General features: G+C 41.1%; 1 protein-coding gene across 4 annotated transcripts; it reads right to left on the reverse strand.

Moving 5' to 3' along the window:
• Positions 1-8368: 8368 nt before the first annotated feature.
• SCD1 (stomatal cytokinesis defective / SCD1 protein (SCD1)) lies at positions 8369-59750 on the reverse strand. Of its 4 annotated transcripts, XM_088710347.2 has the most exons (33): positions 59250-59625; positions 57751-57844; positions 57320-57521; positions 56850-56902; positions 53751-53892; positions 53528-53628; positions 41938-42001; positions 41548-41661; positions 39472-39692; positions 38859-38913; positions 38689-38778; positions 37384-37579; positions 37049-37172; positions 36890-36953; positions 36746-36790; positions 36464-36539; positions 36270-36343; positions 36124-36174; positions 30481-30638; positions 22966-23013; positions 20581-20638; positions 20414-20497; positions 20094-20325; positions 19736-19947; positions 19416-19480; positions 16306-16429; positions 12745-12926; positions 12568-12639; positions 12324-12484; positions 12132-12173; positions 10672-10880; positions 8793-8937; positions 8369-8681 (listed from the first exon to the last, which is right to left on the reverse strand). In XM_088710347.2, exons 5-32 carry the CDS (start codon positions 53862-53864, stop codon positions 8842-8844), a joined length of 3132 nt encoding a protein of 1043 aa, XP_088566473.1. In that variant the 5' UTR covers positions 53865-53892; positions 56850-56902; positions 57320-57521; positions 57751-57844; positions 59250-59625; the 3' UTR covers positions 8369-8681; positions 8793-8841. The 4 variants fall into 4 exon arrangements, 3 of the variants coding, with proteins under 3 accessions (XP_088566473.1, XP_088566468.1, XP_088566469.1); XR_015972958.2 differs by lacking the exon at positions 56850-56902 and having other exon boundaries at positions 12568-12602; positions 59250-59750; XM_088710342.2 differs by lacking the exon at positions 56850-56902 and having other exon boundaries at positions 59250-59750.
• Positions 59751-72089: the final 12339 nt, after the last annotated feature.

A 72089-nucleotide genomic window follows, 5' to 3' on the forward strand; every position in this document is an offset into this window, starting at 1 on the left:
CCCTCCTTCGATAGTCCCACTTGAAAGAGATCTATCCAAGATGAATTTAGCATGTTTTATTTTATTTTTGCATGTACATCTTGTCTCCCACCAGATGACTTATGATTTTTTTTTCTTTACCTAACATTCTCATGATTCAATACTAATTTATCATATGATGAGACTATATATATATATATATGTTAATCATGTACTGTATTGCATGTTTCTTGATTGAATTTTGATTGAGGATCAGATCTTTTAGTACACTAATCATCATCGATTTCATCAGTATTTGGTACCTTTAGCAATCTTGTTTGCAGAATAATGTCAGCGATGTTTTGTTATAACAACTTTTGCTCGAAAGCATTGAAAGCATCTGATATGTGGTTTTAATGCATCCTACCATTAAATTGAATAGGTTTGACGGCTTTGCGGTGAACAAATTTGACCACACTCCCCAGTCGAAGCGCTTCGTTGATGAGGCACTGAGTAAATTCCATTTTCTTGTAGTCATCCCATTCCATAGGCTCATTCTCAAGTTTGCCTCTTCTCACCATGAGATGTTCTTCCTACAAGCCAACACCATCTTCAGTCAAATCCATTCCACATAAGAATTAGTGTAGTGTTCAATCGGATCAATTGCATGTAGGAAACTTACCTTGAGATCACTCAGCATCTTTGGGTTGACACTGAGAAACTTCACAATAACTGCAATCAGCATGGAAGTAGTCTCATATCCTCCAAGTAGAAGATCGAGCACCAAACTAAGCACCTCTTCCTCTGAAACCCTATCAGCAGCTATCAATGCATCAAGGAAATCCCTCCTCCCTTTGCCCAGCTGTTCTTCCCTCTCTCGCCGCTGCCAAATGTTTCTCACTATTTCCTGTATCTGCCGTCTGGCCTGGTGATAAAATCTCTTAGTCACGAAGCTTCTACAAAATCCTGAAAACTTCTAATCTACAGAACTTCGTATTGACGTCTCTTACTTGTATGGCCTTGGCGTATGGTGTCCCCGGGATATTGATTGGGGCTGAAACCAACCCTCTCATGAATGTCTTAAAATTACTGAGGATTTCTGAAGTCTCGGGATCTTCCGGTCTTAAGCTCAGAATTTGTTTTACTATCACATGGAACGTAAACTGCACCAGTTTCGACAGAATTAATTAAACAGAACGTAAGTAATAAGTCACACTTATAAAAAAATTTTCTTTGGTTTCGAGTCCTTGAGAGGGAGAAAAAAAAAGAAGAAGAATCTGATGGAAATTAAACCTTCCGGGTTTCGTCGCAGAAAACCAAAGTTTCCTTGTTCTTCCAAGAGTCCATCACTTGGAGGACGTTGTCTTCGATATCGGAGATGAACGAGGCGTTGGTTCTCATTCCCGCGAAAAGGTCGAGGGCCACCCCTCGCAGGCGTTTGTGTTCGGAACCTGTCACGTAGAGCAACGTGAGTTCGCCGAGGACTCCAGGGATGTTCTTCGGATAGCTACTTTCGAACAATCTGTCCTCATTTTGGAGGATGAAGGAATTAAACTCCGCATCGCAGGATACGATGGTAGGATGCCCGAAGAGATGCGACCGAAAGATCTTCCCATACCTTTAAAGAAGAGTAAGATTTAAATAAAAGAATAAATACGAAACATATAGTGTGACGCAGATCCAAATATCAACAAGATATTTCAACATTAATTCTCTCTCAGTTCTTTGGTGCAACAAGATGCTCACCGCTTGATGTTTTCGTCGAGAAATTTGCCCCTAGAGAAGGACAAATGAGGAGTGATGAAAGATAGGGTGTCACCAAGGAGTGGGCACCAGCTAAAGGATCCCGGTGGAAGCTTAGAACCTCTCAAGTGCCTAGAGATCTGATCGAAGAAACGGTAGAGGAAGAGGGGGATGAGGACTGATAGCATAAGAGGATGCAGAAGGAAAGACATGGCAGCCGTGAAGAATTATGTAGCTGGGATGAGGCGTTGGCTCTGCCTGAGTTGGTCACACACACACACACACACACACATATATATATATATGTATGTTTAATATTTATTTTATAATTATATGGAAAGGCCGTTGAGTTGCTGATGGAAGGAAATCGCACTTCGGATACAGTGGAAAAAGGGGATGAGATTTCCTTTTTAAGATCACGGAATCCACGTAGGGGTTGCCTTAAGGCCCCACGTAGAGCAATTGATAGGGGCCGTGTAAGGTACAAGTATACCCGCGCAAATCGCCGGCTACTCCTTCCTCGAGTCGATAAAGTTGGTGGAATTCAAGACCGGAAAACGGAGGACCTTCCAGGAGCCTGGATCGTCTAGATACCGGCATCCCGATGTTGCTAGATTTGGCGATTTTAAGATAATATCGTCTACAAAAAGTAACTAAATTTCTGCCACCAAAAAGATAATGCTCTTAGCAAAATAGATTTTGTATCTGACTATCATATTTGATACAAAATAAGGATTAAAAAAAATAATGAAATAAATGATGGATCTTGCATCTATTTTACTAAGAGAGAAGAAAAAATAAATACCATCAGAAAGAAGATTTTTTTTTTGTCTGCTCTCAATTATCAAGTGAAGATAATTTGAAATTATCATTGCATTACAAAAATACCTCCATTTATATTATATTAATATTTTATTAATTATAATATATAATAAATATTTTAATATATTAATATGTACTATATTAATATTATATCAATGTATTATATTAGTATATTATAAACATGTTAACATGTTGTATTATTATTTAATAAATAAATGTTGGTAATTAACATTAATACATATTTATATATTAATTATTATAAATATTCATGTATATATCTACTATTAAATATACTATTATATTAATATAGTATATCTTTATAATATATAATTAATATATTATAATAATATATTTATATTAATTACTTATATCTAAAATTAATATATTAATTATAATATATTAATAAATATACTCATAATTAATCAATAAATATATTAATTATATATCTACTATATTATTTAAGAGTATTGTGCAGAATTTGGTAATATTTTTATATAAGATTTATCTCCAATTAAATATAGCACATTTTTCTGGTACTATTTTTTGGAATAATTTTTTTACTAACTAAACATAGTAAAATTTATTTTTTCTGTAATTATTTTTCTAGATAATTGATTTCCGATATCATCATATTACTTCGTAATTTGTTATATCCCAACTAAACAAACCTTTAGGGAAGAAAAATGATAGAAGCAGCCATTTTCTGTTACCACTGCATGCATTTGCACCACTAGATTTGATGCGGAAGGACGGATTAAAATTTGTCATCAGTGTTGTCAGTGTCCCAATAATTTCAATCTTTGTCTGGTGCATCACAATAGTAATCATTTGGAAAGCAATTAATATTGTGATAATCATAATCCTTGTCGTGGATAAACTCAATATAATAATTGTCATAACAATATTCATCATCCAAATAGGAATAACTACTATAATAGGAGGATACAAGGTAAAGTTATCTAGATAGATAAGTCTCCGCTCTAAAGGGTAAATCGTGATCATAATCTAATACTAAGATACATGTCCTCAATAGTTGTTTCATGTACCAGTATTTTTACTATGTGAAAAGACATGTACAAAATAAACCCCATTGTTGCCTTCTAGAAAGTTATTTTTAGCGGTAACTCCCTTAGTGGTGGTTGCCGGTGGTTTTTTATAAAATTACTCCTTTTAAATGGTCATGCCAGCAGACCATGAATCTTCTGCAATGCACAGACCGCACCATAAAGTGTTGTGCAGTTCTTAATGGCTATCTAGATAGATGGCTATCAAATAAGATGATCCACAAGCACATACCATAATTATAATAATAGAAGGATCTTGGTTGCACGCCAACAATTACTATCATGTTATCCAAATAAACTTCCTTTGGATAGTTATTTTGAGCAATAATATATCTTGTATGAGTGAAAAGTGGCCAATTATGATTCCTCCAGCTATGCATGTATAAATTGTTTGCAAAATTTTGGTGAATGCATCATCAACCATTTATTATACTTCTCCGATCTATGTAGATACCACTAGATCTTATTGAAGATGCTCTACCTCTTAATCCTCTGCGTTCAAAGGAACATTCATGCAGAACAAGAGTCGTAACAACCCAATTTGCTCACGTCCAAACCATTGACACCCCTAATCATTTGTAGCCAAAATTTAGTTATGTATGACGAGTTAGTCCATCATTCTCATCACCCAGTCTCCTCTCCCCTCTTTGTAGTTACTAATGTTTCTATTAGATAGATCACATGGGTGGCAAAGATGCAGCAGTCCTTTTTTTTCTTGGATAAGGCGGACAGTTCATATATGCCTAATATAAATACATCCAATAAGACCAGAAAATAGGATATTATGAAGCGCAATCGAGATAGCTGACAAGTCCGTCCAAAGCACCCCTCCAGAATGCTCCACCGCAAAAGAACGAACCCAGTCAGCAGTATTGTTCGTTTCACAGTTGATATACCTGGTCACCCAGAAAGCACACTCCTTCGAGCTCCTCTAGATATCAAGCAAGAGCAGGTGAATCCGCTTAGAACCTGTATGACTTTGGATCCGGCCAATCATCATCATTGAATCTCCCTCAATGGCAATGTAGCCAACCTTCAAAACTTGCTTCGCGTAGGTAATACCTGCCCAAGCCACCCTTAACTCCACTCTCGAAATTGGACATCAAAAATTGGCAACTCGCCCGCTGCAATCAGCATCTAGTTCAGACCATGGATCACGAACCTAGCAGCTCCACCTCCCCTATCGCAACCCATCACACTGCCATCAATATTGACCTTGATGAAGCTCATGAGTGGGGGCTTTCAGGTGATATAAATTAATCGGATCGTTGCAAGAGCAGAAAGGTAGTCCTAGATATCTCAAGCTATCTTAGTCTCTCCGACTGTGGAAGAAAAGGAAACCTTGGCAGCCTACACCATCGCTCTCTCCACAACAAACCTCCCTATTTGTAAGCTACCCTCAAAGATATAGGCATTCATGGTAAGCTAGATCTAATAGGCCATATAAGCGGCCCTAATGCCCCACACCTCTAGGAATCACTATCGGCGCTCACCAGTAGGAAAACCAAGAAGAACTAGATGGGTGTCGAAGATCGGAGAAGCATCAAAACGAGACAAGCAAGGCTCCACACACTTGCCACCTTCTAGCACTGAAATAGAGCATGATCAATAATCTCTACCTCAAGGTCACAGCAAGGGCAAAATGGGAGAATGTTCATCCCTCGGCTACTCAACACTCCCCCGGTAAGTAGATGGCCCCAGGTCACTTTCTAGATGAAGAGAATAACCCTAGAGTGGACCACCAACCTCGAGATCCAAGCACTATCCAGTCTCCAAGACAGTTGACACCCGACTAGACCATAGAGGTCTCTCATCCTCACCTTTGGGCAATTCGGCTATAGGAGGATCTCCAAATTCTCATATCAGAACAGTCGTAGGAGATGATCGGAATGGAGAGAGCCAACTAAGCCACCTTGCCCCCGAATAGGCGGGCTACTAGCTCAGTGTTCCAACTCCTCTCCTCGTGCTAGAAGAGATCACGGATATGAAAGCTCGATGCAGCCTCCGTACTGACCATGGCCAGCCACCAACTCAGGGAGATATCCCCTATCCATGCATCCTCCATCACCTCCATAGAGAGGCCATCCCCAATCAGCCATCTAATGATGGACATCACCTCTGGGTCATGTGCACAGATCCCCCTCCACATGAAGAAGCAACTTTGATTGGCATGGATCCTATCACTATTAGTCCATGGGCCATATTTGGCCCTCATCATAGAGCTCCAGAGATACTCCGGCTTGAGAATGAATCTTGCAACATGTTTGGTTATCATAGCCTCACGCCTAACTGTCAGAGACAGAATACCCAAGCCTCCATTACAAGAGGCTAACAGACGACATCCCATGCCACCAGGTGCAGTCCTTCCCACCAGAGTGCAACCCCCACAAGAAACTTCCGAACATTTGCTCCATCTTCAGGAGAAGGGCCTTCGATAGGATTGTGTTGGATAGGAGATAGATCGACATAGAACTTAGTGCGGATCTGACTAATGTCATCCTGCCCATCATGGTCAAAGATCAAGACTGCCATCCCCCCAGTCAGTCTCAAAGCCTCTGCTCCACAGCCGCACACTCGACTCATCGAAGCCTCCACCCTATAATAGGCACTCCAAGATAGCTCCATAATCCACTATACTCAGTAGTCCTCAAACAATCCCTGATAGCACCCTTAATCTATGGTTTGGCCTTTGGATTGAGCAGGATAACGGACTTGTGGAGATTCACTCTTTAGCCAGAAATAGAACAATTTTCCTTTAGGATCCTTATGAAAAGCGCAACATTCCGCACAAAAGTACGACCAAGCAAAAGACAGTTATCTGCAAAAAGCAAGTGTGATATCGGCTGGATCCCTAGCCTTGACGAGTAAAAGCCTCAAAACCCTAGTACAAGATCCCAGCACGAATCGCTTGAGACAAAACTAGGGGTGACAATCGGGTCGGGTCGGGCATAAACGGGTCGGGTCAAATTCAGGTCGGGTCGAAAAATTATAAACATGAATCTGGCCTGTTTATTAAACAGGTCAGGAATTACAATCCGAACCCGACCTATCTATTAAACAGATAACCCGACCCAACCCATTTAACATATTTAATAAACATGTTTGTTTAAATAGTTTCTTCTTGAGTCTTGACCCGTTTAAACACCCAACCCCACCCCCTCCCCTCCCTGTTCTCCCCTCACTCTTCTCCTCTAAGACCTCCTTCCTCACCCTTCCAGCCCCGAAGACCCTTTCCCACTTTATCTGCCTCCCCCTCCGTCCCCCAGCGGAGGCCGCCGCCCACCTCCCGGAAGCTCCGCCTTGGATGTCGGAAGGTCCCATGACCCCAACAGCAGCAAGCCTTAGGCCGTCGACCCCTGCGTCTCCCTCCGCGGCCACCACTCTCTCCTCCTCTCCTCCGATGACCCCCCAGATCTCGATTAAATCCTCCGACCCTTGGCCCCCTCCTCCGGCCCCGACGTCGGCGGTGCCATCATCATCGTCGGTCCCTCCTCACCAACCTCCTCGGCTCGTTTGTTCGTCGAATTTGAGAGGATCAAGGTCAAATCCCACGAAAAGCTCAGATCTGAGGGGACGAGAGTGTCGGCAATCGGCAGAGGGAGGCAATAGCCGGCTCCGATCTTTGACGGAGGGGCGACGGCCGGAGGGAGACCTTCGGCGGCTTGGCAACTGGGGGAAGAGAAGGAGAGATGGAGGAGGGAAAGAGGAAAAGAGCCCGGGGGTCCTAGGGGGTTTCCCAGCCGTTGATGGTTCATAACTAACGATTATTAAGTTATGATATTTAAGTTATGAACTACCAAGATAATTTTTCAATACTTATCCTTTATCTCCGCTCCCAGCTGTTGGTCTTGGAATCGTTAGCCTCCATCTATTTTATTTGGGATACAATCAGGCGCAATAAGGCCCATATATTAAACAGGTTATACGGGTTAAACAAATAAAATCTGTATCCGACCTAATTAATAAACAGATTAAACGGGTCAATCTATTTACGACCCGAACCTGTTTAGGCCAAACCCAAACCTATTTATGGTGGGTCGAATATAGGTCGGATTGGTAGGTCGAATCATATTTTGCCACCTCTAGAGAAAACATCAGTCCAAATAATAAAAAGATAAAAAGAGAGGGGGAGCCCTTGGCAAAAACCCACTGCCGCTGTCTTCATGGTTAGAGATAATGATGGCTGGCTGCTGGCCTGGGATGCTTTCTGTTGTTGCCATAATGCCAGTCAACAGTCCCAGTGCTGAATTCGGAAGGCTTGAGTTATGTGATTAATTCACTAAAAGAAAGCGGGTGACTCACCAAAAGAACGCAAGTGATTCACTGACTATGGTGGCATCAAAACGCATCTATCAGTCATCCTTATTTGTTGCATCTTTGGAATTTGGGATCCATGTATTATCTTGCACTCATATTGCCAATGAAGCCTTGGAGGAAGAAGAATGAAAACAAGAAGATAATTTAATTCACTTTGCACTTTCCTGGCTTACGGTTTATTAAAGCGAACCAGACGGAGTGATGTTTAGATCACATAAATAGAGCGTCTTTTATTTCTTACGAAAACACGGGTTTCTTACCACTATCGTCATGCTGGCCCATACGCCAAAGATTCAGATAGAATTCTTCGAAGATAAGCTGCTATGCAAAGGGCTCTAGATTGATTTAAAATGATTGAATTTCAAATGTATTTTAGATCACAAAAAGATTTTATACTGAAATTGCAAAAAAAAAAAAGAAGATGGAACACAGGAATACAGGATCCCATAGTACAAGAAAGCAGCTTAACAAATTCTAGATATATATATATTAGGGATGCTGCAAATTATGACTTCATTTGAGCTTCAACACAAATGCCTCTTTCGACAAGTCCTCTGTCACCCCCATCTAGAGGTCTTTTAGTTGCATAACTATATTCTTAAACAATTCGGACAAGAAAATTTTACAAGTTTTGACGACTGATGAGTAACAAAAGAATATCAGTAAAACAATCCCCACCGTTGGCTTTACAGCGAAATAGTGATCACAAATATGAAGGGAAAGTGTAAACCCTCTGAACAAGATTCAATTGGAAGCCGAATATTGACTTTTGTCTTACTGCAATACAAAAATGGCTATAGTTACACCAGAGGAAAAAAACGATCCAACTAATGGTCACGAATAAAAGAATACCCATGTATTCTGTACAAGTATACAAAATTTTCTTACTGTTGAAGCAATCCGGTATGCAAATTTTTCTAGGAGAATTTCGACAAGGCTATATATTTATGGTGGCTTCCCAAAGACGAAGAAGTCCATTACGACCACCACTGCAGACCCTTTTCCTATCGAGATCAGAAGCTACACAGCGCACCTGATATATCAGAGAACGGAAAGACAAGTAAGCCTAAAAGAAATCGGTAAAGGTTATCATTAAATCACTAATCCCCCAGGAAGAGTAGGCACCAGGCAACCACTTGGGATACTTTGCTTCAAGTAGGCTTCTGACTTTTCACTTCCCCATTAAATATTAGTCATTGTTCTAACACTAATATTTCTATTACAACTGGACATTTTCAAGTATTGGAAAAGATAGAATGGAAGCGAAGTCATATCAATTGTAGGAGATTTTACAAACATTACAATTCATATTTATGCAAGATGCACTATCGGAAATTAAGACTTGTATTAATGTGCCCACTTTAAATTACTTATGCGAATGCACACTTGAGTAGGCTTGACTATGAAGCAGCCTAATTTAAGCAGTGTTACTAAAAACACTTCTATTTTTTGGAATTTTCCACCCAGTATACTTTCAGACACTTGGACATAACAGATGTTGCACATTGTAGCGTACAGAAAATGACATACCTTGCTTATGCTAGGCTGAACTGTTGACAACTTGCACAACATGATTGTTCTTGTAACTTTAGTTCATGTGATGTCACTTATAATTTAGTCATTCTAATACCTAATAATAGTCATATGAAGTACCATCAATTGGACAAGATCATCCAAAACTTTAAGGACCCGTCTGGACACTGGAAAAGCTTATCAGCCGAACAGAACAGATACTATTTAATGAATCTGGGAAAAGCTCAATTTTCAAAATTAAGAATCTATTCTTCACAAAGGTTTATTTAAGTCTAGCAAAAATAGAACTGGCAAGGTACAAGATTTTTAAGTTTAGATGCCACACCACCCTCTCCAGCGATGATTACAAATGGGTTGGACAGGCCAAAACCAACAAAGACCACAAAGTCAAAACCAGCTGAACCTCTCTAGGTCTGCCAAGATTTAGAACTGAACAAGGCAGAGCTAACTAGATCTAATCCCAACTACGTTAAAACCTCCCCAAAAAGGCATAGAATATAAGAAAACTTGGAATATAAGAAACCATAAACATGTCTCACCGTAAACTAGACATGATCTTAAAACTTCCAGTGCATGGTTCGAGTAAGAAATCTGGATCTAAATCCCATTTAGACCCAGTACAAGGAGGCAGAAAAGACAGTCCGAGCTGGACCCCCTTGAAACCCTCATCCCATCAAGCTAGCTTAACAGCCTAAAACAATTCATCATATTAAATACTGCACCAGTCATAAATTGACATAACTTTTTTTAAGCCACCTAGGCCTGCCAGATCTGAACTAAATCTAGCATATGTGCATCCCCAAGTCCTAATAATCAATGTTTGAATGAGCACACGGCTATGGCAGCTGAAAGAACAACAACATGCAGCCCAAGCACAATTTATCCAAGCCATATAGACATATTCTTACTAGGGCCACGAAACTAAATGTACAGTTGAATCTGCAGAAGCACCAGAATTTGAAAAGCTTGCAACAGAGAGTGATATGCACCCAGTCAGACAACCAGCATGCATCTCTTCCCATCACCTCTGCCTTGTATGGCTTTTAGCGTTAAATGGCATGTCATTGTGAATCTTTTGCATTTCCTAAGTACTAATATTTCGAAAGTTAGCAAGTGGATTGATAATAAAATCAACTAAAACCAATATAAACATATTATATATGCATGCATGCACGTATACCAAGCAGCTTTTTAGGATAGCATGTGTTGAAATCAGGAGAAACATGATATATACCATAGCAACAGTTCTTTGAGGAGTTCTGTACAGTTGCCATCCTGCCATCTTTGATCCCGTGCTGGAGAAACTACCAAGTCTTTCCTGAGGCCGATGGAAAAGAGACATGGAATTGTCGGCTGCGCCAATGCCCAGCCAATGTTCTCCAGCATTAATGGATAAGATAGAAGTTGAGTGAATTGTAACGTTCTTAACGCATCTTATTCCTCCTGCATAAAGGCAATGCAATAAAAGGTATATTGATTGATAAAACCTCATTATAATTCTGATTTCTGAGTTTAGCTGCAAAGTGGTGCAAGGAAAAACTGTATCACTGATTCAAGCAGCTAGAATTCATGGACAAATGTGAGTAAACTTTTAGATACAAAAGCTTTCATTTGTGTTAAAAAAAGTCAATCCAGCTCAAATTTAGTAAGTGCGCCCGCCCTTACAGACAAAAATGTTAAAATCTTGATATGGAACCTGAGAACAGAGTAATTTGTGGTAACTCATATGGCACCATTCAGTATATAACAAATCCGTACTATACTGGAAATCCTGGTGCATATCAACCAGTATTGTCTTGTGTGGACCAGTACTGTAAACCATGGTTCAACTAGGTAACGAAAGACAAACCACAAAACCAATGCATTGAGCAAGAATATATATAAACAATGTTTTGTAAAATGTAACTTACACGTACGAAATGCCAGGACATAAGATCCTATAAGATTTCAATCATGTAACACAAAATTCTCTCTCAAATGTCTTAAAGAGTTAAATAACCACATACTTAGCATGTTTTATATTTTTATTGTCCTCAATGATATGATCTTACGTCATATTGATCTCTGGTAGCCTCACAAGACAACATGAGCTGACTCAACATGTTTTGAATCATCATTTTTCTTTAAATAATCGAGCGAAGGTGAAACATAGCAGATACCATTTTGAACGACATGGCAGTGGTATTTAGACCCCATTCAATAACACACATAAGAGTCTATTCGCAATGACTACTTGTAAACTTCTAATATTGCTGTTAGATGCATGTCTTGGATTTTCCTTGGTACTCCGGTATTCTCCAAAGATTTTACAAGCAGCAATGCAGGTATTATAAGATGTCTCGACATATGAGATATGATCCAGAATTCAAGATACATTTTTTTATCATAATTAACATCTTTACTACTAAGCTCTGTGCTCATAATTGGTGAATAAAAATGCAAACCTTGTGACTTTGAGACACATACATACCAGGTTCTATGTAATGTCAGCAGAGCAACTACTTCACAAAGCATACATTTATATGCTATGAGACAATGAGATGTCAGCAGAGCGAAGAGTGTAGAATACATTATTATTTGGTCCACTTAGAATATGACATTATTTTGTCCACTTAGAATATGACATTATAATTCTCATGCAATATAGAGAAAGTCCAGATTAATGGCTATCCTTACAGTTCAAAAGTATCTTACCTTCTTCATTTTCCCAAAATCGCACAAGCCCATCAGTAGAACCTGAAACAAATAAAATGACTGCTCAGATTGTTGTTTTTGGGGAAAAAAATCTTTTTTGATGTTGTGGGGGGTAAACTAAAGTATGTACAATGCTGCTGCAGTACAGCGAACCTACAAAAAAAAAGCACATTAAGAGCTATGGTGACAAACCAGTTATAATTCCTTGATCTGGGGGTGAGTATTCAACACAGAGAATTGGACCAGCATGACATGCTAAAACGGCATCGCATGTTCCTCGAGAAAGAGACCACATTCTAGCTGTCCAATCATCACTTCCAGTAAGTACAATGTCCCCAGCCATCCTTATAGACCTGCATGATTAACAAGAGAAATTTTTCAGCTAGTGACATTTGATGAGACATTACAGGTTAGAAAGACAGTTCTTGTGTTCTACCGGATCCATTTCGTGTGCCCTAGAAGCTTGTGCATCTGCTTGCCAGAACGGATATCCCAAATATTTGCCACCCTAGAAAACAAATTGAGTAAATGGTCTTCATACTACTCAGACAAACAACAGGGATCATAACATTATTATATTATTAAGCATATTTAAGATATTATAATCACATACACATCTCTTCCAGCAGCTGCCAAAATTCCTGTAGAGTCATCATATTCCATGCAAAGAACGGCACTGGAACACCGACCAACAGTTGCTACACAGGTATCAGTTCTGACATCCCACATCTTTACAGTACCATCATGAGCAGCTGTAAGGACACGTTCTCCAGAGAGCATCCTAATGCAACTGACCTACATTGATAAGGTTAATTATATAGCCAAGCTTAGCTCACTCGATGTATCTCATTTAGAAATAAGCTCCCTTAACATCTTACCAACTGAAAATAATGAAAATGTACATATATATTGATTAGAGAAACAGTAGGTAAATTTATTGGAAGGACACTGGGACTTGCTTGGGAATCTTCTGGATCTATGTGTTGGAGGATGACTAAAATTAAAACTGTTGATAACATCATTGCAAAAGAACCTGCGGGACAATTACTCAGGATATTTGGGAAAAAGAAAATCAAAGAATTGCTCATCATATGCATTGTATTACAATACCTAGAATTTTGTGGCCTCATCAGAACAATTAATGTAGTATATTAGGGCTTATTTATAAAAATGTATGAGACAATATCAGTTAGTTACCATTTTGTACCAGCGTATACCAGCATATACACTACAGGAGAGTTGCTCTAGAGATCCAAACATATTATGCATGTATTGCTTTCTGTAACAATGTGACCTTGGTCTTAGTTCTGTATTTTGATACTCACATGCATGAAATCTTCAATTTTTTTTTATTTTACTATATGATTTTGATATTATATAATGGGGAAATATTTGTACAAATCAAAAATGCATTTTCTAAGTCGAAAACATGTCTATTCATTATTGTATAGCTGTTTCCTTAGCATATTTATAAGTTGAAAACATGTGATTCTTTGGGGTATTGTGTAATACCAATTTGTAAATGAATGAGAAAACATTGTTATATCCTTGATGGAGACATGACCATCTTCGAACATAAAGCTTCTCAAAAATAGAAGTTCTAGAGGAAAAATAGTAAAATTTGTTCCACAGACTGTTTGCTCATCCCCTGATGCAGAAGTCTGGAAACAAATATACATGTCTAAACCTAATAATAGATCGTATCCTCTCATAACTCATCTTCTGTAAGTGGTATAGGTGACTCATCAACATATACTATATACTACATACATATATAGATTAACAACTAGAACACAAGAAGTTAATGTAAAATATGGTCTAAATTATTGATTCGCTCAAATTTTTGAAGGTTTTTTATCTGTATCTTCATCAATGTGTACTATTGCATACAAAATATGATCTTAACAATACTTCTTGAAATTACCTTTTTTTTTTAATGATTTCTTCAGGCATACCACCGAGAGTTAGTTGTACAATTACATGAAGTGATGTTTGAAATCAAGAGATTGAGTCAAGAAATTTTGAACAAATTCATTTTAACATTTTAAAATTTGGCATATGTGCGACGAAGAGATTATCATCTGCATAATTCATTAATTAAAATTAATTTTTAAAAAATAATTTATGTTGTCAATTTTATAATTAAACTATAACTACAAAAAAGAAGCATCGCTGCACATATTGCAGTTGGTGTTATTAATCTTTCTTCACAATTTTAGCAAACATCCATCTGTTATAGTAGCAAAATATCCAATTTTTTAAGTTCTGTTGGTATGATCTTGGGTCCCCTTCTCCAATCGAACCTTACAACACAATTCCATGGTTCTACTTTTTGGGGGCCCCAAAATCCTCTGACTTACAAGCATATATCATGTTAAATTGTTCCTAACCACTTTGGCCTCCCACGGTTCTTTATCACTCTTCACAATATCCTTTCTATCCCTAAAAACCACCTCAGCATTTACATTTCTGTTGTATGCAACTCATGCAACTATGAACCTCTTTGTTTCCCAATGTTCCACACAAACAAGATTTTACATATTTGTTTCAAAGAATTTGCTCTCGAGTCTCAAGAGCATGTGTCGATTGCTGAGTCCATATTTGTTGTTAAATTATGTCCAAAATCTATTAATGTTTAGTCCATCTAGTTTGCATAAAAGGCACGAGGCATTTAATGCTACATTCAGGTTCAAAAGGTTAAATGATTTCATAAATCTGATAACATGACGTCCCTTTTTTGGTGTTGAAATGAATTGGTTTCAGATATCTCTACCTACTTCCATGTGCAAGATCATCGAGGATTATGGTAGGTGAGCTGAATAAAACATGTTATAACGGTCGTAGCATGTCAGCCTTGAAGGCAAAGACACCAGAAAGTACCAAGGTCCGTAGTATCTGAACCGACACCTGTGTCGGTAGAATGGCAATACGAATTGCTACAGTACCATGCCGTGCCGTTCCGGCACGTACTGACAAAGGGAAACCAGAAGGGGAGGAGAGAGACGAGAGAGAAAGAGGGCAGGAGCGAGAGGGAGAGGGAGGGGGGAGAGAGGGCTTTCGAGCTCCCTCTCCTCCAGCACTACGTAACAGGGGCAGAGCCTGTATTTCATTTAGAGAGGAAAAGAGAGAGTGGGAGGATAAGGAGAGGAAGGGAGGAAGAGAGGGAGAGGGAGGGGGAGAGAGACTGACAGAGGGAGAGAGAGGGCTTTCAAGCCCCCTCTCCTCTGGCGCTGCGTAATAGGCACAAAGCCCCTATTTTGAAACAAAACAATGGTTACATCCCCTTTTTTCTGAAATTTTTTTAAGTGAAGTTGGTAGCGACTGTCGACTTCACTTTTTTTAAAAAAATTTTTAAGTGAACTCGGCCGACTTCACTTAAAAAATTTTAATATATATATATATATATATAGGGGACAAAGCCCTATTTTATTTCATTTCAAAATAGGCGACTTCGCTTAAAAAAAATCAAAATATATATATATAAAGGGGAAAAGGCCCTATTTCATTTCAAAATAGGGGTTCCACCCCTGTTACACTACGTAGGAGGAGAGGGGCCTTAAAAGACCTCTCCCTTTCACTCTCTCGGCCTCTCTCCTCCTCCCTCTCCCTTTCCCTCCCTCTCCCTCTCCCTCTCTTTTCCTCTCCCCCCCCCCCCCCTCACCGGATTTCTCAAATCGAGGAGCGAAACCATGCCGGTCCACCCTCGGTACAATTTAGGGCGCCCCGAATCAGGCAGTACAACATTCCTTGCTAGAAACAGTGGATATTTCAAATGTTTCTTGTGTCAACTTAGCATCTTTTTGACAAATCTGTATATCTTTGAATGCTTGATATGATGTATCACCATATTGGACATGATTTTATGACCGAGCAGTATGGCATAATATGTTATTATAGTCTGACCATTTTATGTGGAAACATTTTGACTAGATGCTTACAACTAAAACAAGTTCCTAGTATTGAGCTCACTATAACATTGCATAAAGTTATAACTTCATTAATTCATAATAAGATAAGGACTCATGTGCAATGCATCGTGATTGACAATTAAAAAATATTTCTGAAAAAATGGCTGAGAGAAACAGTAGACCATATTTCTATTTCCATGTACAAATGCTTTCAATTAAAAAAAAAAATAGCACAAAAATTATATAATGAATCATAAGAATCAGACCGAAGCATCATGGCCTTTCAATTCTTCGAGAAGTTGAGATGTTTGCTTATCCCAAACTATAACAGACTGATCATCTGATCCCGATACCACTTTACTACGGTCAGAGCTGATTGCACGAACAGGCCTGCGACAAAAGAGAAGAAAATTCTGCAACTGAAGGGACTTCATCACAATATCTTATGTGAACAAACAAAAGTTAATAAAAAAGAATGAATAACATACACTTATCTATTTTGACCCATTGAAAAATAACAACATTATTACTTAAATAAATAAGGAAAAACCAAAATAGGGGCATAATAACTAAGACATTTGCATCCTCGAGGGGTCCAACTGTTCAAGAAAATGGAAGCTGACATCAATTCCAAACAATTTGGAGACCTTTTGAAGAAATATGTACTTCCTTGTCACTCATGAATCTTCAGATAAGTTATACCATTTGGCATCACAACTTGGTGAACCAGTTGTAGACTATTATAAAAGAATTTTTTTGAATAAATAGTATTTCATCATCAGTATTTTATGAAAAACAAGTGTTCTATTATTCATGATTATGCAACGTCTCCTTTCTCTTTCATGACCAGGGGTCAACCCAGATTCTTGAATCCCCTGTTCATGTAATATCCACACATAGGTTGGAAAGGGTTAGAAGAAAGAAAGCAGGTAGGATCAAAAGAGCATGCAGATCTGAGAATTCCCATATCTTAAGGTACAATTGTATAGGAAAAGGTGAGTTTCAGTACCCCATCTGACAATCCCCATGTCTGTTTCCTCCTGCCCTTGATTGTAAAGTTGCATCACTAGACCAAATATGCCTGCCTAAATTGTAATATGATGCTACCAGTAGCTAGAAAAGGCAGAAAAATTTATGATTGTACAATTCATGTAATCAGAAAAATTTATGATTGTACAATTCATGTAATTTCCTTCTTATTTTTCATTTTCATCCACCTCTCACCTATGACACTACCTGGTAGTTTGGCCAATAAGCTAAGCCAGACAGGGCAGAAATGTATGATGGAAAATCTTAAAATAAATAATTTACTCCAAGCCAGTGTAAGTTTGAATGTCCCTTCAAGCATCCAACATGATAACCTTTGGGATTAACTGATGCAAAGATGCGAAAAAGTCTAATAAGGTATTCTAGGTGTAATTTTGAAGACCACTGGCAAAATGGAAAAGAAAAAATAACTATGTTCAAAAATAATACAATGCAATACCTATCTGTTAAAAGAGATATTCCCAATGAGTATGAGGAATCTTAGTTCTTTTCAATACATCAAGCATATAATAAATTTATTCAACAACAAACTTTTCACAATTTTGTGAAAATTTTTTCAAACTGATTGGTAAAGGAATTCAAAGGCTGCTCTCTATTTAGATATTGCATGAGAACAATTAGTTATGGGAAAAATTACTTATCAGATTTTCTGAAGCCCCTCTTACTAATATTAAAGGAATTCAGAGGCTGTTCTTTATTAGATCTATAGAACTTTGAAACTGTTATTGAACTTGAAGAGCACCTTACTGGTCAACTCTGGCTGTCCTGGAATACTTTGGTACTTTGTTACACTATCTCACATATGTTCTAGCTGTATGTAGATAGTGTCTAAAAGCAAAAGAAGGCAGCATCTTCTTTGCCTTCAGAGTAACATAAGCTATTTACAATGCTGATTGCTGGTTTATAGAGAATACCAATTGCTCAGTTCTGTGACTACTAATATGATTCTTTAGGCTGCCATATGAGAATTTTAAGACATATTACCAATGTCTGTTGTGCCAGTACCGGGCCCCGGACCGATTGTCCGGCGGCACGGGTCGGTACGACCCCGCGCCATGCCGTGCCAGCCCTATAACGACATAGTGGAAGAGGCTGAGAAGAGGGAAAAAGGGAGAGAGAAAAAGAGAGAACGCCAAAGAAGGCCAACGGAGAGCCGAAGAGCCACCATGTGGAGGAGGCGGAGGCCGGAGAGCCGCCGCGCGGAGGAGACAGAGGCCGGAGAGCCGCCGCGCGGAGGAGGGGCTCTGCCTCTGGTCCCCTGTTTCATTCGAAACAGAGCCCCGAAGGAGGTCCCCATTGCCGACTTTCACTTAAAATTCACAAAAATAAAAGAGGCCGCTTCAGGCCCTTGTTTCGAATAAAACAGAAGACCAGAGGTGGAGCCCCTCCGCCGGCCGGCCCCTCTCTTCCTTCCTCTCCCTCCCCCGCTCTCTCTTTTCCTCTTTTTCCTTCTCCTTCTCTTCCTCCATCGCCAGTCTTGGTTTCGTTGCCGGAACCGTCCCGGTCCGCCGTCAGTACGGCTCGAGACAGCCCGAACTGGACGGTTCGGAACGGTTCTGCCGGCCATGCATGTTACTATTAGTTGATAGCAGCAACCAATTTGTGCTGTTCAGTTGTATATTAACCTTTTCAGCAGTCATTTTGCTTTTTGTTGGCCTTATATGTTTCCATTCCCTGCTTCACAACATTGGGATAACTTTTCCTAACTAGTGATTAAATGTAGGGCAACTTTCTCCTCACAATGCAGTAATCTTTGTTAGTTGTTTGTTATAGCAGTATGCTAATCAAGGTATTCAAATGAACATGTTCACAAAGAAATCAAATATCATTGGAATGCAATAAATGGAATTTGTTTGGGTTGTAAAGAGAATTATGATAAGTAAAAGACCAATTTCTGATAAATTTTTCTTCTGCTCTTCTCATTTAATTCCTAATCTATTAGAAGAATCCTAGCCATGGCAACCCCTTCTACTTGCTTGTCAATTCTTGTTATTATGCTTCTTTTGCTGCCCACAACTGTAAATATAAAACTGTGCAGTAATTAATTAATGGACAATGAAAGGGAGAATTGCACCAAACCCTTACTGCACCACATTACTTATACTCTCTAAACAAGTTTCCACAGAAACTTCAGTGATCAAATACAATTGGAAAATACAAAATAAACAGTAACCTCTCAACAAGTGACAGAGTACGCCATCCTTATTAAGATACAAGAATAGCTTAAGAATAGGAAAATAATGTAGCACACTTATAAGATCATTCTAGATCTTATATTGTATGCAAAATATAAACAGGAAAAGATTTTGAAGAGACATTGTTTTATTACCGTGTATGTCCTTTTAGTGTTGCTCTAAGTTCTGACCCACGCATGCTAGGATCCCAAATTTTAACCTGTAGAAATTGAAGGGCATGATTATATGCTTCAATACAAAAAAAAAAAAAAGCCCTTGCATCCTGAATCAAATCTTATATTTTATATTACACAACTGAAATTGATGTGATAGGCAAAAATTTAAATGGATATGACAGACATATCTAACTAAAACAAACTGCAGTGGAAAAACATGCAGTGTTGAAAAAGGAAAAACAAAATGCAATGGAATCAGACTGGAAATGCAATAAGTTGGATTAGGACTAAAGGATCACCAAGCAATCCGTGCTTCCACTGATAAAAAAGCCAGCATCTTCACGATCACCAATAAGATCCCAGACCTCTCTTCTTGTTACACAGTGAAGAGCAGTAACAGCACCTGCATGGCCTTTAAGTATGCGCATACTGGATTGAATTTTTTTCTGCCCAGAGGGAGGAAGGTCTGCCTTGTGGGGAGTAGAACCAGGCTTTGTATTATCATTGGCAACTAGGATAAAAAGAATAATGAAGTGAATAAAATTTATGGAAGCCAACATGACTAATAAGCATAAATATACCTAGAGCATCATAAAATTTCCATTGTCAGACGTGTTCTAAGAGAAAACTCTAGAGCATTCATATCAGTCCACTTACGAACTCGACCAAAAGAATTGGCTCTTATACTTCTGTCTCTGCTAAACATGCTTTGCACCCAACTCCGACCCAGACCAGAGGCCTCAGCAGGTTGTTGACTTTCATCTGATACATCTTGCGAGCGTGGGGAAGGCAAGCCATATGCTGACAGAGATTGGACTTTGCCCATTGAGACTCCCCAATAACCAACCCTGATTTGTTGTATATGTGACGACAATGCCCTGAGCTTTATCTGAAACAATGGGGATCAACTAGTTAGTACAAATGACGAGACATGATTTACCTCCTTGAATATGAGATTGAAAGCTAGATTTGCTCACAAGCTGCTTGTAACCAAGGTTGTTTTTCTCCGCAATTTTCTCAATCATGTTCCAAGAATCTGTATCAGAAAGTCCTAGTCCAACCTTCATGATTAAATGAGAAGGAATAGTCAGGACTGAAGAGTTTAGTGATTACAGCTTGAGAAAGACAAGGATATGACGGGTACCATATGAGTTGTAATTATGATGAGCTGGGCAGTCACAAGAATCACATAATTTGCCAATCTGACAGTGTTAATATCAGTCATCATAAAGCACAATATAAGAGGTACAAAGGAAACACTAAAAGCATAAATTGTTCATATAATGATTGTCTTTGAAAAATATAAAAATAGAAGGTCATCATTTATCTCCGCAATAACAACACTATGCAATTTATAAGCATATAAAAACCAAAAAAGAAACGATTCAAATGTACCACCATGATAAGTTTACTGTATTAAGAAATACAGGAAGTCATCACAATCACGATTAAGATAATTCATGAAATTGAATAAGAAAAGACACGGCCAGAATGTATGGAACGATGTGCATGGGCTGAAAGTAAGTGTACGCAACATGGAGCATGAGGAAAAGTTAGATGAAGACATTTCATGTGATATTTTTGACTAATTATTTCATCAAGTTTATAATTAATTGAATATGAGAATCTGATAATTGAATAAAACTGCTAAATTCATGATGATATCTCAAAGAAAAGGTATCAAAAGGGCAAGTACAATTTAAGAGCCAACAATGACTGATGATACAAGATGTTAAGGACACCAGATAATAGCCCATTTTCCTAAATGCATGGCAAGGAGAACTTGAGAATTCCCTTCAAACAGCAAGTAGGTGGGTACTAGTATGATAGTTTCTTTATTAGACAGCCCCAGTCAGCTACCAAACATTAACCAAATACTCCACCAATAGCCACAAGCAAGAGGAAGAAAAGCGGCAGTTTAGCACCCAATCCTCACCAAGGGTGCGGATTTGGTGGACTGCATGGCTTGCAGTCAACCGATTCCATCCAATAGATGGATGATCCACCTGCCACACAAACAAACAGGAGAAAACAGAATCATGCACCCATTCTTATGAGAGTAAAAAGTCCTGGACTTTTCCGCTGCCCTAGCTCACTCCCTCTGCTCTTCTTGCCTCCACCCATGTCCAGCCAGTAATCAAATCTCTTGGGACCTCCTGCACCATATTGTCCCCGTTCCCCTCAGCCCTTCGTCTGTCTTCGATGGAAACAATTGTTCTTGTGCTCAACCTCATCCGATGATGATGAAAAAGAGAGGAAGCCCCACCTCATACATTACCTATTATGGAGGCCACAGTAGTAGCCAGTAAAAACGTCCAACAGTTATTCTCAAAGGACTCCAATAGGTTGCTGGTGGACAGAGGTTGGAGGAGGAAGTATTAAAAAAGAAAAGGCACATATTTAGAATCAAAGGACTGAATGTGTTTCATTTGAACATTATCAATCCTCAGCTTAATCCATACAATTACTTCCTCTGTAACTCTCCAAGATCAGGGGAAAAGTTTCAAAAAGAATACCATTAAAAAATCAGAAAAATGGAGAGCATATAAAGTAAGCCTAACTGTAATTCCATCTCAATATTGTTCTTCTAAAAAGTGAAAGTAGGATTGCTCCATTCAGCTATCACCAAAACATGAATCTCTTGAGAAGACAGAAATCCTCCGCGAAGGGGCAGCAACAAGTGTCGAGGAAGTCGGGCGAAACAGGGAGGGAGGCGGAGAATCAGCAAAGCAGAAGGAACTCAGCAGGTAGCGGACCAAGAAAAGCAGGATGAATACAGACAGAGACAGCAGAAGAGTCTGTTCCTTTTTATTATTATTATTCTTTTGCCTCAGACCTTTTTCCTTTTTCTTTTTCTCTTGCCTCAGAACAGGTGCACAATTCTGTCTGCTTCTGTCGTTTACTTGCAAAGCAATCTGTACACATTGCATCTGTTCATTGTGCAGATTCAGCCATGCAGACCATTGAATCTGCACCGCATAGAAGGGCTATATATTCTTTGCTTTAATATCTCATGAAAGCTCTAAGATTTAATCAAGAGCCACCAGTATCTATCCCATTATCATTTTTTTATATCCCACCTGGTTTTTGTTGATTAAATTTAAAAAGAGACTGAGTCTTTAGTTGTTTTAGCTTTATTCATAAATTTCCCAAAAAAACCTAAGTCTTGCAAATCTATATAAGATTTGCAATCAAATAGACCTGAAAGGTAAGTAACCAGTCTACACACTGGCAAAAGAAACTTTATACTTTCCACAATTATTTTCAATGTTACTTCTGTAGAAACAGTCTGCTTAGTATTGTACTTCATTTGGAATAAAGGTACTTAATTAGAACTTTGCAGATGGGAATAGTAGTATTGTAGCGTCCACCTAACTGAAACGGCATACGATATAAGAATTCAATCTTTTGCTCCATATGAATGTGTTATTAAGCTCATACTCTAGGTTCAACATTTATGTGCAGAAACCAAGTATAAATGACAGAATAGCATTTATCAAATTTAAACAATCAGACAAGTTGAACTTACTTGTTTGAAGAACGCTCCATTAAATATTCAAAATAGCCATCCCAAAAGCTGCAAGAGAAGCAAATATAAAAACATAATCAGCAAACATATTGGTAGATCCCTGGATTTTACTTTTGAACCAAGGCATAGCATATGAAGTTATTTAACAAAAAGTTCATGGCTACTACGATACAAGAAACCATATCCATGGCCATTAAGCCTTTCCCAGAATTATTTTGCTGGCTTTGCAAATCCTTGGTTTACAAAGGAGTACTATTTATTATGAAAAAAAGTGAAACAGATTAGGGTTACAAATTCCAGATTCAATTTTATATAAGTTTTCAAGCAACAAATATACCACAAACTCATAATACTAGATTACCCTTCTGACTGTATTTTAACTGCACAGTAATGCCTTGAGTTAGGAACAAGAAACCACCTAGAATGAAATAACGTAATGCTATATATTCTAAACATATATGAACAACAATAAAGGATCAATTTTGAAGACATGTTACACGAAAGCACATATTACATACAGCAAGTAACAAGGAAAGACAAAACTAATTTTTGTGAATCAAGTAACAACCATATCGCAGTTAGCAACCTAAAGGACTAAAAGAACCATTACAGATAAGTGAATAAGTAGCAGTAGAAAATAGAAGAAATAAAGAATGGATCAAACAAACATGCAAATCTGTAAAGAAGAAACCCGGCCTGTAGTATACTTCATAATGAGTACGGATCAAGGTCCGCCGAACCAGGCCGAGCCGCCCCGTTTGGCCCATACCAAGCAGACCCTGTGGGGTTCTGGGTTGGTTCACTTCTTTTTTTTGGAACCAACTCTGAACCGGCCCGAACCAGTTCCGAACCGATAGAAATCGGCCGGAACGGGATGGAACCAATCGAGAACCATCCAGACTCAATCTGAACAGGCTGGTTCCGTACGGAATCGGTGCAAACCATTCGGTTGGCACCAAGTCAGACCGGTTCCAAACCAGCCCCACTCCCCCTCTTCCTTTTGCGTTAAAAGTTGACTGGGAAGGCCCGACAACTTTCTTCGACCTTCCCAACCTATCCGAATACTTTTCTCCTTCCCCACGGCAAAAAATACGCTCATTCAGCATAATTGCAAGAAAATCCAACCCTAAATAAGGTATGCTTCCTCTCTCATATCTTATTTTCTTTTTTGACGGCAAAAATACCTTGAAATTTGCAAAATAAGTAAAGATCTTGCCAAAATTTGCAATTTTGGCTTAATTTTATGATATGTTGTAGATTTACGAATGATCTACAAGATTAATTTTCAGTTTATATATAATTTTAAAAAATAAAAATATATTTTTGGATTAAAAAATAAAATAAATAAAATAAAATTTAAAAAAAATGTAAAATCAGAAACGTATTTAGGGGCATGCAAGCTACTCTCCAGCTAAATCTGATGTCCATTTATTCAAGTTTTGATGCGATCATGTGTATAGTGGCCTATGCCTAAATTTGAAAAAAATGAAAAATAATAGCCTTTGATGCATGCCCACGGGCCTAAAAAAATATTTAGCATCCATTGTAGAATTCTACATAGATCTAAGCTCAAATTAATTTTTTAAAATGCTTATATTTAAAAATTATTTTTTATTTAAAAAATAATTAAAAATATATAATTAATACCAAAAATTAAAAATTAGTAGTACATAATGCACATTTCAGAAATATTTTCTGAAGTAAAAAAACATATTTTTCTGACTTTATGGTATTTAAACATATTTTTTAATTAAAAATATTTAAAATAAATAAATAAATAAATATGAAATATTAGTACTATATTAAAAAATCTGATGTATTTTCTAAAGTAAAAAATATTATCTTTATCATAACAAAATTTTGTTATTTTTAAATAATTAATAAAGTGACGTACTTGGTGAACTTGCAGGAATGGAACCATCAAGAAAAAAGGAGCCACAATATTGGTTGGGACCGTGAGCAAATGCTCTCAAGTCGGCACCATTGGAAGTGCAACTGGTGCATCACAAAATTCAAGAAAAAAGGGATAACCAGATTGAAGCAGCACTTAGCTGGTAGTTACACCGACATATCTATGTACCAAAAATACTCACAAGAAGCTCGACAACTGATGAAAAAATACTTTGCTGACTGCAAAACAACGAAGGAGAAGATTTCGAAAAAGGCAGAAGTGAACCGCCGAACGGCAAAGGTACCTTCCTATCACTCCAAGAAGTCAGAGGAGATGTTTGCTCCAGATAATGAGGCACAGATCCAGGCTACTATTCGGGCAAACCTGGATAATCAATGGCAGTAGGATAAGGTGGTCAGGCATAAGACTCAATTTGGACTCTCAAACGACGAGTTGGGCTCCGATTTTGCGAGCAGCAGAGCAAATCCAGAGTTCAGAAGGATCTCTTCAATTAGGAAGACCGTCAACAGAAACGGTGGCCGTATTGCATCTATGTTGCAGACTTATGGTAGGTAAAAAAAGTCCTCCAGAGAGATTCCACCAGAAGCCACCATCCATGATTTAGATCTGCATGCCTCCTCCAATAAAAATTTGAAGCAGCAGAGAGTTGACACAATGCTAAAGAAGGATAAGAAGGATATGTGGCGAGCTATTGAATACTGATTCTTCGGCCACATCCCAGCGAATGTGGTAGACAATACATACTATAGGTCGGTCATTTTCTCTATACAACATGCTGGCCTCGGTGTAGATCCTTCAGGACCGAAAGACATCTACGGTGAGCTTCTTAACAATAATGAGCCAGAGAAATAGATTGGCTTATACAAAAACAAGTGACCCACATATGAATTGACGGTGATGTGTGATAGTTGGATCGATCCTACCAAGCGGAGCATTATCAACTTCTTGATATATTATGATGCAAAAACTTCCTTCCATAAGTCTGTTGATGCTTCCAATCAGGTGCACAACGCCATGTACATCCTCAGATTGATACAGGTGATTGATCAAGTAGGAGAGGAGAATGTTGTGTAGGTCATCACTGATAATGCGCCACAATATACCGCTGGAGAGATCTTGATGGAGTGGGGGCCACATCTTCTGGACCTTATATGCTGCACATTTTATCAACTTCGTGTTGATGGAAATTGCGAAGATTCATAAAGTGTAGCAAACAGTAGAGACAGCTCAAACCATCATCAGATATATTTATAACCATACGTGTGTCGATGAAGAGATACGTAGGAGAGATCTTAAGACCAGGAGTGACACGATTTGCTGCCAAATACGTTGTACTTAATAGCCCTACGTCAGATGTTTTAATCCCGAGTGGTGGGAAAGTAGATTTGTAAGCGCCGGCACTGAAGAAAACACTATTGAGAACTTGGTGATGAGGCAAACATTCTGGCAGCAGGCCAAAAAGATAGTGAAGGCTATCATACCATCGTACAAAGTGCTTCGAGCTGTAGACAACAAGAGATATTCCCAGATGGGCTTCTTGTATCAAATGATAGAGAGGCCAAAGATTCATATCAAGAAGGCAGATTCGCCGTATGCCCAGAAATACATCGACATCATTGAGAGGCGGTGGGACCACCCGATGGGTAGGAACTTGCATCTAGCAGGTAAACAAGAATATTGAAAATTAGACTACTCAAGTACTCATATAATTTTACTAAGACAATTACGAACTCTATCTGCACTACGTAAGCCCGAGGTTTCAGTACACCATACCTAGAATCAATATGGATGAAAAACTTCTAGCCACTCTACGTAATGTGATTTACAAAATAGAACCTGATCCAGAAGTCACAGTCCTATATCTAGAAGAGGTAAGTTAACTTAAGTGACTTGTATAAGTTAACTGGAATCTTCAATTATTAATATATTCCAACACGGCTGTTCACAGACCAAAATATTTAGATAGGGCACTGACAACTTTGGAGTCTCGGCAGCTGTCGTAAGTAAAAAAAATATAAATCTAGGTATATTACACATCAACGATAACTATTACCTGGCGTTAAATGATTACTAATATAATATTATCTTATATATATTTTTTTTAATATTTTTGTAGCTAAATAGTGGATTTATTTTGATTTATCCGCGAGAAATCTTAAGCGGCTAGCTATCTGGATCCTCTCCCAGATGGTCTTCTCAAGTGGTTGAGTGCAACTGATCCACCTTTGCCCTTATCCACAGCAAGCAAAAGAACCGTCTGATACAGAAACACCTTAACGATCTTGTATATATTCACTACAATCTGAAGTTTATGCTGAAGTGCATTTACAAGAAAATGAACTAAAGTACACAGATCTAATCCATAATACTTTCGTTGACGATGAGGATAATCCAATGATCGAATGGATTATGGGCAAGCCGCAAGAGCCGGAACTTAATGAGCGAGGATTGCCTCTACGACCGGCCAATTTCATAGCCAACAAGGCTATGATCGATGCAGGATAATGGACAGATTGCAACATTCCACGTATCTTTCCAGCTAATCAGCCACAGTCATAAGGGTCACTAGAAAACCAATCATCACATAATTCCCTGTCCGAGACATCCTCTCAGAGATATGATCAAGAAATGCTTAGACGAGGCCACTACGCTATCCGGTCGACTCGGTCAAAAATGCAACATCCATCCTCCCAACATAGCCAGGCAGAGAGGGGCACGAAGGATAAGCAAGCAAAGAGGACACGAAGTGTAAGCAGACAACTGCTCAGCACACCAAAAAAAGAAAAAAAAAAAAGGCACCTGGAGCCTTAATGGAGTGTGGAGGAGCCGGTTCACTTAGATTTAGGAAGCTTCTGGCAGTAGAGCTTTTAAAAGTAGAGCTTTTGGAAGTAGAGCTTTCTAAAGTAAAACTTTTATAAAAAGTTGTTTGCTGTTTAGTAACTACATTTCTAAAGTGTTGCGGCACTTTAACAAGAATCTGGTAAACAACTGAGAAAGTACTTTTGGTATGACAAAATGACCATAAAGAACATTGCATAGTATGATACAATAGAGCATAATAAAATATATATAGTATGTATTAACACATAAATATATGATATAGTATATAATATTATTATTATATAGTAATATATTTTATATTATATAGTAATATAATATTGTATACTATAGCATAATAATTTAATATAATATTAAATTATTAAACATAATATATCAATGTATTATGATATAATGTAATATAATATTATATTTATAGTATAATACAATAACAAAGGTATAAAATATTATAATTATTAGCGTAAATTAATTTTTCATAATATAATATAATATTAAATTATTTAACATAACATATTGATGTATTATGATATAATGTAATATAATATTATATTTATAGTATAATACAATAATAAAGGTATAAAATATTATAATTATTAGCGTAAATTAATTTTCCACCCTCCTGCAGATTTTCAGAATTATAAAGAGACATTTTGTGTAATTGTTATATTTTATCATGAGCATTTTGGTCAAAAAACAGCTTTCCGACGGGACCTAAAAGTGTTTTTCCAAAAAGCTCCAAAATGAAGCTTCTCCCAAAAGGTTGTTTTTAGCTTTCTAAAAAATCTAAAACAGCTTGCCAATTTTTTTACCAAACACCCCTATTTCATCTAAAAGTGCTTTTGAAGGGCTAAAAAGTGGGCCTTAGAGACCAAGAGCAACAGCGATAACAGTTTTGATGGTCATGGATCTACTGGCCAGAGAGTGGAGAACATAAGACCACCGTATATAAGAGCCGCAGAGTGATCTTTGATTCACCAGTAAGTCTCAATTTATGCATGCTACATAAGATGGGAACCACAGTGCACGATCTGGTAGAGCCCACAAGGATACAATTGCATAAGAGACGGACTTCTCGAGGTCATTCAGGAGGATACAATGCAGCTGCAGATCTCTTGCATGTGGAGTAAGATCCATAAACGTATCAGGTAGTCTGACCCATACAGATACCGATATGGATATGGTGCATTTAAAGCATCGTTCAATGGCCTACCCAATGTAACTCGGAGCATCTTACGGGTTAGATTTTGCTGTCAATATATTGCGGTAGACCCCTCCACAGCCGTATTATCAACCAGATGACCTCTTAGAACTACAGCTTCAGAAAGATCCGAGAGTGCTTATAACCCAGAGCATGTTCTTTATGGGATGAACATACAAGACTATGTCGCTTGCTTAAAGAGGTGGACTGATGTGCCTCCGGACTATATTAACGATCCAAATATCTACGAAAGGCATCGCAACTCGACGAGGTTTTAGATATCAATATATATATTATACTTTAAATATATAATTAATTGTATTATTTTATATTTTATATCTTACTAATTGATTTTAGGATATTTCATGTTGCTTCTTGTAGCATACATCTCACTAATCAATTTTTATTGTCACTTTAAAACAACAAATGCATCATTTAGATTATACCGGGATCATAGAAACATCAAAAAAACATCAAATTATACTTAAAATCATTGAAAAGGTTGAAAAAAATGGATTACCAGTTAATTAAACTTGAAAAATTTTAAAAAAAAATGGGTGTGCCGATTCCGAACCGTCACGCCCAAGCATACCGTGCTGGTATAGTACCATACCGACTCGCTCGCCGATCGGTATAGGTCCTGGTACCGGTTCACTGAACCTTAGTAGAGATTGAAGAAATAGTAGTTCCAAATTTGTGAAGGGGAATTTAGAATGAAGAATAAACTGGACAAGATGACGAGTGGCAAAGGATAGTTTTGAGATGGTAAAGACCTCATTGCAATAAAAAAGAAAAGAGAAATACCTAGATATTCTGTCAACTATACAATACCACAGCCATGTAACTACAAGTAAGGTCACATTTAACCCTAGAAATTAACTGAAATTTGGAAGTCCCTCATCCCATACAATAGTTGCCAATGCAGGCTGTGGATGCAGCAATTTCTGTCTGAAATGAAAGCAGGAAATAATTCAAAAATCTGTTTAAAGGAAACATTTTGAAAACCAAGACAAAGACAAAGGAACCACACAGGTGACCACAGGTCAAGTACAAGGAAGTTGGTTACTAGAAATTTCCCAGTGTTTCTCAGTTTCTGCATAGAATACTCTGGATGGTTTGCATTAGCTTTTCTGGTGATAACAAAATTATCTCCCTTCTGCAGGCTCTTAATTATTTTAATACTGAACAATATTTAGAAAAACAGAGTGAGAAATACAGAAAAGATACATGCGGACATCTTTACAGTAATGTATATAGATAGTAATTACAGCAAGTCCATATCGAAAATTCATGTAAATGAAAAATTGCAATTACGTTGCAATAATGGATATACTAACTTACATAATCAAATTATGTAACGAAAACATAAAAAGTAATGCAAAATGCACATAGGGTTTAACCTACACAACCTAAACTTGGATATACATTTCAGCTGGCTTTTTTCCCCTTGTCCTTACCAGTTCATATTTCATAAATCAAATATTGTTCAAGAAACTTCAAAAGGAAAGAAAGAATTAGTTTAAAGGCATAATGCAGCTACAAACAAATGCTAGAATCAATCTCATACCGTAACTCATCCCAAATGGATATAGATAGAAGATGACGTTGAACGTAATCTGGAACATTATTTGAGTCTTTTCTGTAGATTTCAGCAGAAACTTCAAGTGCATCTCTGATAGTTGACATGTCATTACGGGAGGTCGCGCGATTGATTGCTGTTTTAAGCTGGTCACATAATTTTTCAATAAAAGGCATTTTTCAATAAGAACACAGCATTTAAACTGATATTTAATAAAACAAACATCACATGGGAGAGATTTTGAAGTATCTGGCAAAGAAAGGAAGTACAACTGGTAAATGACAGCTCTAGAAGCACACAAGGGGAACGATAATCCTGGAATGAAATTGGACTTTAAAGTATCAACTATGTACAAATATGGTGAACATACTCGCAAAGAAACTATCAATTCAACATGGTATTGGTCAGTCCCACAAACTATCGACATGATAATAGTTTTTTTTAGGCTGTTGATAGAATTTTTGGCTTTTTATGAATGTGGCAATGTAGATTAGAGAGGATTTATAGTGTACGATCTTTTTATAAGAAAAAAGAAAATATTTTAAATGTTCTAAAATGGTTAATTCTTGATAATAGAGCCATCTTATAAATGGTTGGTTGTCAAAAATATTTTTAGCATGTTTGTGCATCATTTCATGCCAAGATTGGCATTATACGACATGCCATCGATTGTTTCAAACTAATAGTGCTGCTACAATGGATAATCCCTTTAACCCATTAGAATTAATAACAAAATCATGTTGCTTATTTTTTTCCATCAGCAATGAAGTCAGATGGTTTATTGGATCAAAAAAAAGGGTAGCCCAGTGCACAAAACACCTGCCATTGCGCAGGGTCAGGGGACCATCAGATGTATGCAATCTTATCCCCACGTACGAAGAGGCTATTTACATGTTCAAATCCATACTACCAGGTCAGAATGGAGCAACCTTACCATTGCACCAAGGCTCACCCTTCAGTTTATTAGATCAAAAGAATAAAAATAAAGGCATAAACTAAATAGCCATTGAACAAGGAATGAAGTCAAAAAGCCTATTACTACTATCGTAATTGGAATGTTGAGGAGTGCAACTCCATCCACACAGCAGTTTATATAATATTTTCAATTTATCCCCAACAATTTTGCATGCCTTTTCTGCAGCTCCCATTTTGTGTATGCTCTGCTTGAATTCACCTGCATTGCACATATCTTGCTCTAGCGCAACTTAGAGTATTCTTTGGTCAGTTGTATTTTGAAGATACTTAGTTACATGGAGAGAGAATGCAGCAGATCTTTTTTTGGAAAAAAAAAAAGGTGCTTGCAGCCCTCTTATCTGTATTGAAAGTTCAAACAGTCATGGATGGTAGAGTAAATGAAATTCAAGAGCTGCATTAACTATACGATACTATGACTTACCAAAATAGTTGACATACGAGTCTAAGTCATTCAAATATCTTACTACGTCAGTTTGAATTTTTTAGTTTTTACCATTTTTTTGAATGCCATCACTTACATGCGGGAATGTAAAGCTCCATATTAACAATTATTGTAGGTTCTTCACTTTCAGTGATCAATGTTCCTTTTAGTTGCTGGAAATTATAATTTAGGTCTCATTTGGCATTGCTTTTAGAAGGCCAGAAGCTATTTTGGATGATTTTGAGATGATTAGTAAAAATTTTGAAACAATTTTCTAGCTCCTCCAAAAGCTAAAAAAGATTTACTAAGGAAAAGCTTTTGAGCAAAAGCTCCACTTGAATGTATTGGTAGCTGTTTATTTAAGATGAGACACCCACGTTTGAGTCCCTGCAGCGAATTTTTTTAAAAATTAGTTTAACAATAATTTATAAGTTAACAACACTTTATAATAACAATTTATAGTACAATATAATATAAGAATAATACAAAATTATATTACATATATGATATTATAATAATATTTTATTTAATCTTTATTATTATATTACCATAATTATATCTTAATACTATTATATTATTATAGTATAACAATATAATACTTTATAGTATGCTAAAACAATAATATTATACTATTATATTACAATAATATTATTATAATATAATATTAAAAATATTTTTATTTTCATAATAACTTTAAAATCTATTATCTATTCAATTATTAGGTTAAATATCAAAATAAATAATTTATAAATAAGAATATTTTATAATAATAATTCTTGATAGTATAAACAATTTCCAATTGAAAGCATTATGTAATATCCTTTATTATCATTTTGTGATACTAAAAGCACTTTCTCGGTTTACTAATTAAACATATGTTAAAATTCTACAACGCTTTAGAAATGTAGTTAACAAACAACATGCACCATTTAGTTTATTAAAAGCTCGATTCCGAAGCTCTTTCCACAAACAAAAGTTCTACTACCCACAATAATGCCAAACCAGGCCTTAGTTTTCCTTTTAGGGACAAAGTAATACTTTTACCTATGGATTTTTGGAAATTATTGTTCCTTGTTAGGGGAAAAAATGAACCAAAATACCAAAAAAGACATCGACCTAGTTTGATAACTTATCAACTAAAAGCAACCATATGATCCACAGATTTCAAATTTTGGGTACTTGAAGATATAACACAATATATCTATTTTCATACTATCACCAACTTCTAAGTAAGATTTCAAATAGTTACACATTATCATGATACTCAATATGACTGATCATATCTGATAAAAGACCAAAGAGAGTTGATGTAGGTAATTAACTACAGCTAAAAGGAAGAAGCTTTCTAAATAATGCATAAGCAAACTACCACTACATATAAAGAAGGAAATCCAGTCCCTATAATTCAAGCCTAGAAGATTGATAATGTTGTTGAATGATTAGTGATTATAAATAATCCTGAGAATGTCAACATTTCAAGGTACATTAGGTGCTAGGCGAGCATTCATAGGTTCTACCTGGGAACTAGGTCCCTAGGCACTAGGTAAGCATCCAAAAAGTTAGATGATACATAATACACATGCAGACACGCAAGCATGCAAAAGCACACATGCAAACGCATGCAACTGCAGTATGCATGCATGTGCACATGCATAAGCACACAAGCAGACAAACATAGAGTAGACACATACACACACAAGCACACACACAGAAGCATACACACGGAGAGCAGATAAAGAAGTGCACAAACAGACGCAGACACAAGCATGCATCTGTGCATGCACACAGACGCAGACACACGCATGCAACCGCACATGCACACAGAAGCAGACAAACATAGAGATCAGATAAAGAAGTACACATGGACACAAGGACGCATGCACACGTGCATGTGCACACATCCACACGCATATAAGTTGAATATCAAAGAAACTCATGAAGCATTGCACTGAGGGGCTATTTGGACTTTGGAATCCTGTAAATGGAGTCACATGCAATTCAAGTTGTAGGTGCCAGCCAGGCGCTTGTTTAGATGCATGCAACTCAAATTGCAATGTTGAGCTGTTCATCAGGTTGTAACTCAGAGCAATCTTGCACTAAGTCGACTCACAGTCAAAATGACTGCAAGACGAGATGGAGCCATTCAAGTAGATATCTTAATTTTATAAAAAAAGATTTTATTGCCATTCCATCTTGATCAAAGCCTTAGCAGCCCACCTTATGCCATCGCCTCACTCTTCTCCGGCACCCCATTCCAAACCTCGCTTCCTGCCGGATCTCCCTGGCCATGCACCACCAGACCTCTCTCCCCAGCCTCTCTGCCTCCTTCCCTCTCCTCCTCTCCCCTACTCACGAGTCCCTCCTCGTTGTTGCCCTCGTTGTCATCACCATGCCAGCCCACCTCCAAGAGGCCCACAACCACCTTCCCCGCCTCAAACTTCACTAGAGCAACTACCTAATCACCCGCCTCCTCTGCCACCTCACCAACCAATGTCCCCACCCGCTCCTCGTGTTCACCCAAGTCCCCACCCTAACCCTTTTCTCCAGACAGCCCTCATACACGATGCCAACCTCCTCCATTTCACAGCCTCCTCTACCTTTACACCACCATGCATCACCTTTAGCCCAGCCTCACCCCTCTCCTTCACCATCTCTGCCCTCCTCAAGACCTGCATCACAACTCGCTCCCTCTCCATGGACGCCCAGGTCCACACCCAGGCTCTCGCCATCAATGGCTTCGACACCAACCTCTTTGTCTAGAATACCTCATATCCCTGTATGTCAAGTGCTCCGACCTGGCATATGCTTGCAAGATGTTCGGCGGAATGTCTATCGGAGATGCCATATCTTGAACTTCGTTTATCACCACCTATACCAAGACCGGATATGGGCTCTGATGAGGGGCTTTTTGTGAGGACACTGGTGAAGGAATTGGTGGTGCGGACTGTCACAATGATGAGGTATGGACAAACACCTCCTCTTCTATCCATCTTTTCCCGTTTCGCCTTTCTTTTCCCCGTAACTCTCTTCCAAACACAAGAAGTGAGCTTCCTTGTAAGTCGCCTATGCATTGCAACTTGAGTTGCAGTTTAATTTCAGTTACAGGGCTCCAAACAGCCCCTAAAGCAGTTCAACTTCTTTTTGTTTTTTCCTTCCCTTTTTCCTTTTCTCCATATTTCCCTTTCTGTTGATTGCAACAACCAATGTCCTTGTTACATTGCCGCCTTTGACTGCTCCAACTGCTTGCAGTTAAAATGGCAGCCATTGTAGCATGTCATCTTGGTTGCCCTTTCTATTGGCAGTTACAGAGTAAAATAGTGGAAAAAGGGAAGGAAGATGAAAGGAAAATTAATGATCAAAAGAAAATGATAAAAGAGAGGAAAAAGAGAAGAAAGTGGGAAGAGATTTTCGGAGGGAAAATTAGAAACTGAAATCTCTCTCTACTGGAAGATGGTTTGAATCCGCATCACCTAACCCATATCAACCCCAGCCGCACAGTGTCCATGAGTGTTGCATTAAGCTAGGCAGGCTGCCAAATCGCCACATGGTGACCTGGCTGCAAAATAAGCCAAGCCATGTCCTAGGAGAGGAGCTTCAGGGAGCCACACTTGAATTTCTAGGTGGCCAGGAAACTTGATAACCAATTTTCAGAATATTGAGATCCTTTAAGAGTCAATGCTAGTTACAAACAATAACTCCTGAAAGCAACTTCAATAAATTCCAATATATAACTTGAGGACGAAGTTATAAAGTCATAGTAATATAATAAATTCACTAAAGTGAATTTGCTTAATGGATAAACACATAGGCCATAGCCCCCTCATGTGTCACACATTTAGTTTTAAATATGTAAACCTAAAATTTTGATCTAAAAAAGAGCTGCAAATTATATATTCAAAGGAACTACCCAAAATGTCACTGTAAAAAGGAAAAGAACTATTAGAAATCTCATGTGTAAAATTGTGAATGTGATGCTAATAAGTTAGGAACACTGGAAAGGAAGAAACAAATTCCCTAAGGCCAGATCATTAACTTACTGACCAAGTAGAAAATGTGAAAATTTCAAGCAAGTATAGGTTGGTCCATGCTGCAAAACAAACCTAACCTACTCAAACATTTCATTCCTAGGAATTATTTTATAAAAAAAAACATTTTTTATACCAAATAGCATTCCTTTGGAATAATGGCTTTAAAAAATACTTCTGGTAAAAAACTGTACATCTAAATTCTCTCACCAGTTCTTTTACCGCGATAAACTGCTCATCAGTTAAACGGCATTGCCATCCCTAGGAAATAAAACTTGTTTAGAAGAACAGGAACAGTAGTCATACTCAGGTAAAATAAAATGGCCAAATGTTTCTAAGGAATCTGGCTAAATTACCGCATGAATATGTTCCCTGATACATTCAACAAACCCACTGCCTCCAATCCCTTCTGCATCAGACTCAATCAGAGCTGCAAATTAGGAAACACAAGTCAATTCAAAGACCAAACAAGAAATTAAAACAAAAACCCATGTAAGTCAGCTACAATTAGCCTCAACATTATTGTTTGCAGTATCGCTTCCAAGCATACCAAGAATTGTGCCATATTCAAAGGATGAAAGCGGATCCTCAGTTGCTCCAAGCCTTAGAAGACGCAACCACAATCCCTGACAAAAAGCAAAAACAAAAGCATTATACCTAAAAAGATATATTTTTTTAACATAAACAATGTTGGAAGTGCTTAATGTATTAAAATCAGCACTAGAAACCTGGGCACTATGCTGAAAATAATTCATGACAGATCATATCCTAATCCTATAAAGTCTGTGAAATTCTAAACTGCAAATATAAGTAATATAACCAAGAAGTTCACCTGCAGCTTTACTTTTATGTCCAAGACCATCCTCTCCCTCTCTGCCTGCAGACCATAACCATCAAAATTATTTAAAGACTCATCAATGTTCCATGCATTAACTGAACCACATTGAGTACAACAATGCAGGGCTAAAGAACTTACAGCCCTTTCCCTGGGACTCAGACTTTCTGCTTTAGAATCACCATTAACTAGCACAGAAGGTGAACTGACAAAGTGAAATTAATCCTTTTAGTTATCAAAATAAGAGAGTTTTTGTTGACAAATGGATGTTCATTTCTGCATAATGTGAATAATCTGTACCTAGGAGTGTGCTTTCCAGAATGGGCTCCACTTGCCATTGCCAAAATTGACCGACGCTTTTCTTCCTGCTCTTCTGTTCTAATGTTTGAAGGGAACCGGTTATAACAGTACCTCGAACCTTGTCCTGAGGGACAAAAAGGTACATGACTAAACAAAAATGTCATGATGAAAAGTTTAATCATTTAATTTTCTTTTCCTTCCCATATTCCCAATGGCAAGTCCATAGAGGCATTCAGAAATCAAAGAAAAGCAATGCCTTGTTAACCAATCTCAAAAGCACAAAATTATAAAGCTAAAGCAGTTGAAAGTTATCTCAAGAGAAACACTGAGGGAACCTGCAACTCCACCATCAGGTTCTGCTATGGTGATGATCTCAAGTTCAGACAATTGAGAGGGAAAAATAGTGAGCGGGTTTTGACCCCTCCCTGTTGCATCTTGTAATTTGTCAAGAAGATTATTATTGTTTTCTTCTGAATTGATACATCTCTCCAAATAATCCAGAAAACCTTGAGACTCTAAAAATTGTGTAACCTGATAAATAACAATAAAAACATCTGGGCTAAGTACTCGGGAACAGAGTTTGTCAAGATACATAAATAGAATTAATCAAAACTAGATCATTTGCAAAACACAAAAATCTGTATACTTTTTGAAAACCAAAGATTATGCAATGAAAGGGGGAAAAAGAAAGACAAAAGGTCAAGGCACAATTATATTACATCCAGGAGGGTTGCAAAACCTATTGCTATCGGGAGGCCGACATGCCACAGCTTATTGTGGCATCATAACAAAAACCATCAAAAGGTCATTTTAGCCCATATTCCTCAAAAAGAACACAAAATAACATGTCCTATAGATGTTAGAACCCTAAAACAGCTCAACCGTGTCTTGGATCTTCAAATTAACCATGAAGCTACCCAAAAAAAGAGTTTCTCATCAACTTCCTATTAGGCATTGATTAAAAAACTTTACTATCTAAAAGTATACATGTTCTGGTCCCATGAATTCCCAAATTAGTGCATGTAATGACAGAACGACACGCATCCTTCAGACTACAATTACATGATTACCACTCCAAGCTACAATTGATGAAGGTAAAAGCACCACATAAGTAACCATGGAATAAACTATTGCCACCACTTAAGTGAAAATGCAAATAGTATTTTATGGTTGCACTCAAAGCACAAAAATAGCAAGACAAGTAGCATTTTCACTAGAACCTTAAAATTGGTGTGTATTTTTTAGCAAGAAATAAAAAGACTCGACTCTAGATGGATGACTTTCTGCCACTGTATCAGCATTAAGAAATGAACATTTACCCTTTACACAATTGCCACAAAAAGCAGAATTTGATGAAACAGAATGTATAGTCTCATCCCTCAAAATCCTATTATCAGCCATATTTGAAGCAGATTAAAGAAGAGAGGCTTGCTCATTGTGGAGGTTTCCTTCATCAATTAATCTCTCAATAATTCCATCACTAGCCTTTTTATCTTGCATGAAAATTTATGTTATGGCAATAAAAACATAAAAATGCAAAGTAAATTATTGCAAGATAAAAGGATTATCCTTAACCAAAGAAAACAAACTTCAACATCTATTATTTCAAGCATGTATTTGTTTGAAACTTTGAATTGTACCATCAACATGGATTCAACAGGTTGATTAGTCGAGCGAGAACGCTTCTTCAGAAATGCTTGCAAATTGAAGACATTAGCTGCTGTATTTTCCTAAGAAAAAAGATTTCATAATCAGATCTAAGAAAAGTTTGTTAAGGTAAGAGCAACCAACAACTTTCTCGATAACTTACAATAAAATTGCGATAACCACTCAGAAGTAATGCAAAAAATTTTAAGAATATCAACCTGCAGAATAGTGAGTTAAAGAATTATCAACCAGCCTGAAAGAGTTGAAAGAATTATCAACAAAACTAACAGACAACATAGCTTTCAGTAGAGAGACAAGTAAATCAGGCTTTGCAAATAATATTTGATTAATTCTGAGAGATTGTTAAAAAAACAAAAACTATAGTTTTCATATTTTAGTTTGTATAACATGAAATATTAAATAAGATAATCAAGCTACAAAATTTAAAGAATAGATTATAAATGGTTAGATAAAATGTTTTTGCAAACAGTAAACAATATACAATTCCAGAATCTAGATCACTATTCCTTTCTAGAAAAAGAGAATAGTTCCTTTGCTATAAAAAGTTTTCATGAGTCGATGGCAGCAAACAATACACAATTCCAGAATCATTGATATTCTTTTCTAGAAATATAGAACAGGTCTCTTGATCTTTTAGCCACACAACAGGAAGGGAATAAGGTGAACAGAATTATAAGTTCTCCCATTTACTAATAAACCTACCTTACCTTCAGTAAATATCATATACATAAAATTGATAAACAATAGAGTACTACCTAAGTTGAAAGTCATGCTCCACTCCCCAGGATCTGGTGCCAGCTCTAACATATTGCTCAGACAAACTACCAAAATTGATCCTCATCTGATCTATCCCAATTACATTTGGATGCAGCAATTTTAAAACTTCACTACGCAAGAAACTCAATTCAGGCTCTGGAATGGGAGGTATTTCTTCTGAAGTAGTGATGCGGTTGTACTCAAGATCCACTACAACTACCTGTAGATTAAAAATGGAGTTAGTGAAATTTATTTTATATGTTTGATCCAAGTTTATTAACAAAAGTTATAGTGTTAAAATTTTAAATAAGTAAAAATGACCACAGCACATTAATTTGAACAGAAGGAGCTTATTAATAACTTGAAATTTTATGATAGATGATACACATATGAATATAAATAACAACCTAAGCACAATGACAATTTGTAAACCATGCACAAAGAAGTCATAAAGTAAGAGATTATTACACAATCTTAGAACAAATAATTTTTCCATTGCAAACCATAGCTACTAAAATTGAAAATCTCTGAAAGGAATTACGTATAAAAGGAAAATAAGATTATAAAATGCTACGCTTTATTGATAGCATGAATAAACCAAGTATTGTTTCACCAATGAAAAAAGTGAAACAGCCATGTTACCAGTTGCAGCTAAAAGAATTAGCATATAATAGCTAGAATTGACTCATCAAGAGAGTGGATGTTTATACTAACTCAAAAATAAATGAAGGTTTCATGGTTACTGGATCAAGATAGTCAAAATCCTCTAGCAGGGCTTGCATGACCAGGAAAATTGTTGGGTTTGATTTACCAATATATCAATGTCAAACAAAACAAACAAGCAAGCTTTACTCCATTTATATGGATCAGCTTTGGAGTTACATGTTGTCCACTTAGGTTTCAGAATGTTATTGCAATCAATTCTTGACTTGGAGTTTAGAACCTAAATTGGTCTGAAGACTCTGAACTCTGAAGAGATCCCAAGCCATGAAACTTATAATATGAGTTGGTAATATGAACACCATACCAATACATGGAGATAACATCTTAGCACGACTTTCATCATACATGAGAAAACTTCAATACATTTCTTTAACGAAATATGTCGATCACCTTTTCAAGCAAGATTAGTTTACCCCATTGGACCATAGATGCATTCATGTTCTAGACATCGATGTTGCTTAAGATTTGAAAAAATCTCATACCGTGCCGTAAGCATTTTTCTAGGTCATCGTACATTTAATGGAAGGGGCTCATCTAAGGAACACAGGAGGCCATCCTCATAAAAACTTATGCTACATTGTGGGTGAATTTACTGGTTTCCTTACACAATCAAAAGGTAAAAATGTTAAAATGCATCACAATTTAATGTGCTGTTGGACTCTCTCTCACACACACACATTTATGCATGTACCAAAGTTATGATCATCAGACAAATCTAATGTCCAAAAAATATAAAAGAAAATATCACAAATTCACCTTTTCTCTTCTCCCAGGTGATTACATTCTTCTGGTCACCTCATGACCATTTCTCGTGAGATATCAAGGCCTAACCACCTTATGCTCCTAATTTCTGTTGAAAAGATGACTCTATGACACATTGATAAAGCTGATTCTGACTCCCCTATCATCTCTCACAAGCTTGCCCACACGAAAGCCATAAATAACCAAATGATCTATGTCCTAACTACACTCCAAAAAAACATTCAAAGAGGCTTCACTTGACCTAATGATCGGTGAATGTTGGCTCAAAATATCATGCATTCAACTTTTTTTGAAGGGAAAAAAAATCTACAAAATGGGGAACTTCGTTTTCTCACTACTTTTAAGAATACATTAACAGGATATTCAAGCTCATGTTAATATGCTAGAAAGACAACATCATGAGAGCATGCTCCTATGAAGATCCATATAAATAAACAAACAAAAGCAAACAAAAATGAACATAACCTTGTGAATTTCATTACGCCACCAGCTACAACAAAACATATCTTGATATTAAAAAGATAAAATAAAAAAAGAGGAGATGGTAATTCAACAGAAAAACCTCCAAATGAAAGAAATATCAAACTTACACCATCCATTGTCAGACCCGATGTGTCAACATCTGAGTGAAGTCCCATCATGTATGGTGTAGGGGCATCGATGTAGTCTACCCCACTGAAGAAAAGAAGTGGAATATAGACATGCTACATCTCAAGAAATAGCATCAGTCAGAAAGAAGCTAAGCAGTAATTAGGCTAACACTACCTATGCACATAAACTGCCCAACCGACACTGCATGAAGAAGCATGTGAGCTTATTGAATAAGGAAAACATGCATAGTAGGTGCATAGGCAATGAAAGGATGCTTCTTGCATAAGCATGGGAAAGGTATCCATCTGGAGTTGCTTTTAAATAAACTAGGAGAGAATTGTGCTGCATAAGATACAAATTAGGCAGAATTATAATATTTGGAAGCTTACCTGCCACCTAAAAGGATATATTAAATGGCAGATGGCCTCCGAAACTAGAGTCAATAGGGTATATCTGCAAAAAGGATAAAAGAACGAGTTTGACGCTTACGATCGAAAGCTAAATGGGGCATTAATCACTATTGCATAACTGAAGGCATTTAGAAATAAACTTTGAAAAAGAAAACAATTCTGAGATCTTAAACTTACAAGCTGCAGCGAAATATTTCAGTATTCAAGAAGCATAAGTCAAACGCAATAGTATTGCACATCACATGATAATAGATACAACTCAACTCAACTCAACTAAGCCTTAATCTCAAATTAGTTGGGTTCGGCTATATGAATCCTTTTCCACCATTCCGCTTAGTTTAGGAGAGGAAGTAATAGATAGACTTATAAAACCATCATTTTATGCCTTTCATTTTACATCAAATTGGTAAAAGGAAGTAACAAGGGGAGGAAGGGATAAAGAGAGAACTGATGGAGATAGAAGTGACATGTTATGACTATTGTTAAGGGGAGGAAGCATATCCTTTCAGAATTTGTTAAGAATCATGTGTAAAATTAACCTTCAAAAACACTCCAAGAGTAAGATCAAGCCACCCTCGTCGTACTGATGGAGATAGAAGTGACATTTTATGACTATTGTTCATGAATAAGAGTACATACATGGTCGGCGGAACCATCCCAAACTGTCCGGTTAGAAATGTACTGAGCCGTACTGGTGGCAGACCAGGATGGTTCCAGCAACCAAAATAAGAAACCAGCAACAAAAGGGGAGAGGGAGAAGAAAAGAGAAGAAGAGAGAGGGGGGGAGAAGGGCAAGGGAGAGGAAGGAAGAGACAGGGAGGGTGGCGGTCGACCGGTAGAGGGTCGTGTTGAGCCGGAGAGTCGCGCAGAGGGGCGGAGGAGGGGCTCCACCTCTAGTTCTCCTTTTTCATTCGAGAAAGAGATTCCAGAGGGGGCCCCTTTTTATTTTTGAAGTTTTTAAATGAAGTCAGCAAGAACGAAAAAAAAGATCCGGGGGGGGGGCCTTTTTATTTTTGAAGTTTTTAAGTAAAGTCGGCAAACTCCTTGTCGACTTCACTTATTTTTTTTATTTCTGGAGGGAGAGCCTTTTTATTTTCAAAGTTTTTGAGTGAAGTCAGCAAACCCCTTGCCAACTTCACTTAATTTTTTCAAAAAAAAAAAAAAAAAAAAGTAAAGTCAGCAGGGGTTTGCCGACTTCACTTAAAAACTTTAAAAATAAAAAAAGGAGTTCCCTCCGAATCTTCGAAACAGGGGAACCAGAGCGAAGCCCCTCCTCCCCCCTCCATGCGGCTCCGTTGGCCTCCACCCGACGTCCACCACCCTCCACCGGACATCCACCATCCTCCACCGGACATCCGCCACCCTCCTCCTTCCCTCCCTTCCTCCCACTCCCTCTCCCTCCCTCCCCCTCTCTCTCTTCCTCTCTCCCGTTCTCCCTCTTCACCCTCTCTACCGTGTCAGGATGCGCTCCACTTGCCTTCTCCTCTCTCCCTCCTTTTCTCCCTCTTCTCTCTTCCTCTATCCTGTTCCCCCTCTCTCTTGTCCCCTCTACTATGTCGGTACGGGCCCAGCACGAAAAAGTATGGGGGCATACCGAACCATGCCGCCAAGCAACCGGTACCGGCACAGCAATCCTTGGTAGATACCTACCCTCCCTAGAAACAGACAACTATTACTGCAATGGAACTTGCACAAATACGTCAGCCTAAAGTACCAATAGTCCTTGACCAACTTTTTGGGACTAAATCTGTCGACCCTTCTTTACCTTACACTCCAACCAAAGGGTAAAAACTCCAACAATGTACCATTTGAAATACTACCACAAACCACCCAGCAAAGTTCCCTTAGGTTTTTCCTCCTCAAAACCCGTCCACAGGTCCCAGACCTTTGTTGGCCAGACCGTAATTCGTCAATTTCTGCACATACTCACCTACTTTTCTGCCTCTCATCTCTTTCAATACCAATCGCAGGATTTTATGATGTAGTCAATCCTAACTAAAATACGCTGAATCGGTATCGGTAGACATACCGGTCGCCTACCGAACCGGTTCGAGACCGAAACCGGTCCGGTATAAATCGGTTTTCTTTTTTTTTCGGTTCTCATCCGCGCCCGGACGCACGTAGACGCAGGTAAAAAGAAGGCCACATAATGGCATTAAATGCCACTCTGTGGCATTTATGACCCGCGCGGGGCAGCGCGCCCGCGAGGGGCAACACGCCCGCGCGGGCGGGGGAACAACGCGCAGGGCGATTTCCAGCGCAGAAAATCACGCCCGCGCACCGTGGAGGGGGAACCGCGCGTGGGGCGCTCTGTTCAGGACCCTCGCAAGCCGCGCCACAAGCCGAGGAACGACCATGCGCCGCCAACCGAGGTCCAAAGCGGCCAATTGATGTGTCTTGTGGCCGGTCAACCCTTGGCCGACCACAAGTTCATCCACAACATCGACATCGCGTGGGATCCGCCCGCGCGCCAGACCTCACCCCGTTAACCCAACGGACGTTTGGACCGCAGTCAGGAGGCCGAGCCGACCTCGGCCCTGTCAATCAAAGATCCCGTAGATCCTTAGAATCACACGTCCCGTGCATCCAGGACGCGCGCAGATTGCCCCGGAAGACCAAGTCAACCATCCAAATTCAGGAGATAAAGTTTAAAGATCTTCTAGGACTCCTCCAAGCCCTTGATCACATGCAAATCAAGGGTGGAGCATTGCATGTTGCCACATCAGCAAAGATCCGTGGGAAAACGGTTTTTCATGTTTATCTTTGGGAGAGTTACTTAAAATTGTCTAGGGTCTTGGGTCTATAAAAGAATTTGAAAGGAGCCATTGTAAGGCATCCCAGAGTAATTCCAAAGTTGAGTTTAGTCTTATTCTCTTGTGAGAGAGTCGGCCGTAAGGCTTGGGCGGCATTATGCCGATTTCGGTCCTTAGATCTTGTGTTCTAGGACTTGAGCTAGTGGTTGATATATCAATCTCCATTAGATTGGGCTAGGAAGGGATTCTTTCGATCCTTTGCTAGATTTGGGCTAGTAGAGATCCTTGACTGCTCTACTAGATTGTTTTGCTTTTGATTGTTCTTATTTGTTTGTTCTTCAATTGGAATGGAATAAAATTCAATTTACTTTCATTGTTGATCTTTGCACTGAGTTATTCCACCGATATTACCTACAATCGGTCCATCATTAGCGATTTCTCCAAGGGCGCACGCCAAGGAGCGAGGCAAGGGGCTTGATGAGAGGCTTTAGACCGTGAGCCCCCATCAATTGCTTTCATTGAGAGAATCCCTCGAGGAGGTAACGTCTGAGTTTTTATATTCAGATCTGAGTTTAGTTGTTGTTTTCATTGATCTGAAATCTGAGGGAGTCTCTAGTGATTAAGGTGTGGATTTTGGGTGAGAAAGAGCCTTACAAGTTGTCTTTTGTCTTTTGGAGAGGTTCATAAAAATTCCACATCTTGTATTGGGCTAGAATTTGTATTCGATTGGGTATTTTTAATTTTCTACTTTTATAATTGTAAAACCCCTATGGGAGGCTGATTGAGTGGTGTACAAATCAGGTGGGTTGGTTCATCCTTTGGGTGACAACCGCAGGAGGTTTGAGGGGCTATTGTCTCAGGATTTTAGAATCCTATACAGATGGTTAAAAGGAGATGGAGTACCCCTGAAACAACAACCAGGATAGGAGGTTAGAGGCCCTTGAAGTTAGTTCGGCCAACCTTAACCGGGCATTGGAAACTTTGTCCAATACTTTGGCTGCGAATATGGCTGAAATAAGGAGAGAGAATAATGTCACCGTTGAGAGGTTGGAAAGGAGGATACTAGAGAGGGAAAATAAGAGGGTGCAAGAAGAAGTGTCTAGGTCGCATGCCGCACGGCAGGGGCAGAAAAGGTATGAGAGTGATGCTATTAGCGTTCAGGGTACACATTATGTAGATCATGGTGTTAGGCACCATTCACGAAGGGGAGGAAGAATTGAAGCCGAGAGCTTAGTATTTGAGAGGTGGCTTGATGATGAGCGGGTTAGTAATGGCCATAAAAGTTATGATGAGGCCGATAGTGAACCCGAAGAAAGATCCTTTCATGCTCAAAGGCCTCACGGCCGGAGAGAACCCATGATAAGGAGAGGAAGAAACATGCGGAGTGATGACTTTGGAGATGATGACTATAGGGATCCACGGCCTAGAGAAGAAGGGCTTAGAAAATCCAAAATTGACTTTCCAAAGTTTGGAGGAGACCCGTATGAATGGTTTGATAAGGCGGATCAATACTTTGGTGTTTATGATATTCCATGGGCTGATTGGATGACTCTAGCAAGTTTCCACTTAGAAGGTAGGGCTAGCCGATGGTGGAAGTGGATCCGGGCCTTGTATGAGAAAGAAGGGAGAAGATTGGGTTGGACTGCCTTTGTTGATGAATTCATGAAGCAATGGGGACCTTCCCCCGTTGTCAACCACCATGGCCAACTTGTAAAACTCAAGCAAGAAGGCAAAGTCCAAACCTACATCGACAAGTTCCGGCAATTGCAAACTATGGTCAGCGGATGGTCCGACGAAGCCTTGCTTGGTACCTTCATCGACGGCCTCAAACCGTGGATAGCCAAGGAGATCAAACTCAAACAACCAACGCGATTACAAGAGGCGATGCGCATGGCGGAGATTCTAGACCAAAGCTACAACCCGGAACGACGTACGACTAAGGAAGGTGCAATCAGCAAGTTCACCAAACCGCAACCATCCAAAGCAAATTTCAGATCCAAAGAGGCGGCTTCATCAAGTTCCAAAAATCAGCAAAAAGATATAAAGAAGTAGTCACGTGATGAGCTGCAAGATTACATTTAAAAAGGACTATGTTTCAAGTGTGGTGAAAAATGGAGCCGAGAGCATCATTGCAAGACCGGCAAAGTCTACGTCCTTGATGTGAGCAGCGACGAAGGATCCGCTGCATCTGAAAATTCAGATAGCAGCAGCGAAGAAAAAGACCACCCCGAAGAGCCAGAACAATGCGCAGAAAACCAGCATGCTGAATTGTCACTCAATACACTTTGCGGCGCACCTAAACCATCCACCATGAGGCTCATGGCTTAGATCAGCAAGAATGAGGTCTCCTTGTTAGTGGATAGCGGCTCTTCTCATAATTTCATCAACTCGGCAATTGTGTGAAAAGTGAACTCAAAGGTACATCGGTTACACCGTTTGAGGTAAAAATAGCTAGTGGTGAAAAACTACTTTATGCTGAAATTGTTAATAATGTAAAAATGAATGTACAAGGGGTAAGAATTAAAGACGACCTTCATGTACTACAATTAGTCGGCTTAGACATTGTATTGGGGAATGCATGGTTACGTAGTTTAGGTTGGGTGGTGACCGACTTCGACGCGATGACCATGGAGTTCACACTCGGTGAAAAAAAGAGGAGATGGACGGCCTTGAGCAGCAAGGAGGTGCAGCCTTGTGAGGCCAACATGCTGGAAAAACTTTGCAAAGGAGGGGTTAGTTGCTTTGCCGTTGTTATGGCTAGCCCAAATCGAGAAGATCCTCTTCATGATGACACAGCAATTCAGCAGCACCAACAAGTACTCGAGGGGCTGCCACCACTGATCCAGAGGTTATTAGAAGCTCATCAAAGTGTCGTCCAAATGCCCACTACCCTCCCGCCACAAAGGAGCTTTGATCATCCAATTCGGCTGAAAGATGAGATTGCTGCAATCAATGTTCCACCTTACAGGTACGCACACTTTCAGAAGGGAAAACTTGAGCGCCAAGTTGACGAGATGCTTAGCCAGGGGCTGATCCGCCATAGCTCGAGTTCCTTCTCTTCACCCGTCCTATTGGTGAGGAAGAAGGATGGCTCATGGAGATTCTGCACCAACTACCAAGCCCTAAACAAAGCAACCATCAAAGACCGATTCTTGATCCCTACGGTGGACGAGATGCTTGACGAATTACACGGCGCCAAGTTCTTCACCAAATTGGACTTGCGAGCTAGCTACCATCAAATCAGAATGAAAGAGGAGGATGTGCACAAGATGGCCTTCAGGATGCATTCTAGCCATTACGAGTACCTGGTGATGCCATTCGACTTATGCAATGCGCCATCGACATTCCAGGCGGCCATGAACGAGATTTTCAGACCCTAATTGCAGAGGTTTGTCTTAATATTTTTTGATGACATCATTATATATTCCAGATCCATGGACGAGCACCTTGAGCACTTGGAAATTATTTTATGCACCTTGGAGGAGCACCACTTCCACATCAAGCCCTCAAAGTGCGCATTCATGCAAACGGAGCTCGAGTACCTGGGCCACATAATTTCAGCCGAAGGAGTTTGTGTGGAATAGCGAAAAATTCAGGCCATGCTTGATTGGCCATGGCCGAAAGACATCACGGCCTTGAGAGGTTTTTTGGGGTTAACTGGCTACTACCGGCGGTTCGTGAAGAATTATGGGCTGATCGCGAAGCCGCTGACCACCATGCTGAAAAAGGGAGGATTCATGTGGACCACATAGGCACGCAAAGCATTTGAAGACCTCAAGCAAGCTATGATGCAAACACCCATTCTTGCCTTGCCCGATTTCTCCAAACCGTTTGAGGTCTACACCGATGCGAGTGGTAAAGGTATAGGTGCTGTTTTGGTGCAGAAACATCGAACCTTGGCCTTCATTTCCAAAGTATTAGGGACAAGGAAGAAAGCTTGGAGCACCTACACAAGAAAGTTGCTGGCAGTTGTACATGCGGTGAAGGTTTGGAGGCCATACCTTCTCGGCCGACGCTTCACATCGTTATGGACCAGCAAGCGCTTCGCCATCTACTCTAATAGAAGATAGTCATTCCCGAACAGCAGAAATTTCTGGTGAAGTTGCTGGGTTTCGAGTACGACATCATCTATCAACCCGGCAAAGAACAAAGTGGCTGACGCATTGTCACGAAGGAAGAACGACCTGATTTTGTGGGTGGCTGAAGACGTGGATGAGCCGCAGAATTTTGCAGCAATCAGCGGCGTTGATTGGAGGATTTGGGACCGAGTTCGCGAGGCAACCAAGCTTGATGCCCGAGCACAAGAAATCCAAGAAAAACTAGACGCAGCGGCTTCAGGTGTTGCACAATTCAAGGTACGCGACAGTCTGATCTTTTACAAGAGGAATATATATGCTCTGAACGTCCCCGACCTGAGGAGAAACATCTTGGACCACTTCCACAACAGCAAGGAAGGTGGCCATTCAGGTTGGCTTCGCACCTACATCCGTATGAAGCACTTTTTCTATTGGGAAAGGTTGAAGCGCGACGTCAAATCCTTGGTGGCCGAGTGCGAGACATGTCAGAAGACCAAATATGATCCACGGGCACCAACCGGACTGCTGCAACCTCTTCCCATCCCGAACATAATATGGGAAGCTCTGACCATGGACTTCATCGAGGGACTACCTACAAGCAAGGGCTATGAGGTGATCCTAGTGGTGGTTGATCGGCTAAGTAAGTATGCGCACTTCATACCTATTAAATATCCTTATACAGCCAACAGCCAAATCAGCTGCACATGCATTCATGGAGACCGTAGTTCGACTGCATGGACTGCTGAGCATCGTCACCGACCGAGATCGAGTCTTCATGAATTCCTTCTGGAAGGAACTGTTCATGCTGCAAGGGAGTAAACTAAAGGCCAATTCCTCTTACCACCCGCAAATAGATGGCCAGACAGAGATCGTTAACAGGACTCTAGAGCAGTACCTACGTTGCTTTTGTCACGAGCAATAGTCACGGTGGAAAGGCTTCTTACCTTGGGCCAAATTTTGGTCTAATGCTTCCTAGCATTCATCTATTAAAATGAGTCCTTTTAAGCTTGTATATGGGAGGCCCCCTCCACTATTGATTGCATATGAGAGGGGCACAGCCCAAAGTGAGGAAGTTGAGAAAGAATTGTTGGCAAGAGACAAAGTCCTAGCAAATGTAATAGAGAGCTTCGAAAGGCACAAGAAAGAATGAAATGATACTACAACCAGGGCCGCAGAGAAGTCTTCAACCCCAGCCAATTTGTCTATCTTAAGCTGAAGCCCTACCAACAAAAATCACTGAAGGACAAGTTCAGCCACAAGTTATCTCAGAAATTTTATGGACCGTTCAGAATAATGAAACGCATTGGAGAGGTCGCCTACCGACTGAAGCTACTGATTTCATCTCAGCTTCATCCGGTCTTCCATGTATGCTGGCTAAAAGAGAAGGTTGGTGATCCATCATTGATTGCACAAAATTTACCCACATTTGACGAAGAGGGCCGACTACGTCTTCAACCAATTCAAGCCCTCAATTACCACATATGGCGACGAGGCCGAACCCGACGCAAGATATGGCAAGTCTTGATTCAGTGGGGCGGCTTGCCCAAGGAGGATGCCATGTGAGAGGATTATGATGAGATCGCTCAGAAGTACCCCAACTTCATCCTTGAGGGCAAAGATATTATTCAAGGGAGGAGAAATATTGAGAATCCTCGCAAGCCGCGCCGCAAGCCTAGGAACGGCCATGCGCCAACCGAGGGCCAAAGCAGCCAATTGATGTGTCTTGTGGCCGGTCCACCCTTGGCCAACCACGGGGTTCATTCACAACATCGGCATCGCGTGGGATCCGCCCGCGCGCCAGACCTCACCCCATCAACCCAACAGGAGTTCAGACCGCAGTCAGGAGGCCAGGCCGACCTCGGCCCTGTCAATCGAAGATCCTGCAGATCCTCAGAATCACACGTCCCGTGCATCCAGGACGTGCGTCGATTGCCCCGGAAGACCGAGTCAACCATCCAAATTCGGGAGATAAAGTTTGGAGATCTTCTAGGACTCCTCCAAGCCCTTGATCACATGCAAATCAAGGGTGGAGAAGCATTGCACGTTGCCACATCAGCAAGGATCCGTGGGAAGACGGTTTTTCATGTTTATCTTAGGAAAAGTTACTTAAAATTGTCTAGGGTCTGGGGTCTATAAAAAGAGTTATAAGGGGCCATTGTAAGGCATCCCAGAGTTGAGTTTAGTCTTGTTCTCTTGTGAGAGAGTCGGCCATAAGGCTTGGGCGGCATTGTGCCGATTTCGGTCCTTAGATATTGTGTTCTAGGATTTGGACTAGTGGTTGATACATCAATCTCCACTAGATTGGGCTAGAAATGGACCCTTTCGATCCTTTGCTAGATTTGGGCTAGTAAAGATCCTTGACTGCTCTACTAGATTGTTTTGCTTTTTATTATTCTTGTTTGTTTGTTCTTCAATTGGAGTGGAATAAAATTCAGTTTATTTTCATTGTTGATCTTTGCACTGAATTATTCCACTGGCGTTACCTACAATTGGTCCATCATTGGCGATTTCTCCAATGGTGCACGCCAAGGAGCAAGGCAAGGGGCTTGGTGAGGGGCTATGGACCGTGAGCCCCCATCACGCTCACCACAGTGCGCGCACACTATGGTTTAAAATCCACAGTGCACGCGTTGTAGTTAAAAAAAAATCGGTACCGATGCAAACCGGCCGGTTGGCATCGGTACGGATCGGTACGAGAGCGGTACATAGCCGGTATGCATACGTATCGGTCGGTACCAGCTCGAAAACAGCTGGAACTGGTATCCACGCTGTTCGGGTACCTGTTCCAGGCCGGACCGGTCGGTACCGGGCCAAATCGGTCAGTACGGACCGGTTCGGCAAACCATGATCCTAACCTTCTTCCCCTGGTTTGGTTTTAGCATCCATCCACATGGACATCAGGCATCCATATCATGACATGCACACCTTATCTATGAATTCATTTTATTGCCCAAGCTTCTTAGATATAAAACACTACTGGCCCTGATGACTACATATTCCTTAAGGTTTGACAGCTTTACTTTTTAAAATTTTGGCGAACGACAAGCACATACTTCAAGTCAACTCTTACCAGTCTAAAGCTGGAGCAGAAATTTGTATGAAAGTGGGCAGCAATTTCACTGCAAAATTAGGATGAAATGTTTACAAAGACAACTTATAGTGTACTATGAGTTAAGTTAACCATGAATTTTTACTTATTCAGCAATTAGATTACAAAAATATAATAGATAACCCCAAAAGGAAATGCAATGTAAACAAAAAAAAGGAAAAAATGATGTAGTTTGGAGTAAGGTACGTCGTACTGGTACCGGTAGGCGTACCGGTCGCCTACCGAACCGGTACGGTTCGGTTCGGACTGGTTTAATCCGGTACCGAACCGGCCAGCTCTTCCCCGCGAAAGCAGGTGCGCCCAGCCGGAGCCGGAGAAGGAGAGAGCGAGCGGAGGGGGGAGGGACGGAAGAGAGGCCTTCGCCGCCCGCAGACCTCCGCGGGCGACAGAGGCCGAGGGGGTGAAGCCTGCAGGCGAGCAGGGGAGCCTGCGGGCGCGCGGCGGAGGACGAGGCTGCGAAAAAAAATTTAGAATTTTTAAGTGAAGTCGGCAAATCGCTTGCCGACTTCACTTAAAAATCCCTAAATAAAAAAACTGCGGCCATGGACGCGACCGCGGCTTCGACCTCCGCCGCGCCCTCACGGGCTCCACCGCCCCCCTCGGCCTCACCGCAGGGGGCCGGCGGAGGCCTCTCCTTCTCCCTTCCTCCCTCCCCCACTCGCTCTCTCCTCTTCTTCTTCCCCAGCTTCGGCTGAGTTCGGCATCTACGAGCCCTGTACTAGTTTCCACGGCTCTATTGTACCGGTTAGGGCCCGGACCGATACGGTATGTGCTGAACCATCCGGTACGGGCCGATTCAGTATACCATGGTTTGGAGCAAGTTGTATGGCCTTGATAACTAATAAGAAATAATATATGGGTAAATTCAAAGAGGCTCTAAAGAATATAAAGCAGTTTTAAGAGTAAGAGTGAACAGCAGGCACAAACACCTTAAAATTCCATCTACTACGGGTTCACAACAACTCAAGGTGCATTAAGAACTAGCATGCTATATCTTGGGGTTGTTTGCCTTCATATGGCTCTTTGAAAATGTTTATTATACATTTGTCAGATGATAACTATCATGAATTATTGGCTGGCAGATATACATAGAAGTTAACCAAAAAAACAAGTTATTTTTTTATCCATCCATCTCAATTGGCGGATCATGTTACCGGAGTCTCATCACATAAAATGAAAAAAAGACATGGACAGCAAAGACAAAGGCATATCATTGAACTTCAACCAGAGCAATATGAATTTAATAACATAAAATCTTGTGCACTGGATTATTTGAAGTCGATAAATTATGATTACATGCACACATAAATACAGATGGGCACACTCACACAAATGCATATACACACATATGCTCACACAAAGTAGGAATATGAGGTGCTTAGTATGACATCACAACTGCAAAGCGCAAGCTCATGACTGTTTACAGTTTCCACAGATAGTAGCACGATTATTTGGACAAATTTTAAAACAAATTCAGTGGAAGGCCATCAAAATCCCAAATATCATGGCTACATTAAAAATTGAAAACTTTGTAAACAAAAACAAAAGTTATTTGATATGAAGCTGTGCTGGAAAAATTCAACAGAAAGACAATTGTATTGCAGTAGGGAAGACCCAAGTTTGAAAATTACTTATTTGATCTCAGCAAAATTCTTCTTTCGAGTAATACAGCAGTAAAAAGCCGAATCAAGTTATCAACATCCAGGCACTGCACCAATGGCTGAAATGAAATCTGTGAACCATGAAACAGAAAATGGTCACCATTTCTTCTGACACAATATCCATGATAACAAATGGTGAGCATAGCAAAACATGAAGATCAAGAAAATGAAAGAAAATATGATGAACTTGTACATCTGCATGAGGAAATCCTTCTTTCACGGGAGCCTCCACAGATAGAAGATGGTTCTCGATAGCAAATAAGACTCTATCTTTTCCAGGTGTCGGTAAAGGAACATTTGACACCATATAAGCTATTACCTCCCACAATGGCTTGCTGAAATTCATATAGATAAAAAGTTAGCACATGCAAAGAAAAGGTTCCAGTCAGCAATACTAAAATACCAAGCATAAGAAAGCATTATTTTGAGAACAACATTGAAATGTGACCACAATAAAACACAGAATAGATTATATGTATTACAGAAAGCCATAATTCACTCGAATAAAAATAAGACGCAAACAGCAATTGTTTCACCCAAATCCATAAGAAGTCCTCACCCAGACTTTGCTATCAATATGCCAGTTAATGCAGGTCAAACACATTTACAAATGTCTATCATGATGTTCACATCAATTGCATAGTGGATTCAACCAATCTTCACAATGTCTAAATTAATTCTGGTGTAAATCAAGTTACAAGTTTTTAAATAGGAACAAAGCTTGAGCAAATTTATATCACAAGCAGGCAGCACCACAGAGTTGTCACCCAGGTCATTGAAAAGATGCAAAACATCTTCAGCAAAAAGGTTCTCAAGAACAAACATCCAAGGAAAGATAAAACAAAAAGGTTCCCAACAAACAAAGAATTGAAGATTAAAGATGATGGCACTGGAACAACTTTGAATGGACAAGATTCTAATGCAACTGATGAAAAGTATACCAGATATCAAAGTGCTGATCAGCATGGAACAGAATATACTGTGTTAGTATTTTACTGAAATGCGACACTAATACAATGCCTACTGCATCCCAATGTTTTGGCCCGCTGCACTGCCACCACATCTCAAGCACTCATGCAACACAAAAAGACAGAATGCATCACAAAAGTATCAGGCCAGCGTGGCAACGATGCACAATATTTTAATCCTTGATTCCGACTGTCGACAGCAAATTAGCAAGTCGAACTATAAAGCTTTCCACTTCTTTTGATTCCAAATGTTTTCAATCTTATTCTGACGTAATGTACAATTTCAGACATTCTCCAACTTTCTGACAATATAAAACGTGTAAAACAAGGACATATCACCAATCTGAGATACTGTCAAACAAAAGGGTAAAATCATATCAAAACTGCACTTCAAATTGCATTGCAGAGCTGAATGATAATTAATAAGGAGGAGGTGACTTGATACATATTATTTGCAATTGATAGAGCAGCTGCTAATCAGACAAAAGCAGGTATAGTCTAACTAGAGTTATTGACAACAGTCTGGGAGGATAAAGGCCTAAAATTACTTAAAACATGAAACAGTATTTCTCATGCAATTACTAGAAATAGAATAAAAAATGATGCCCTAGCCAAAATTTTAGGTCAGGTTATGGTCTAAAAAAATCATTTTGAGATGCAAATGAAAATTGTGACCAAGAAATTGTGGAATGACATTTAACCAAAGTATGCTTTTTATGGTATAAAGACGGAGTACAACAATAGTAATGCTTGCACTGCTACATAGTTCAGAAGAATTGGTCAAAAAAGAATCTCCGAGAATACAAGATGTGTGAGGAAAAACGAAAATGTGACAATATGTGGGTGAACTAGGAATCATAGGGTGATGAATCAGTCCTGTTACAAAATGTAGAAGCTGCACCAACGACCAGGTGGTAGGAAACAACTACAATAGTACCTACAATAACATGAGGGAGCCTCAGAAACTAGAAAGGCCTCAGATTTGAAAATGCTAATAATGGCAGCAAACATAGTTAAAATAAATGACTACTGAAGGAGTCAAAAGCTGTATTAGAATAGTTGGAATGTTCTACCTATATTTCTGATGCAGGCTCAGCTATTATGTTAAGAAACAAGTTAGACCAGGCTGCCGACACTTCTCACTTGAGCAACCAAGAAAACCCTTCCCCAACTTTCTTCTTCAACAGTTTTCTATCGCTATCATATGCTACTTTAACTTCTTTCATCCCTTCCATTCCTTTAGATAATTGTCCTTCATTTGTGATGGTTGGGATGGAACCATATGAATCAGCACACTAGTACTAGCTTCTGTATCTTCCTTAGATGCATCTTATCTCATGCAGGAGAGAGAAGATATTCTACAAGCCCAGTGTCAAAGTTACATATCAAGTAATTACTCACTCCAGTAAAGTCTGATAGGACCCTCAATGTTCTAAGATGTTGTCCAAGTGGCCAAACATGCACCCACATATGCAGCAGTATGGTGACTGCACCACATTGATAACGTTTGCATAGTGAGCGAATAAGCTACCAGATAGGCCCAAGCAGCTCACGTATGCAGCCAGAAAAGCATATACATTTTGATTCTAACAAATCACTTCCCAAAGAAGAAGATTGACTTTTGAGTGTCTTTTTGAAGTTTGGCAGTTTAAATATCACATGTCTCATTTATCAGGTAGGTAATTTGAACTTGGTTAGAAGTCATGCATTATTGTCACTTGTTTTCTTATTTGTAGATTTCTCCATTTCAATTATACCCGAAATTTGAGCAAACTTCAGCAAGATATACTGTTATTTTTTTAGGTTAGCATATAATGTTGTATCAAAATAGGCTCTCAAAAAAGTGTGACAGCGTATCTGTATATACTTTTTTTTTTTGCTTTCTGAATTTTTATTTATTTATTCTTTTTTTACTTTTATCTATGTTTGTAAACTTTTATTTATTATCAAGTATCTATAAAATGCCAAATATACAGGCACCAACATATGCAACCACTTACAGCTGATGCACTATGTGGTGCCTCAACAACTCGCAAATCATTTTCATTTTTCTAAACCCTGTGATAAGTTGTATCACCTCTTCTTTGATTTAGGTGATGCATTCTCGATCAAATAACCCATGTTAGATAACTAGCTATTCAGAAACCCAAGATTTCATTCTTTTACCAACAAATGAAGCTAATCAAAATCTCCATTCACAAACTCTACTTGCATTCTCTAACTACACATTGTATAGCTCATGAACTTCTTCATAATATTCTAATTATCTTGTACTTTTAGAACCTTTAATGCTATGTTCAAGTAGAGGTGTGTGAAATGCTGACCATACAGTTGAATGGCGTATACTTGCACTCCAAAACCCATATGAAGCTTCATGCTGCAATATTGTTGCATAAAACCAACCCAAATCATCAGAATTATGGAAGTAAATTTACAGTAGCAATTTTTTTGTAAAAGTAATTGACAAATAACCTTCATAGTAAAAATAAAACCAGAATCCAACCAAAATAAAGGAAACAAAATTACAAGAATAAAATCTACATAGACATTTTTGGCAGAAAATTACGTAGCAAATATAGTTAGCAATTCAGTATATGGGACCAAATGTTATCTTCAAAAAAGTAGCAACCCTAGTGTTACACCAAGAGATTGACGAACAACAAAAGCAACCATCAGGTATTAGAAAACCAGTATACATAATATATCAATTTCACACCCACAAAGTCAACATATCCAACAAGGCACATGATGATCACAGAACAGACAAATAATTACAAAAATAGTTGACAATTACCTACAGCCAGCATGAGAAAAGCAAAGGATGAACAATTCTTCCAATGCATCCCGAAGGGCTTGAAAACTAGGTGAATGCGATACAAGGCAGATGCATTTATCAGCAAAAGAAGTTGCAGGAATCTGATGTGCTTCGGCAATATCTTCACAAACTGGATCCCGAAATGCAATGCAGCTAACGTAAATTTTGGACCCATCCCCCTCTGCAATTAATCTTTGAGTTAGTATATATTGTTTTCAGTAAATTGGAACTCTTAGCAAACAAGCTGTGAAAGCAACAAAGTCAAATGCTTTCTTAAGTGCTCGACAATGTTGCGCTGTGGTCATTCAGCAAAAAATGAAGAAAATAGAAAGCAAACTCCTGCAGTAACAAACTTAATGCTATTAGAAAAAAGTCTCTGAACTTGTTATACTGGAGCTGCAATTAAATACCTGTTAGCACTATTGGATAGCTACGTGGATATGTTGAGACATCATTAGAATCAAACCCCGAAGAATAGAATTCAACCCCTGCTGGCAGGACACACTGCAATGATAGCTCAAAGTGAATAAATTCTGAAGATAGAAACAAAAGAACATACTATATAGAGCATGATAATGAAAGATTAACCATATTAAACAATAAAAAGAACATGCTCCCTAAAGCATTCAAACTCAAGCAGCACATTTGGCAGAATTTTAATCAAGCAAAAGTATTGCATTCTTTCTTTTTCTTTTATTTTTTGGTAATAGTTAAAGTATTGTCTTCATTTGATATATCTGATATAATCTCCAATTTTCGGTCTTGAATTCTACCAAGATTCCCCATATCCACTTAACTAACTGTGGACAATTAGACCACTCTTTTACCCTTTTTTCTGATAATTATAAGTCTTGCTATTATTAGCAATTACATTTTCATTGCTCCTACAAAACTCATAGGATCACTGGCATCCCCATTCAGAAAAGAAAGTATAAGGGATCACCATTCAAAATCAAGCCCATGACATGAGCATTTAGCAAGGGTTAAAAAAGCAGTATTGATCACCGCACTAGTCATGGCCAGTAAAAAGTATGGTATTGATATACCTATCCATGTTTCCAATCATTAAAAACATAATCTAAGAATTGCAAATACATGAAAGGTACCAAGAAAAATACAGAATTAAAGAGAAAAAAAAAACCGAACTAATGTAGAAACAATTAGCCTTGGAGGTGTTCTTTAACAAAAGATAGCAACTAGCATGCGTGCCTAAATATAAGAATCATTCCTTTTAGTTCTAGGAATAAATAAAATGTCATTCTAGCATCTAGAGCACATTCAAACTCAAATAAGGCACCCAATAAATCCGAGTCGCTCACGTTAGCTACCTAGTGTTCCATCGTCTGTCAGCAAACCACTCCATTTCTTCCGCCAAATCTAAGCGCACAACAACCCTAACAGACTTCGTCACTCTAGGCGACACATATCATATCATGACAGCAAGAGAAGAAGGAAAGCAAGTCCAGAGCTTCAAACAGGTTTGACATATTAGGCATTTATTTGGAGCTCGGATTTCTAGACAAGATGTTAAAAGAAAAGAAATAAAGATTCAAAAGCCTTCAACGGATTTGAGATAAAGTTCAATTTTCAAGAAAATAAGTCGAGACGAAAAGAAATCAAGAAACCAGGATTTCAAGGCGTTGAACAAATTCGACATTAGGCACTATCTTGGAGTTCTGATTCCAAGCAAAGAAGTCATGAAGAAAACAAATCAAGAAAGCAGAAACGAAGAAGAAAAGAAATCAGGAAATCGGGATTCCAAAGTTTTAAACAAATTTGACATCAGCCATTATTTTGGAGCACAGATTTCAAGAAAAGAAGTCATGCATGGAAGAGGAATCGAGAACACGATAAACCAAGAACGCGGATCAGAATCGAGAGACCAAGAAAGAAAGGTAGCTTGGCTTACCATGGGGAGCTGGGGAGGGGGAGGGGGGTAGAGGGAGTGGTTGGAGGAAGGGTACTGGTCGAGGAGGGAAGGCATGTACATGACCCCCATCCCCTGGAAGCCCTTGTTTTCGTCCAGAGACCGGATCTCCGGCCCGATCCCGCACACCACGAAGTACTCGAAGATCTGGGACGACGACATCTTCTCCGATCCGCGGCGGAGGAGGGCGGAGCAGCCACGGATCTCTCACCCTCCTCTTCGTCCTCCTACTTCGCCGCCGTCTCCGCTCGATTCTTGCTCCAACTCCACTCGGGATCTGCAATCGCTAAGACGCCGCTCTCGCGCTCGATGTGGATTGGGGAGTCCGAGAACAAGAAGAAGACGGACAACGGGGCTTGGGCTCTTGGCGCCCGACCAACAAAAGGGGAGAGAGCGAGAGGCCGGAGGGTGGAGTCGCGGCTCGGTCTCAGGAGAGCTGGGACGGTGGGCCCCATGTTTGCGGTGGTCACTCGCTGGCCGCCCGATCGGAGCGTGGGTTTGACCTGAGGAAATAAACGATGTTGAGGGAGTAGTTGCCACATCATATGTAGTCGGCAGACTTCGTCTTATAGACGGCCAAAGTCGCCGACTTAATATAAGGTTGATTGCGGATGGGAGTTAATGTGTGTTGGCCCTTCATAAAACTTTAACATACTTTCAAGTCCCTCAATCACAAGTTGCTTCCCAAATTTGTTTTACATGGAAAGTAGCATATATAACTGATGGGGAAAAAAGTGGACCACCCCATTAAATACTATTAAAGCACCCAAATCCAACGATAGATGTAATCTCAGTACTCATGACCTCGACAGGCCCAACCCCAGCATGCTCAGTATGCTTGATTTCGGCACCGATGACCTCAACGCACCCGACCTTAGCACCCACGGCCTCGGCATGAACGACCCCAGCAACCGCGACCTCGGCAGGCCCGTCTTCGGAAGGCATGACCTCGGCAGGCATAGTCTCGACCAAGTTAAGCTCGATTGACCTCAAGGCCAAGAAAGACCTAGTCAAAGGGAGAAACCGACCCCCATTCTACCGAAAATCAAGTCCTCCATATCCGAGATCAAATTCCGCAATCTCCGCCTCAACGACTTCCAACGTTTGAATTCACACGATCTCAATGGATCGCCAACTAGCCCGAAATCTCGGGTCATTTACTGTAACTCCTTGATTCGTGCAATCACGCCCGATTACAGGTAACCGCTACACCCCCTCCTATAAAAAGGGGGGAAAACTCTAGGCAGGGATCTTCTTCCTCCCCGGCCAAAAAATACATCTCTCCATTATTTCTCTCCATTAAAACCTCCTCTTTGACTTAAGCATCGGAGGGCCTACGCTACAACCCCCCGGCCACAGGCTTCTTACAGGTCTGCCGGAGATAGCCGCCCGCCACCACACCATCAGTCGGAGCTCCTCCTCCTCGGTCCACGATCACCCCCGAGTCAAATTTCCAACAACAATTGGCGCTAGAGGAAGGATCCGAGTCGTGATCATGAGACTAAGGAGCAGAGGAACCTCTAACGCTTCCCGGCATCATGCGCCAAGTTCTGGCCGCTCAGTCCAGAACCCACCACCGAGACCTCCAGCAAACCAAGTTCCGTAGATCCAGCCTGAGCAATTCAACATGCTGGTGCAGCAAGTCCAGGCACTAGCAGCAGCAGTCTAAGGCCTGCAACGCGTGGAGGCCCCTCCTATGCCACCTCCATGGGTTCATGTCCGATTAGCACTCCTTCCAGACGGACTTATGTCCCAAGGCCGAAATCCCCATGACACTTCAAGGGTCAACAATGGAGAACGGCGTTGTCACTAGGGTTCTACCCGAGCGTCTTCCCGGAGAGAGTCGTTAAGGAGTCGCCAGGATAAAAGGCCACAGCCTTCGGAAGTCGGATCGACCCCAGGTCAGTCGATACCGGAGTAGACCATCGTAGCAACTTTCCAAGGCGGAAAACTTGACAAGAAGGTCGAAGAACTCGAGCGGCGAATCGAGGCGATTCGGGATCAAAGAATCAGGCGCGAGGGTGACCCCGATTTCACTACCAAGTCGCCTTTCTCCCGCTTAATCGAGAACGAGCCGATCCCACCAAGATTCAAGATGCCCCAGATAGAACCCTACAACAGGACTACCGATCCTCTGGATCATCTGGAGAGTTACAGAGCCCTCATGGCACAGTAAGGATCCTCGAAGGCTCTGTTGTGCAAGCCTTTCCCTGCAACACTCCAAGGAACGGCTCGACTCTAGTTCTCCGGGCTAAAGCCAAGCACCGTGCTCTCCTTCAAGCAGTTCGGCAAGCAGTTTGTAGCCAACTTTGCTGCCAGCGGCGAACGTCGGATTCTCTTCTCGACATCAAGCAGAAGGAAGAAGAATCCCTGAAAGACTACATCGACCGCTTCACTGCCGCTACTTGGGAGGTCTGCGAGCTCGATCAATCTATCTCCATATTGGCATTGAAGACAGGAGCGCGCTCATACAAGTTTCTCTTTTTCATTAAGAAGAATTTCTCTGCCTACTTCACAGAGATGCTGGCCCGAGCTCGAAAGTACGCAAAGGCCGAAGAGGCCATGGTTTCTCGGCGAGATGCCGCCGAACAACCTTCAAAGGGGCAGAAGAGGTGTCATGAGGAATACGGTCGCCCGAGGAGCCGGTCATCTCGCTGCGAGAAGAACTTGCCTTGGTTAAGGAGTTTGCCTCGCCGAGACCGCGACCACGACCGAGATCACCACCTCGGCAGAGAACACCACCAGGGAGGTACGGGAACTATACTTTCCTCACTGCTACTCAGTCCGAAATACTCATAGAGATAGAAGGTCGAGGCTATCTCCGAGCTCCACCACCAATGTGAGAGTCGGAAGCTTGGCAGCACTCTAAAAAGTACTGTCGCTTCCACCGAGACCATGACCACAATACCGAGAAATGCTTCCAGCTCTGAGACAAGATTGAAGCGCTCATCCACCGCGGAATACTCAACCGGTTCGTACAAAACCGGCGAAATGAAGGAGCACCAGCAGAGAACGCCGTGCCACCTGAAAATCAAAACGACAATAGACCCATTGCCGGCACCATCAACACCATAGGTGGAGGCCCTGCTAAAGGGAACTCGGCCGAAGAACCAGCTAAGAAAGAAGCCCCCCCCCCCCCCCCCCCCCCCGGAAGCGTCAACGTACGACCGAGGCCATTTCGTTCTCAGATGAAGACCTGAAAGGAGTTGAGACGCCCCATGATGATGCTGTGGTTATCTCTATGATTGTAAACAAATTTGATGTAAAACGCATTTTAGTTGATGATGGAAGCTCTGCAAACGTATTATTTTATGATGTTTTCCAAAGAATGGGAATGATGGAGGGTCAGCTCCGAAGAATAAATGCTCCGCTGGTCGGATTCACCGGAGATTCGGTCCCGGTCGAAGGCATAGTTAACCTACCTATCACGACCGAGCTCGCCCTCGGAGAAAATATTGTGAGGACGGACTTTCTAGTGGTCCTCGTGACTTCGGTCTACAATGCTATCCTCGGCCGACCAGGACTTAATGCCCTCCGAGCTGTAGTCTCGACTTATCATCTGCTCGTGAGGGTCCCCACCAATCAGGGAGTCGGCGAGGTTCAAGGAGACCAAGCAACAGCCAAACAGTGCTACATGGCGACACTTAAAGCAAAGCAATCAATTAAAATGCCGAGCCAAGCAGAACAACGAGTTGAAGCATCAGCCCAAGTCTCGGCCTAGGCATTGAGCTTAAAAGGCAACGGGCAGAGCCTGGCAAGCTTCTCCTTCAAATTCCCTTGAGAAAAGATCGCCCAGAGTAGACTGTACAGATCGGCTCCGGCCTAAGCCCTCACGAGCAGGGTCGCTTGATCGAGTTTCTCTAGTCCAACACGAATGTATTCGCCTGGTCGGCTACTGATATGCCTGAAATAGATCCCGAGGTCATGGTTCACCGACTTCAGGTCAAGCCAAACTGCAAGCCGGTGAGGCAGAAAAAAATGAAGCTTCACGCCGGAACAACTGCAGGCAGTGGCCGAGAAGGTCGACAAACTCCTCGAGGCCGGCTTCATCCAAGACGTTTCCTACCCAGACTGGTTTGCCAACGTGGTCCTTGTAAATAAAGTTAATGGCAAATGGCGCATGTGCGTGGACCACACTGACCTAAACAAAGCTTGTCCGAAGGACAGCTTTTTCCTTCCCAGGATCAACCAGCTCATTGATTCTACCTCGGGACACCAACTGCTGACCTTCATGGATGCCTTCTAGGGATACAACCAGATCCAGATGGTGCCCGAGGACGAGGAGAAGACGGCCTTCATCACTAATAAAGGTCTCTACTATTACAAGGTGATGCCATTCGAGTTGAAAAATGCCGGAGCCATATCTATCAGAGACTGATCAGCAAAATCTTCAAGAACCAGATCGGTCAGAACATGGAGGTCTATGTAGACGTCATGTTGGTGAAAAGCTAGATGGCCGAGCACCACATAACCGACCTCAACGAGGCATTCTCTACCCTCAGAAGGTATCAAATGAAGCTCAACCCCATAAAGTGTGCCTTCGGAGTCACCTCGGGCAAATTTCTCGGTTTCGTGGTGACTCAACGCGAAATTGAAGTGAATCCAGAAAAGATCCAAGCTCTACAGGAGATGACGCCATCGAGGACGGTCAAAAAAGTACAACAGTGTGCCGAACGAGTCGCGGCCTTAGAGAGGTTTGTCTCGAAGTCAGCAGAACGATGCCTTCCATTTTTGAAGATTCTCAAACAACCGAAAGACTTCGTATGGACCGAAGAATGCCAATGAGCTTTTGAAGAGCTCAAACGCCATCTCGCCTTCCCTCCGTTGCTCACAAAACCTCAGCAAGGCGAGCTCCTTTATCTGTACCTAGTTGTCTCCCCGTAGCAATGAGCTCGGTTCTAGTTCGAGAGGAAGATAAATCTCAAAAGCCCATATACTACATCAGCCGAGTTCTGCGGAACGCAGAGACCCGGTACTCCAAGCTAGAGAAGACGGTCTATGCATTGCTCATCTCAGCTTGAAGGCTCCGACCGTACTTTCAGGCTCATACCGTGGCCGTATTAACCGACCAACCCATAAAGCAAGTTCTGCAACGGTCAGATCGCGCGGGAAGAATTGCAAAGCGGACGGTCGAACTCTGAAAATTCGACCTTGAGTATCGCACGAGGCCGATGATCAAAGCACAAGTGCTCGCTAACTTCATAGTAGAGTGCACCTTACCAGACGACCCCGAGACCGAACTCACACCAAAAGGGGACACCCCGGAGCAACCATGGATTCTATACGTAGATGGCTCCTCAACCTCGGGGGGTAGCGGTGCAAGCCTCATTCTGACCAGCCCAGATGGGGTGGTCGCGGAACAAGCCCTATGCTTCGAGTTTCCAGCCTCTAACAATGAAGTTGAATACGAGGCACTCATTACCGGGCTCAATTGGCAAAAGAGCTCGAGGTCAAAAGTCTGAAGGTCTTCAGTGACTCCCAACTGGTTGTGAGCCATCAATGCAGAAATATCTCTAAGGCAAGAGAGTCGTCAATGCAGAAATATCTCTAAAAGGTGCAAGTATCATCTCCACATTAAGCACCTTTGATATCCAGCATATCCCCAGAGTAGAGAATGCAAGGGTTGACTAACTATCAAAGCTGGCAACTTTCCGCATGAGCGAGCTCCCGAAGACCGCAACACTCGAGTACCTCCAAGCACCAAGCACCGAGGAGCCTAAACCAATCCTCTGCGTTGAAACCGAGCCGAGCTGGATAGATGCATTCGTCAATTACCTGCAGAATGAAGTTCTCCCTGATGATGAGCTCGAAGCCCGCCGAATTAAACGCCTGGCTTCCTGATACCTCCTGTACGAAGGCAAACTCTACCGCAGATCATTCACGTCTCCCCTCCTCAGATGCCTCCGTCCCTCGGAAGCGGACTATGCCATGCGAGAGGTACATGAGGAGATCTGCGGGAACTACCAAGAAGGTAGGGCCTTAGCCTATAAGATTCTACGCCAGGGATATTATTAGCCTACACTTCAGAAAGATGCAGTAGACTTCATCCAAAAGTGTGACCGATGCCAGTGGAACGCCAAAATTCAACCGACCCTCAGTTCCACTGACCTCAATCAGTGCCCCTTGGCCGTTTGCCCAATGAAAAATCGACATCCTAGGACTTTTCCCCCAAGCCACCGAACAAAGAAAATTTTTCATCGTCTCCATCGATTACTTCACCAAGTGGGTCGAGGCTAAACCAGTGACCCAAATCACTGAGCCAAAAATGCGAGACTTCGTCTGAAAATCGATAATCTACAGATTTGGGCTCCCCCGCATCCTCATATCTGACAATGGCCGATAGTTTAACAATGCCCGCTTCAGAGAATTCTGCTCCGAGCTCGGCATCGACCATCGCTTCACCTCGGTCATCCATCCTCAGACCAACGGAGAGACAGAGGTGACAAATCAGACCATCCTTCAAGGGCTAAAAGCCAGACTCGACAGGTCCAAAGGGCAATGGATCCAAGATCTCTACAATGTACTCTGCGCCTACAGAACTACATTCCGAATTTCTACCGACGAAACCCCCTTCAACCTGGCTTATAGAACGGAAGCAGTCATCCCCTTGGAAATCGGGCTCCCGTCGCCAAGGGTAGAGAGCTATGACGTAGCCTCCAACTCATCACAGCTCAGAGGTAACCTAGATCTCCTTGAAGAGACGAGGAAAGTCGCTCGAATTCGCATGGCTAGGTACCAACAGAAAGCGGCACAATACTACAATGCTAGGGTGAAAGTCAAGCTCTTCAAAGTAGGAGATCTCGTTTTGAGGAAAGCTGAAACTTCTCGACCTACGGAGCAAGGAAAACTTGCTCCAAACTAGGAAGGACCGTACCCAGTTGCTCGGGTCCAACGGCCTGGAGCATACAAGTTGGAGTCCCTTAATGAGACCCTTATTCGTCGAAGTTGGCACTCTGAGAACCTCCGGATGTATTATCAATGAAGCCCCTCTAAGGGTCTCCGATGTTTGAAAATCTAGCCAATAAGGCATTTTTCAGGCATTTCCCCTAACTACTCTAACGATAATCTGCTTGTGAACTTCAGGATGTCTCTAAAACGTTTCGAGTCCTTAAGAAAAACCTGATGACACCTCGGCCAAGCTTGAGATGCCCTGGCCAAGCTCGAGATGCCCCGGCCAAGCCGGGATGCCCTGACCAAGTTTAGGATGCCCCAACCAAGCTCGGGATGCCCCACCCAAGTTCGGATGCCCAAACTAAGTTTGGATGCCTCGACCAAGCTCGGAATGCTCCGACTAAGTTCGGATACCCCGACCAAGCTCGGAATGCCTCGACCAAGTTTGACATGACCCGCTGTGACAACCTCGGGGACAACCTAAAGACGTTCCGACCAATCTCGGAACGCCCCGTTGCGTCGACCGCGAGCCAAGCCTCCCTCGACCTCGGGTCCCACCTAACGACGCCCCGACTAAGTTCAGATGCCCCAACCAAGCTCAGGATGCCTCGATCAAGTTCGAGATGACCCGCTGTGATGACCTTAGGTACAACCTAAAGATGTTCCGACCAAGTTCGAGACGCCCCGCCGAGTCAACTGCGAGTTAAAGCTCCCTTGACCTCGGAAACTACCTAACGAAGATTTGACTACGATCCTAGATGCCTAAAGTAGATGCCACGGATCGAAGAACACTTAAGCATGTGCTAACTCACAACTCCGACGACATAATAACAGCTCACCTCCAACCCGCACTATAGCTAGATCCGAGCCTGGAGACTTATAAAAAAGCGCCGTAACTAGATTCGGAAAAGGCGGTGCACGGGATCCTACCCAAAAGGTCCAAACCGAGCAATCAAAAGCAAGAGTCCATCGAAAACACAAGCAGAAGCAAGTTTAAAGACGCAACAAAATTGAAAAAAGTATTACTGTCATTGATGAAAGGCCCTGAGGCTAAGTACAAAAACTAAAGTTGGCCCGTTTAGTCGTACAATGGTTTTGGCAGCCAACCTCATCGGCAAAATGAAAAATACAAAAAAGAGAAGAAGAAAAATAAGCTCAGGCTGCTTCTGAAGTAACGCCAACCTCGGGAGCGGCCTCAAGCGCGACCTCGGGAGCAGCCTCAGATGGGACCTCAGAAGCGGCCTCGGGAGCGGCCTCAGGAGCAACCCCAGAAGGGGCCTCGGAAGCAACTTCGGGGGCGACTTCACGAGCGACTTTGGGATCCACCTCGGCCTCGGTCCCGGCAGATGCGCTGTCCGAAGACTCGGGGCTTCCGGGTGCGCTGTCGTCCTCAGCGACCCCTAGTCGAGGCTGAAGACCGCTGAGGTCGAGCTTAGGGCAAAGTTTCCAAACCTGGGTCCGAAAGTCTTCAAAGCCGTGGATAAGCCCATCGACTGCCTCCTCCTCTAGCTCCTCTCGGTATTCGGCTGACTTACGAAAGAGCTGCACTGCATTCTGAGCCTGCTCTAGAGCCTTCTTCTTCTGAGCCTTCAGCTGTTCGATCCCAAGTTTAAGGACCCCTTCGTACTTTTGGCCCGCGAGCTCAGACTGGGCATCAGCCAAGCGGGCCTTGGCAGCACGAAGAGTTGACCTGGTGAGGGCGTGCGAAGCTTCCTCTTCCTGAAAACGCTCAGCCATGAGCTTGAGCTCGGACTCGATGGCCTCCACCCTCAAAATGGATTCCCTCCACTTGGCCTCGCCCTCGGCGAGCTTTTTCTCCGCGACCTCCTCCCCTCTCTGGCTCCTCCGGGCTCGAGCCTAGTAGTCAGTTACCACAGAAACCAGCATGTCGATCTCATGGAGGTGTTGTAACGATGACAAGTAAAAGTCAACCGAGATTAAAAACCCGGAGGGGTATGAGAATGGAAGTGCAGAAAAAAAACTTACCCGGATGGCCGAGCAATAGCCTTGATCAACAAAATCATTGACCCCGCTGGCGTTAAGCTCGGTTCGGTCAACTGGAAGCAGCGCGCAATGGATGACTTCGCGAGCAACTTCGCTGTTGTGGAGCGCGGAGTCATCCTCGAAGATCACTCACTCAAGGCAGTAGAGCTTTCTCTCAGGGCGATGCTCAACCCCCAAGGAGCTCGGGACATCGGGCCTCGAAGGGCCCGACAAAGGAGCTCGGCACCCCGAGGCCGCTGCCTACCTTGGGTCCCGAGCGCCGCAGGCGAATGACCTTGCGGACTCTTGAAGGGCCCGAGGTCGGGCAAGCACGGGCCAACGGCTCCTCTGCGGCCTCGGCAGGAATCGCGTGCTCGACGGAAGTTGCGCACTCGATAGGGGGAGCCTCCTCCAGTCTAGACTCTCCTACCTTCTTTCAGATGTTCTTCCAAACAAGCTGAGAGGTCTCAACCTCAAGATCTTCGACGTCCATGGGAACAGAAGTCGAGGCTGTCCTAGGCCTCTTCTTCGGCATAGGATGAGCTCCGCCAGCCTTGGCCGCTCTTTTGTTGTACCGGGCAAGAAGGGCTTCATTGCTCGACACCATCCCTGCGATCTCTGAAAAAGAAAAACTCAAGTCTTAGATTAACTCCAAAAAGAAAAAAAAAAGAGAAGAAAAGCAAGAAGCGGAAGTGAAATGAACAACGGTAAAATGACGCACAACCGCCCTTACCCTCAGGGCGCGCCGAGCTCAGGCCGACATTTATCAGGGTCTCCTTGCTCAAGAGGTCATTCAGAAAGATATCCCCCTTTAGACAACGAAGAGCCTGAAGGATTCTCTGCTCGCCTTCGGTTAGTTCAGGGGTTTTATTATTAGCCTTGAGAATCGGCTAGCCCCACGTCGGGTTGAACCCCCACAAAAGCTCAGAGGAGAGGAAGAAAAATTTCTAGCTCCTTCCACCCACGAATGGAGGAAGGAGCACCTCGGAAGAATGGCCTACCTCCCCGAAGGGCAAAGTATAACCATTCTCCATCTGCAGGGTTAGACTTTAGCATGTAACACTCGCGAAAGATGTTGACTGAGATCGGTATGCCGTGAGCAAGGCAAAGAGATAAAAAACCAATGATTATCCTCCACAAGTTCGGAGCGAGCTGCGCTGGGATGAGTTGATACATCTCCAGAAGCTCATTCACAAACCCGTGCAAGGGGCATCTCAGGCCGGCCCGAAGTGTGTCTACATACACTCCAACCCGACCTGGAGGGGGCCTCGTAACTCTGTCCCACGGCCCCGCAAACTCGAAGGTGAACTCGCGTGGGAAGGAGAATTGGGTTCGAATCGCACCCAATTCTTCCTTGGTCAGGTAACTCAGGTTTGACCCGACCCCGTCTGGACCATGGCTCACCTCCGGCCCGACCTCCTTCCCATGAGAAGAAGCTCCAGCAGAAGATGAGGCACTGCCAGACATCCTTTCTGCCCATAAATAAAGAAAAAAGAAGAAGAGGAAAACCAAGGAAGAAGAAGAAGAAGAGAAAACCTCCAGAAATGGAGAATCGAAAAAGACCTCCAGAGAATACTCAGAGACACCTCCGAAAAATATGAACAACAATCGGAAAAAAGTAAAATGGAGAAAGGAAGAGGCAAAGATTACGGCGGCCAAATGAAAGCTTTTAGGGCCAGGTGATGCGCTCGCAAAAATGTTTTCGCGAAACTAATCTCCCAAGTATAGGAGAATCGTACAAGTAGTAAAATCTCGGGAGTCCGAGGTCGAATCCTCAGGGAACGAAATTTATATAAGATTATTTAGTATAGTTTCAGATTAATTAATTCAATAAATTTGTGGATTAAGACAATGTTTTGCAAATAGAAAATAAATCAGTAAACATAGAATCGAAGTTTGGATAGATTAAGATGGTGTAGGGATCTGATTCCCATTTGATAATATCAAATTCATGCGATAAATTCTATGATTCTTTTGTCTTCTTTAAGAATTATAAGCAGATAAAATTTAATTATGGAGTATGTTCTTGATAACATGAATTCTCTTTCTAAGTATTCAACGTGCCTTATAACGTCAACGATGAATCAAATAATTGAGGAAGACATGTATCAATAAGCATAAATCATAAAAGAATTTTCAATATATAGGAATCATGACATAATCAAAAGATAAATCGTATAAGCAAAGGATTAGAATTTACATCATGAACTCGGTACATCAAAGGATCTTCCTTCCCCCCATCACCTAGGACTTTAGCCTTCCATTAAAAACATTATCCTCCCTCTCACCATTTTTTTTCTTTTTCTTTTTCGGAAAAACAGGGCCTCCCTGTTTCTTCCCCTTTTTTTTTTCTTTTCTTTGAATATGGCTGAGGCTCTGTTTTTTTTTCCTTCGAATCCCCCCTCCCTCCAGCCAAGAAAGAACCCTCTTATATGCTGCGATTGGTCCCTGATCCCACAGGATACGTGGAGATGCTGGATCGTTGGAGATCCGAGAGGAGCTGGGATCTCGGGAGAGCTGGGCGGAAGAAAAAAATCTTCGCTTGGGGCTGAGATGCGCTGTGAACGTGGAAGCTTGGGAGATCTGATCGCAGAAGGCTGAGATTTCGCAAACGGAATGCGGAGATGGAGCCGGTTCGCGGATGGTTGAGCTTGGGATTCGGATGACACGCCGGTGGGGAGAAAGATCCAGAAACGCATGAGAGTGGATTTTGGATGCGGATGGCTGGTCGCAGGAGGATCGGACTGCTGGCGCTTGGATGGAGTTGCTCGCGAACGGCTATCTGGCAGACATCCGGATGCGCGTAGACTCCAGGAACGGCGGAGGCTGCGGACGCGGATGGGAGATGAAATCGTTGGGGAATGCTGGAATCTTGGATGCGATCTCAGATGGCTGAAGTCGGGACGCAAGGAGAGATCTGGGAACGAATCCGGAAGACGCGTGGATCTAAGATCTGGAAGCTGGATCACGGACGGAAGTTGGGAGCAGGGCTTTGCACTCGTGGAAGAAGCACCATGGACAGCTGGGATGAATGAATCACGAACTCCAAAAGCCTTTGAAACAGGGAAGGAGGAAGATGCGGGATGACGGTTGCATTGGATGAGGTCGGGGCGCAGGGAGAAGACGAAAATGGTTCCTTGGGGTTGCGAATCCGGATGATGCGCGGAACGAACACAGGGCGCTAGGATCTGATCACACGCGGACGCTGGGAGAAGCTGGGAGACGCATGATGCTGGATGCTTCGTGGACGCACGGGAGAAAGACCTGATCGCGGCATGATTCGATCACGGATCCTGAGATGCGGACGGGCCTTAAGAGGGCTGATGTGGGCTCTGTTCTGCAGCTGGGAAGAGATAATTTATATAATGATAAAAATTATGATAAGTGTTAAGGATTATAAATGTTAACAACTATTATTTATCATTATTTTGCTAGCATTAGGCTAAGTTAATTGGTACTTAGATCGCTCTTTTGTGCTCTCATCACCAGGCTAGGGTTTATATAGACCCTCCCAACGGTTTGGATCGACAAGAGCTAGCCGTGCCTTCCATCCAGATCGCGCCACGTGCCAGCTTTGAAAATCGACCCGACATATCAACTTGGATTGCCGCTTTAAAGGCGGAATGGGAGCGGTCGTCCCTTCGAAAATTGAAGTCCCATCATTAAGACACAGCGCGGATCGCCTCTGAAAACAAGAAGCCGCCGCCCTGCATCTCTGCCTTCATTAAGAGAATCCAAAAGCGCTTTTTTCGAAATGATAAAATGATTGGGAGCTGCCTAACCTCATCAGCATGGCGAAATCAGCTACTTTCTTTGCTCGAGCTCAAAAATGGCTCGAACTCGGAAGTTGGGGGTAGTGACGAAGGAAAAAGTAGACCTTAGCACGCTTAATCTCGGCACCGACGACCTCAGCGCGCCCGACCTTAGCACCCACAGCCACGGCATGAA

The sequence above is a fragment of the Phoenix dactylifera genome, chromosome 1, assembly GCF_051530095.1.
Source record: "Phoenix dactylifera cultivar Ajwa chromosome 1, Ajwa_hap1_PhDact_Kaust_v1.1, whole genome shotgun sequence".
In the NCBI taxonomy this organism is placed as follows: domain Eukaryota; kingdom Viridiplantae; phylum Streptophyta; class Magnoliopsida; order Arecales; family Arecaceae; genus Phoenix; species Phoenix dactylifera.

What these genes read in the sequence shown, in the direction of transcription:
- SCD1 (XM_088710342.2), bottom strand. Translation starts at nt 59,429, where the DNA reads ATGTCGTCGTCCCAGATCTTCGAGTACTTCGTGGTGTGCGGGATCGGG. An exon ending in ATGGAGCGTTCTTCAAACAA is followed by an intron (nt 20,639 to 22,965) that starts GTAAGTTCAACT and finishes TAACACTGTCAG; the next exon opens with ATTGGCAAATTATGTGATTC. An exon ending in ACACTAAAAGGACATACACG is followed by an intron (nt 16,430 to 19,415) that starts GTAATAAAACAA and finishes CTTTTGTCGCAG; the next exon opens with GCCTGTTCGTGCAATCAGCT.